This window comes from Odocoileus virginianus, chromosome 10, assembly GCF_023699985.2.
Source record: "Odocoileus virginianus isolate 20LAN1187 ecotype Illinois chromosome 10, Ovbor_1.2, whole genome shotgun sequence".
Taxonomy (NCBI): domain Eukaryota; kingdom Metazoa; phylum Chordata; class Mammalia; order Artiodactyla; family Cervidae; genus Odocoileus; species Odocoileus virginianus.
In genome coordinates this window covers 60,685,579-60,757,667 of record NC_069683.1, presented here as the reverse complement: position 1 = coordinate 60,757,667, position 72,089 = coordinate 60,685,579, and positions in this window count along the sequence as shown.

Sequence of the window (72,089 nt, the reverse complement as noted above, 5' to 3'; positions counted from 1 at the left end):
TATTTCAATGTTTGTCATTCAGAACTCTTTCAGTTGGCTCCTGTATACCTTTGACACCCCCCCACCCCTCATCAGTGCAGGGTTTTGTTTTGTTTTGGGTGCTTTCTGACACTACAAGTTGCTCTAGGCTCATTTTTTGTATTTTCTGTGGAAGTCCTAGAATCATCTATTTCTGCAAGGAGTTCTCATTCCTTTCATTGGAGAATGGTATTAGAAACCAAGATCTGGACACTAGAAGTTCTCATTGCTGTTGGGGTGTTATTGCTTCTAAGTCCTTTCAGATGACAAAGCAAGGAGATATGTGTCTGTATTCCTACCAGTATTTATACACATATCTATAAATATTTTTATATGCAACCATTTGTATCCACGTTAAGCTAAATATTAGCTTATACTGATGCCTCCAACTCTAACTTGTTACCACATGGACTGTTCTAGACTTTTCCCATTGCTTGTCTGTAATCTTCCACTCCAACAGTGAGAAACCTGGCTTCCATCATTTGCTATCCATTGACATGCTGATTCAATTCCAATATCCATTAGTGGTTTTAGAATCGTTAACCCGTATTTCATGGGAAACAAGTTTATCAACTATAGAACATGTAGAACTTTTAGACTTACAGACTCCAGTGATTTCCAATGTTTTTTTGGGACAGCACCCTAATTCTTCACTGTCTTCATTGAGGTTGTTTCGTAAATCTGTAATATATTTAGATTCCTTTGTCACATTCTAAATTCAATCCTGGGATCTTCTGACCTCCAAAATGACTTTTAAAATATTTGCATACATTAAGGTTGAACATTGTGCTGTGATGGTCTGTGGGCTTTGACAGATGTGTAGTGTCACATATCTACTGTGTCAGTATCATACAGAATATTCTCATCACCCTAAAAGTCTTTTGCATTTCACCTATTCAACCCTACCCACTCACCTCCCACCTGAATATCTGGCAACCACTGATCCGTTTAATGTCTCCATAGTTTAGCCTTTTCCAAAAAGTCATATAATTGGAAGCACACAGCATTTTTTTAAACCACTAAATGATATTTCAGTGTTAACAAGTAATGTGTGTTTATTCTTTCCTATTTAAGAGCATTTTTGTTGCTTCCAGTTTTTGGCAATTATGAATAGAGCTGATATAAACATTAATGTGCAGGTTCTTATGGACATTGTTTGCACATAAGTGGGGTAAACACCTAGAAGCACATCTGCTAGTAAGACTATTAGTTTTATAAGCAACTGTCTTCCAAAGTGTATGTGCCATTTTGTATTCCCACCAGCTTTAAATGAGAGTTCCTATTGCTTCACCTACCTCTTTGCACTTAGTATTGTCAGTATGTTGGATTTTAGCCATTTGAATAGGTATGTAGTGTTATCTCTTTGTTGTTAAATTAACGAATTTTTCACAGGGAAGAGTACCATTTACTCATGTTTCCTCTAAATATACAATTTACAAATTACCTTCTGGACCAAACCCCTGTTTTACAAATCAGCAATTTGAGGACCAGTTACTTTTCAAAGTCCCAGTGACATCTGGTAGAAGAGAAATCACACCAAGGCTGTTAGTGGGGCCATTTTCTACAATCAAAAAACCAACAAACAAAACAAAAATTGCTCTTTTGTAAATAAGATGGGGAAACAGTGGAAACAGTGGCTGACTTTATTTTTCTGGGCTCCAAAATCACTGTGGATATTGATTGCAGTCATGAAATTAAAAGACACTTGCTCCTTGGAAGGAAAGTTATGACTAATCTAGACAGCATATTAAAAAGCAGAGACATTACTTTGCCAACAAAGGTCAGTCTAGTCAAGGCTACGGTTTTTCCAGTGGTCATGTATTGATGTGAGAGTTGGACTATAAAGAAAGCTGAGTGCTGAAGAACTGATGCTTTTGAGCTGTGATGTTGGAGAAGACTCTTGTGAGTCCCTTGGACTGCAAGGAGATCCAACCAGTCCATCCTAAAGGAGATCAGTCCTGGGTGTTCACTGTAAGGACAGATGTTGAAGCTGAAACTCCAATACTTTGGCCACCTTATGTGAAGAGCTGACTCATTGGAAAAGACCCTGATGCTGGGAAAGATTGAGGGCAGGAGGGGAAGGGGATGACAGGGGATGAGATGGTTGGATAGCATCACCGACACAGTGGACATGAGTTTGAGTAAACTCCAGGAGTTGGTGATGGACAGGGAGGCCTGGAGTTCTGCGGTTCATGGGGTCACAAAGAATTGGACACAACTGAGCAACTGAACTGAATTGATCTGAATAATGTAGTTAAGTTTGTTGGATAGAGTTTGAAGAAGTCACATGGCAAGGGATGTTTTTTTGAGAAACAGAAACATGAACTGTGAGCATGAGCAGATCCCTTGTGCCAGGCATTACAGGGGCTCAGGTGATATGGGGCCATGTTTCTGAGGCTAAGATGGAAAGTCATTGAGTATCTGATTCTGTTAACTTTTTACTGAGAACAATTCTACTTCCTGACTCTATTATTGCATCTTTTTTTAAACCTAGAAGGATTATTGCAAGTCCATGGGACACTGGAAGGGGAAATATATCCCTCAATCCTTTATATTTCCTGTTTGTAAAACAAAAATATGGAATAAGAACACCTGCTGTTTACCTAGAATTTTTGTCTGGATATGAGACTCTTTGACTGCAAAGTTCAGTGAAGTTTCATTGCAGTCCAGAAGTCTTGATGTAACAATATATGAGGAAATTCTTTATCTTGGATTTTATTAAGAAAATAGAAGAATTAATCTGTGATTAATGAGTCTATATTATAAAATGAAAATTATATGAACTTGACTATACAGCTAATATGAACAAAATAGTAGTATATAACAAACTAAAAACCCTGTTCTGGAAGTAATTCTGATTCCTCCATCCCAAGGTACCGGTGAAACCCTCTGGTAGACATGACCAAAAAATATTTTTTGTTTTAGTTCTTTATCCAGGGCCTACCTTGCTACTCATCTGTGCCTCACACTCTTATGTCCCAGACTCCATGTGTAGATTGTGAGGCTGCCAGGGATAACACCATGACAGGCGGCCCGGACCTGTTTCGGCTTCCCCCAAAATGGTAAGATTCCCTACCCCCATCAGGCCACCTGGAGCCAGCCAATCAACATGCGCCCAGTAAGAAAAAGGGATCCTATCAGGGGAAAGCTGAAAAGCCCGCGAACGCCCAAGTTTAAAAAAAGCCCACGAAAATTTGGACCAATAAAATTGCTTTGCAAACATGTAACCAATCTGCTTAAGCCAGCTACCAACTGCTTATGCTCACCCTATAAATTTGTGTAACAGCTCGGGCTCGGGGCTCTCTGACCCCGCACCACTGCGTTGGATGCGGCAGGAGCCCTGACTCGAGTCAGCAATAAACTTCCCTTTTTGCGAGTTGCATTGTCTTGGAGGCCTTCTCTCTTCCCGCTCGGGGATTTGGACATTGGGCATAACATAGATAGATTACTTCACTGGTTTTACATTTGATTGCATAGAATTTTCTGTATTTCTATTTGCAATTGCCCAAAGTGCAGATACAGTGTTCTGAGTAAAAGATGTTTATTATCCCTAGCTATTTTTTTCATGTAATTGCTCAGCCATAATCAAATCTCTGCAAGACACTGGATTCAGCTTTCCCTATTGCTTTGCACATGCATGTTCTGATGTGCGCTGGCCTGGTGATTTTTGCTTTGTGGAGGGAGAGAGCTGCTGCTTAAGTAGGGATGACCTGAGAATGTTCCCCAAAGATAGAGAATTTGTGGATTCTTTAGACTGATCAAGTGGGCATTAGTAACTACCTGGTGTGGCAGTTGGAATGGGAGCTCCCAGTGTTATTTTTCCCTACCCAGAATCGGCTGGGGGGTGGCCCTGTGTGCCAACCTACTTTTAACAGCAACACTTCCTAGAGGCAGATAATGCCAACTGGGTTGAATCATTTTGGTATCTGTAATTTCTGTATACTTGTCTGACCCAAAGACATGAGATGGATCTCAGGAGCTTGGCTATACAATTTGCTGATTTTATTCTCTTCTCTTTCAACAGATGGAAGATTGGGGTGGTAGAAGCCCAAGGGTTCTCCCCCAAAACCTCACTCTTGCTTCAAGATTCTCAGGTCCTTTCTCTTTTATTCCCCTAAAGATCTTCAGAGTCAGGCAATTTAGAGTCACTTTGATGTTGCCGCATACCCGCAATGGTGTAGGATGGATAGAGTGCCAAGAAGAAATTTCCTGAAGGAGGAGGCAGTTCTTACTTACAAGGTGTGGTTTTAAGAGACACTAAAAATCATTTCTGACTCCTTTACTCAAGCATTTCCCTTCCTGATCCTGCCAAAGTTCTTGGAATGTCCCCAAATCACCTGCTCCTTTGCGTTTGGGTGCTAAAGTCTTGTGAAGTACATGTGCTGTGTGGGTGCAGGAACCATGAAAAATTGAACTCAGATTAATTTATCAGTTAAGCCATAGTAATTTAGCAAGGGGATAGGATACGCCTGAGGGAAAAGGATGTGAGAGTGGTGAGATTTGATATGGGAAGAGAAGTGATTCTTACCTTGGGTGGTTTTAAATTCCTTAGAGAGTATTTCAAAGACCTTCTCCCCAGAAAAAAAAATACATACAATGGAAGTGACTTTTGCAGCTGGGCATGTTCAAAAGTCAAAACTTGGAGGCAATGTTTTGCTTGAAAAGCCCTTAGCTAATCTATGAAGAATCATATAAGTGGTTTTGAGGTATTTTGCTTTTCAGTAGTTTTTACGCATATTGGAATTTGATTATCATTGATCTAGACCAAAAGTGGTATAAAAAGAATACATATATTCTGATATCTGGCCCTACACAACATTCCGCCTTTGAAGTATGGATTAAACTTCAAAAGGAGAAAGGCAGTGTCAATTCTTGCCTGCAGGGTATATTCCGTTCTGGTTTGGACTATTGAGCCACTATAACCTTAATGCATGCTAATAGGTTTGTTTGTGGTTGAAAGTTAAAAGTAATTAGTTGCAGGTCTAGATTCGAACACCAGAATAAAAGTTAAATTTGCTGTTCGCCTGAAACCAACACAAAACTGTAAATCAACTATACTCCAATAAAATTTTTTTAAAAAAGGAAAAAAATCTGTATATTCTAGAACCCATAAAACTGAAACTGGTTTGCTAATATTTCATTCAAAGGGAAACATGACTATAGTGTCTAATGTTTTAATATAAAATAAAAAGCATTCATCACCCCCCAAATTTTTGGACAAAACGAGGCTCCACTGCACACACACGGCTAACTCCTGTTTCAGAGCATTTGTTGTTTCAGGTGCTTGAGGGGATAGAAAACAGAGCGGCTGGGAAGGGAATGGGAACGGAAGGTGATGAGAACAGGGCAGAGAACAGAGAGACAGCGGGGAAGAGAGAGAGGTGCAGAGGAGTGTGTTAAAGCCCCTCTGCTGACCTTGGATTTTTCCTTGGACCAGCCCCAGCTGGAGACTTTCTCCTTTGTAAAATTCCCTTTGCTCTCTTTTCTTTGCTTCCTCCACCCACCCCACTCCCCTTCCATATGCCTAGAGTTCTCCCCTGGCTTCTTAGCACTCAGCAAGTGAAGCCCAAAGGAAGTTCCCAGTTGAATCAAGGAAAAGCATCAAGCAATCTTATCGCAACTTCCCTGATTCCTCTGGGTTTTCTTGTTATTAATTTTCTTATGCAGTGTTTCTGTGAGACAGCTGTGTTTTCAGCTGGAGACAAGCTTGTGACCTAAAGGACAGGGAAAAAAATTGCCATTAAAAAAGGGAGCAGAGAATCTGAAAAGTCAGGATTTCTTTAAATAGCATCAGCTGTAGCCAGTTTCCATATTTTCTACAACATCTTGCCTGGCTGAATAGAAACTAGATGGCCATTCTCTCTAGTCTGATGGTTTCCAATTTCTTTTTTTGGAACAGGGTCATGAGCAACAAATTTCTTAGTATCTGGAGAGACCATTCATTTATTCACTCTTTAAGCAAGTTCATAAATGTGTTAGTTGGGAAGTTAATAAGTGATTTAGGAGCTCTGGTCACTGCAAAAGCTATAATCTCTCTATTGATATGTAAAGATACAGCTCTGCTTCTGACCTTATTTCCTTATTTGATAGGAAATAAAAGGGAGCCCATATGATTTAGTTTATTGTTTACTTATTGTCCAGATTAAATGAGATGATGTAGTATGTGAAAAAGTCAATCATAATTTAGCACCTGCAAACAGCTTGGTACATGTTAGTTTCACCTTCCTTCTCTGGACATGTATCTCTGCACTTGACAAGTTTCTATTCCCATCAGAACCTAGGGCCCATTACTCAGAACCGTAATATGTGGCAAGAAACAATAGGACACATGTATTCGTGCTAAAGTCACTGGGGAATATTCTAATGTTACACACGGAAGCATGGCCCTGGCTGGCTTTGATAGTCATTACAATACATTTCTATCCCTTTAAGTTACTTCTCAAGTTATAACTCTCCTGGTTTTATTGACACATATCTCCACCTGATTAAGATGGAAAATTTGTGAGATCCTTTGCCACATATGTAATCTGCAAACTAAAGGATTTTGTAGTCAAATTGCTGTATTTTTAAAATTTCTATCTCAAATATGGGGCTTCCCTTGTGGCTCAGCTGGTAAAGAATCTGCCTGCAATGTGGGAGACCTGGGTTCGATCCCTGTGTTGGGAAGATTCCCTGGAGAAGGGAAAGGCTACCCCCTCCAGTATTCTGGCCTGGAGAATTCCATGGACTATACAGTCCATGAGGTCGCAACGAGTCGGACACGACTGAGTGACTTTCATTTGCCACATATGTAATCTGCAAACTAAAGGATTTTGTAGTCAAATTGCTGGATTTTAAAATTTCTATCTCAAATATAGTTATGCTTTCATGCAAGTTCCACGAGTACAAAGTTTTTGTCCCTTTTCTTCTTTTCATTGTGGAATCCCAATCTCCCAATCACTTAGTGCAGAGTCTGACCCATAGTATGAGCTGAAAATTATGTGTTGAATAAATGAATGAATGATTTTGTCTAAGCAGCCTAATGAAAGAACCAATCCAGACTCTGCCTCTCTGGAATGTCTGAGACTATTTAGAGATATTCTCAGAAGTGCTGAGACAAAATGCTTTTGAGCACCTGCTATGTGTCTGGCATTGTGTTGGGCCCTTGGGGTTTTAGTAAGGCAGCCATATCCCCTGCCATAAAGTGAGCATATAGCTTAGCTGTGAAGAGATATTATATTACAAAGTGAGTACTAGAGGACTGGTTTATGAGGAAAAGAAGGTCCAGAGTGTTGTGGGCCACTGTAGAGGGTCACAGTCTGTGAGCAAAGGCAAAGTTTCTAAAGCAAGTGTTAGAAAACATGAAAACATCTTGAAAACTTAAAAAAGTATTTCAGGTGGAAGGTACTATTATTCAAGTTCTTATGATTATTAGCTATCTGCTCTTTACTGGTACTCTGTCTATTTCTTGGGATACAGAGGGAGGAGCATAGTTCTTCCAATGTATATATGACCCTGAGATGCAGCTAAAGAACCAAGCCTGAACAGGACTGCAAGCCACTTGTTCTAAAATTCTTCTTTTGAGGAAACATCTGTCTCTCTTTCGGGATGCCAACGATCACGTGGGCCTTCCAGCATTAGCATCTTTTCCAGCCATCTGCAGTGTTTGCCTCCCCCACACACAGGCTTCATCACTGCACACAAACACTCCTCTTTGCCCAAACTTCAGTACCAGGCCTAACTATGAAAGATTCTGCAAAATCTCCTTGAGACCACCTCAAAGTTTCATAGTCCATGCATCTGTTCCCACGGCATTGCAGTTACTTTATTTACAATATATTTATCACCTTTTTAGTTCATGTGAATGCAAGGGAAAACACAGGAGAAAGACACTATTGTTTGTAGATGTTTTTATTTTTTGGTTGTCATTGTTTTTCTTTAGTCAGAGGCTGGAAGACAGCCTGAGATGACATTTGGTTTCATTTCCTATTAAGCAATCCCATAGGCCCACTTTTAAATCAAATCTCCTACTTTTAAGTCACTTAAAGACGATGAAATTCTGTAGGTTTCTCTGGTAAATTATTCCGGGGTAAATAAAGCTTGTTTTCAAAAATGCCTTTTACATTTAGTTCAAGTATTTCTCATCACCTCTGAGGATAAATGCTAAGTTTCAGAGGTATAGTAAAGAGCTAAGGTCTTGCAATCAGGCGGATCTTGGTTCAAATATGTCCCCTGCTTCAGATGAATTGTGTGACTTGAGACAATTACATGACCATTTTGTATCCTGGTTTTCCCATATGTGACCTGAATAAAATAACACTTAGATACAGAAATAATGTCTGTAATCCTGACATTGACCTAATTTCTCTTAAATGATGAATGTTTGATAAATAGTGCTTATCATTTTTTTCTGTGTCAAGTGTCTAATTATAATATATTTGGGAGCAGGAATCATGACTTGTCTGGGTTTATATTCTGCACAGCCCTTAGATTGCACTGTGGATACAATAGATACTCAGGAATTACATATAAATGATTAAAAAAAAGATAGTAAGTGGAAGAAACTACTTGCTCTTCTCTTAGTTAGGTCCATGACAGGGCAAATCATTTGTATTTTTGGAATCCTAATTTCTTCATTTGTAAAATTGTTGCTTCATAAATGACCTTTAGCAATTGAATATTTCTGAGGAGTATTTATTCTGCTTTATCAGCACCCCAGAGAAGGATGTTGTTTAGGCAAAATTTCTGAGCCTAAGAATGATTTTTTATTTCTAATATGATTTTAAATACTTTCATGTATTTTTTATAGCTACATTTTAAAACATCTTTCAGGGGAAGTGTTAGAAATTTTGTTATATTTTCTTGATTAGATTTGAGATAAATGTAGGTAAATGTTAAGTTCCTGTTCCCTTCGGTATTATTTCACGAGCAGAGTAGAACCAGTATTTAATATTGGTTGCCAAAGTGAAAGTGAAGGTGGAGGAAGGAGGTCTAGGAGCAAATTCTAGAACAATCCACTTTATCTGTTGTTCCGGTGACTAATGGCTTCAGCTTTCTCCCTAGAGTGTTTCGAAAGCTCTTTACAGGATGTTCACCTTGACTCTGCCCAATATTCTCAACCTCAGCTAAATGAAACTACATTTTATGACAGCTTAGAAGCTGCAGAAATGTAGCTTGTAAAGCCTGGGCACAGTTCTTCTTAGACAATGATAAATTCACACATATTCATTTAACTGTATTGATTTCTCAGTATTTTAGATGGACAGAGGATCGAGGTGTGTGATGGGGAGGAAGGGGAAAATTCCTCCCCATTGCTTCTTAAATAGCCTTTGGAGTTTCTTTCTACATTTGACTCTTAAATGTTGAAGGTTCCAAGATGAAGATTAACTACATCACAAAATTCTAAGAAAATGAATTATTTTGTCAGTTTTACCTAGAACTCTTATCGATTCCCAAAGAGAATGGTAACCTTTAGTTAAGTGGATAAACCATTAGGTGAAGAAAGGAGCATGTTGGTCTCAGCATAATCTTCTCATCTGATCCACCAAACTGCAAATCTCATGGAGTTAACAGTATATACACCCATGTTGACTGAGATACATATCAGTAATACAGAAGTATTAGTGATACATAAATAGGAACAGGTAAATAAGACTTTATCCTTATGTGTGTAGACTTACATAAATCTAGTTTTGTGATATTCTACAATGGAATTATGCTAGTATTTATTTCTTTGACAGGTAGGTGGCATTCCATAGACTTTTGGATGGACTAACTTGTAATCTGGGAAAATTATTTGTCCAACTTCACATTAATTGATAACACCAGTGAGAATAAAATGTAGGTTACTTGATAGAATTTCACAGTTTTGTTCCATAAACACTAGATCCTATCTTTATATTCAGCAGTTTGACTTTATGCCAATGAAATCAACAGAAAGAAATCCAAACTTAAGGAAATTTCCATGTTGAATCAAACAATTGTAAACAAGTTATTTTTTCTTAACTTTCTAAATACTATGCCAGTGATTTCATTGGATATAGAGTAGAGGCTTTCCTTTGAGAACTTCCTTTCCCACAAACTGATTAAAAATATACAATCCAGGAAATCCTTCTGGTACAAACTGGGGAAAGTTGATATAAATGAAAATAGGTAACATGAAAACAGTGGGTAGAATAAGACAAATTTATTTGATAAAATATCATAAATAGTTATGAAAGGCACAATATAATTCAGAGTCCACTAACATTTGTTTTGATATCATTATTGCATATATTATCTTATTTAGTGTTTACATTAAACTAGTAAAGTACTTTTACTACTCAATGCTCTTTTTTGAAGACAAGGAAATGGATTCAGGGAGAAGTTACTTAATAGCCCTAAACAAGTATTTGGTGCGTGTGGGAACCCAAATTCAATTTTTGTTCCTTCCAACTCAGTGGTTTTCCTCTTTTTGCTGATGACTGCCAACATTTTCTCAGTCAACAGACCTGATGACTTTTGTCCATCCACAGCAGTTTTCCTCTCTGAGGTGGGAAGGTAAGAGTTTTCCCTTAAGATTCCATCAGAAACTGCATATGGGTAGATGTAGTTTGGAAAAGATGCCAGCAATAATTCTACTTCCCTACCACACACTTTAATTGACATTCTCTGTGTTATCTCACACCTTATACCATGATGGTTTTATTTAAATATATTGATTTCAGAATAAAGTGTCTTCCAGATCTCTTATTTAATAACTCTGCATTAATTTTTTTGTATAAATTTACCAGGCAATAAGTTTCATAGACTATTTTTGGGTTAATGTATTTCCTTCTCCCAGAAGTAAATCTTGAAATATGTGGGGCAAGAAACTCTTAACATATAGTTATGTTAAGGCTTAAATATGGGAAAAAACCTTGTCAATTTAGAGGTTATAATATGAAACTGGAAATCTCTGCTTATTTCTCATCTAGTGAGAGTCTTTGACCTTGCCTCAGATGCATTAACTAGTAGGAATCATTCCATCGATGCTCACTCTGATACTCACATGCTTGCTAACATGCTTACAGGATTGGGGTGTAATTCCCTTCCCCACCCCTGTACACACAGGGCCTTTATTTCCTGGCCGTGGTCATCAGTGGTCCCCCTTGAGGCTCTCCACCCCAGCCACGTGCTGCATTGCCCACAATCCCCTCCCTTCCTCTATGGCATGTTGGCCAAGTTACATCCATACTTAATGTTCTTTGTGTTTTTCACTGGCTGCCTTGGGATTCCGTCACAGTTTCCTCCAAATGTTGTTTTTTCTTTTTTTCAACTTGTTAGCAAAATGAAGTGGTGAGCTTTATGCTGTAGATCTGGGCATAGGAAGAATACAGCACTGGAGGATTAGGACTATGTTGTTCATTGAATGTAGGTGCCCTGAGCCATCTGGAGGGCTCCCCAGGTGGTTCAGTGGGTAGAGAACCCACCTGCAATGCAAGAGATATGGGTTCAGTCCCTGGGTGGGAAAGATCCCCTGGAGGAGGGCACGGCAACCCACTCCAGTATTCTCGCCTGGAGAATCCCGTACAGAGGAGCCTGGTGGGCTGCAGTTCATGGGGCCGCAGAGTCAGACACAACCGAAGTGACTGAGCATGCGCACACGCCAGCCGTCCGGAAATCACGTCAAGTAGGTTGAGTTCTATAGCTTTATCTTCAGTCTTTATGACTCAAACTGCCTGCTAAAAAGAACCTTTCTACTTTCTCTCTATGTTGCTGGTTTCAGTATCAAAATTATATCCTTTCAAAATCTTTGGCCAATTTGGATTTCACGGAAAGCATAGCCATTTCAGGTTTTACCTGAGGGAAAAGAGCTGTTCCTTTTCGTAAAAGAGCTGCTGTTTGTCAGGAGCCAAACCAGGAGAGGGGTTTTTCACAGCTGGCCTTGATTGTTCTAAAAGTCATGTTGGAGCGGCTGTGAGTCAATGGCTCTGCTTCTAACCTCAGAAATCAAATGAAAGAAGGGAGTCCTGTATTTTATATATTCATCACTATCTCTTTGTTGTTTACTGTCTGTTCTGTCTGGGCTCTAATGTTAGCGGGATGATGGAGTGACTGAGCCCACAAATGATGTAATTTCAGGAACCGATGTAATTTCCAACGTTTTTCAAGGTATCTGAAATCTTACACTGAGAGCGGTTCTCCTGGGACTCACCTCAAGAGTTCCATATAAAAGTGCAAATACCACTGGGAGGTATTGTATTTTAAGACTTATACATCTTTGCACTTAAAACACCTTAAGGCAATGTCAATCCACACCTGAGGGATATTCACTGACAACTAGCTGAAAGAAAAATAACAGGAAAAACAGTGCATCTCACAATTTGCCAGGAAATGGTGCTAAAACAAACCAAGGACAAACTTTGTCAAGTTCACACATTCTTGGCCCTCCTTATGTGTGCAATAATGATCCTATTGCGAGAGGTTTTGGCACATCACATTTGCAGGACACATATTTATAGTTTATTGTAAAAATTAACAGTGGTAAGCATTAATCTCGAACAGTAGACAGGCTAATGTACAATGTTAAAATGTGGAATACATTATTTTCCTGCAACTGGTCAAAATGTAATTGAAAAATTGAGGGTATATTCATCTTTCAAGTAAATGACTGATATTGTTGCTTTTGTTAGTTACTCATTCAAATAATGGTGGCCCATCTTCCTCCCTTGATGAGGTCAGAAGGGATTCCCTGGAAGGATGGGAAGCAGAAACAATCTTTACTGAGTAGAGAGTATGTGGACCCAGACTATGCTGCTCAGCTGGGTCAGAGAGCATGTGGGTCAGCTCACAGGGGCACGTCCCCCTGGGTCATCCGCACAGAAGGGCCAGAAGTAGAAACTGGGAGAAGAGTTCAGAGGTTCAGAGGAGAAAGAGAAAGAGGGCAGAAAGAGAAGTAATAAATGAACTGCTTGGACAAGTACTGGATGCTGAAGACAGGGCCAAGAGTGGATCTTTATGGATTTGCATCACCTAGTGCCTGGCCAGGTGTCTAGGGTACTTGTTCTTGGAGTCTGGGATAGGATGAATCTATTCTCTGTTCTGTTTAATTTGATGTGTATGTGTGTGTGGTGTGTTGAGTACTTCCTGTGGGCCAGGTTCCTGTTAGACCTTGTGAGTATAAACACCATCACCACCAACACTTACTCTTATGCACTGCAATAAGTGATTTATATATATGACTCATTTAATTCTCATAAAAATCCCATTAGGTGAATGTTATCTTCTTTTACATATGGGGGAGCAAGTTTGATGATATCAAAAAATATGTCCAGGGTTACATGGGATACAACTGATAGAGCTGGAAATTGAGCTTAGTTTACACATTTTCTAAAATTTATGATCTTAGCTACTATGCTTCAGAGTGGGCTATATACATTAATCTGTTTATAAATCTTAATGAAAACAAGGAATTCAAGAATTTCCATAGCACTGGCTGGGTAATTAAAATTAAGCTTGTTAGGTTATTGGGTCATGAGGAACCCCTAGAGCAAAGAAAAAATTATTCACTCTTCAGCTTTGCAGGTACTTCTTTTCCACTTTTGCCCATCCTCACTCCATCCTCTTGTCCACCGTGGTGTGAAGATAAGAGAGTACATGGTTAACAACTGGATTCAGAACTCTCTCACAAAGATAAGTTCTTATGAAAAAATACACAGAGCACAGTGAAAGAAGCTCTGAAGAAGGCATAAGATCAAAAGAAAGTGCCTATCTGGTTTAAGGCCCTGCTCTGGGCGCTGTGTGATATGAATGAATATCTTGCATCACCACTGCCCTCCAAGAGCTTAAAAACTTGTTGAGATGTTACCCCAAAGCACATGACACCTAATGAACCAGCAAAGAATTAAACAACAAAACCTCTAAGAGATGTCATTAGGCAGTTTAATTGAGAAATAGAATTTCTCTTTGTGCACGGTATGAGGAATCATAGAGACTGGAAAGAAAGCTTGCATGAATGAAAAGAAGTTCTTAACTAGTCATCAAAAGATGCACAGGGTTTGACTTGGAGGTGAGGCTGAGGCAGTAGGCATGGAATGAATGAAGCCATGGAAAACAACGTAAAAGATGAGGAGGATTTCAGTTTCATGCAGACTTGGATCCAAGGACTGGTGGCAGGTAAGGCCAAGAAAGTGGGCTGGTGTAGAGTGGGTCAGACCAGGTGTGTGGGTGGTAAGAAGAAATCTAAAGCTATCCTTCCACACTCCAAAGTATTCCTCTTTCTAATCTTCAGAGCTGGCCCTTCCTTCCTCTTTCTTTATCCTGCAGTCCAAGACACATGTGTCTGAATGATGCTTATAAATATTAGCATTGTCCCCAGGCTTTCAAAGCCTTGGGTGTTTGGGATGCTGACCGGGGGCCCTTGTGAGGAGTGTAGTGGGGCAGATACACTAGGTGGAGCTCTGCAACCAAGCCAGGAAGAGCCTCCACTGACTAGGCAAAGTCTGACTGAGAGCTGCCCTCCCCTAAATCTGAAGTGAGTCGCTTTCCTACTCAGTAAAGGAATTACCATGACTTGCTTTAGTGAATCCCTCATCTCTTTAATTTTAACTATTTAGCTTTTTCATGATATTTTTGAGGTGTGGGGACTGGGAGATTTATTTCTTAAAGACGTTTTTGAAGCTCATTTTGGCAGAGGGAATTGAGAGCTGCATTACGAGCTGGTGCTATTCTGCCCAGATACCAGGTAGATGATGATCTTTTAAACTCAAACAACTTTCATGCCATTGAGAGTTTGTTTTGTCTCTTTCCTAGTGCTTAAAGTTTTCATATTATTGCTAAGCTTTATGGCAATAAAGAAATAACTAATCAGTGATTACAGCCCTTTCTCAGAAGTGTGAAGGAAACTCTACTTCTGTGTGAGATAAGCCTTGAGAATATTCAGATCAGAAGCTCAGTGTGAGTGGGGCGTGAGGAGTTTGCAGTGGTGGGTCACTACGGCAACACACATTCCTGCACCTGGTCCTTGGCCCAGTGGGGAGAGTCAGGGGTTGGCAGGGAGTAGGGACTCAGGAAGCCGTGAATTGAGCACCCACTCTTTCCATATTTCCTGTTCAAGAAGTGGAGTCGTTTATCTTTGCCCACTTTTGCTTCTCCTTTCCATGAAGACTAGAGCAAAAATTTCATGGGCTAAGTGGAAACATTAGGGCCACTCAGAGCTACGCTGTGACTTTGTTTTTTCAGAGCTGGCGATTCCCGTCCCTTTCCCATCTTCCCCTTCCTCTTGTGAGCACTGTGATGTTCTCTGAGGCTGATGGCCCCACACTCTTCCATTCCACCTGGATCTATTGCCCTGTCTTTCTCTCCCTCAATTAAAATGACCCTATTCCATGCTTGTGATGACTTAATAGCTTAGTCCTTATAGTACTGTTATGATTTCAAAAATTTTAAAGTTCACAACTATACTTATACTTTTATAACCCCTTGACCCAGCTTTAGACTTGTAAAAATATACTCACTGTATTTGAGACCCCTTGCTAGTTAATCTGAAGCAATGGCCTTAGCAGTGCCTGGGTAGAAACAAAGCATGTCAATCACCCTTTCCCCTCAGTTACATGTTAATATCATGCTTGCCTTAACAAAAGGAGTGAAGAATTTCAGGCACATGTCAGGCTGGTGAAGGAGATAGCTTGTGGGTGACCAGGTCATCAAGTTCTGTCAAATCACACCTCTATGGGGAGAGTTTTATATCACACAAAATCTCTTGAACACCTTCTTCTGCAGCTCTGTACCCTACCAGTATGTTGGCATGGCATATCCAGATAGGAATAATCTTGCTGGAGCAACATTCTGGAAGGCCTGTTGCTAATGTCTGCTCACTCAGATCACCAGAATCTGATTATGATTGTCCACGGGGTACAGCCATTCCAGGTAATTATTTATGATATTTTCTGTGGAGTTTCACACTGGGTCTAGTAATGAACACAAGAAGGATGAAATGAGAATCATTAAACACATACCCTAGAATGTACTAGGTCCCACTTACTAAGTAGTTAACAAGCAAATATACATACACATAGGTGCACACCAAATTGCCAAAACTTACACATTCAAGCAATCATAAAATTTCCCATCTTAACTTCTTAGAGAGCTGGTAAAGATTTGGTCAAGAATGCCTAAGGGAAATATCTATGCCCGGTTCCCCTCCCCATTTTCATCTCATTCTAGGATGTGGTTTTGTTATCTTCTGTATGCCACACTATTCCTTATTCCTCACAGGTCTGTGTTGGAATGATTTACTTCTTGAGTCAGAGCTCTTATACTACTTTAGAATTCTCTCTGCAACTGCTCAGAATTCACACTTTAAGCTGAGTTTCTATCAGCTGTGTTTCAGCAGTTAAAGATCCGCCTGCTAGTGCAAGGGACAGAGGAGCTGCGGGTTCAGTCCCTGGGTCGGGAAGATCCCCTGGAGGAGGGCATGGCAACCCACTCCAGTACTCTTGCCTGGAGAGTCCCATGGACAGAGGAGTCTGGTGGGCTACAGTCCAGAGGGTTGCGCAGGGTTGAACACGACTGAAGCAACTGCGCATGCATTCATGCACTCACGTGTTTCTTTAATGACCCACTTCCAAAGTGCTACTGCCCAGGTCTGTGTAATGTTGGAACTTCTAGAGATTTTCCCTTTTTTTTTTCCATCAGTGTACAGTGCTGGAAATGATGTAACTGTCTCCTATGCTTCACTTCATTTTTTTCTTCAGCCCTCTCATTTAGTGGAGGCATTGTGACTAGTTGTAGACATAACTGGCTGTTAATTGAAAAGAGAACAAGTTGTAGACCAGCTACTACCTTTTATAATGATCAAACCAAAGCCTTGACTGTTATGAAAGTATCATTAATTTTAGACTACTTCTCCCATCAATCTGAAACATGTAGAGGTCTTCAATGATTTTTTTGCCTATTCAGTTATGAAAATCTGAGTCTGATACTTGGGTTCTCACCTTCACCCTTGTCTTAGGGTCAAGACAGCAAGCAGTGCAGCCTGTGGCACTTGTGCTGAATGTCTCCAGCCTTCTTCCACAGTGAAACCAATCTAAAGGAAAAAGACAGTGTTACTAAAAGCCACCAACTGCGATTGCTGGGGCAGGTCATGGGAAGGAGAACAGCTTTGGCGCGCCTCCTCTCCAACAGAAAGGATGCAAGCCCTGAGACTCTCCTAGCCTTATAAACCCTTCACTGCCTTAATGGCTGGTTGCTGGCTGCCCTGGTTGTAGAATCTGGTGAGCTTTCAGTAACCAAGCTGCACCCAGTTTTCCTACTTTCTCTCTTTCAAGACAGTGGCAGAAACCTCAGTGGTCAGTGCTGTGTTGGTTAGGAGGTTAATTTCTGGACTGAACTGGGGATCAAGAGACTTTTTCATATTCTTTTCCATGATGGTTTATCCCTAGATATTAGATACAGTTCTCTGCTAAACAGTAGGACCTTGTTGTTTATCCATTCTCTATATAACAGTTTGCATTGACTGGCTCCAGACCCCCAATCCATCCCTTCCCTTCCTTCTCCACATGGGTGACCACCCGGGTGTTCCTTGTGGATAGACTGTAAGTTTTTAATTGAACTGTAAAACACCTTTATCATTTGAACACTATTGTTTAGAAAATTCCATGATTCAAGCTGATGTGAAAATTGTGTGTGTGTGTGTGTGTGTGTGTGTGTGTGTGTGTATTTGTGTGTGTGTATTTGCATGGATCCTTTCCCAGATCCTAAAGTCTTACAGTGACTCACTGCTTTCTTTCCTCCCAACAAATAATTATCATTATGGATTGAATTAACTGGAAATGACAGAGAGCATGTTTGATTTTATGATTACTATAAATCAGTAGTACCAGAAAAATATTGGCTTGATAGATCTGGACTCTTTTGTCTGAGTTCCCTGAAGGTCAGAGTTTCTTCAGCCTCAGTAGGGTATGTAGTCTGTCTTCAAGTTGCTTTTCTGTTTGGAGCAAAATAGACAAGGGAGAATACTTTTAAAGCCCTCTTATGAAACTGCTTCTCCTGGTTACTGCCTGAATGAGTGGCTTAACCATTTGGATTCTTTTTATGGGGAAGTGTTTCTTTATTGGAATGAAGGAAGTTAACATGCTTTGAGAACAGAGGCTGCTTTATGCAACTCTTAACACAGTAGTAAGAAGGTACTCAGGATGCATTTGCTGATTAAGTGATTGCAAAGTCAACTCTAATCTGCTGCTCGACTCCTCTCTCTATTAATGAAAACAAATGTAATCCTGGCACACAAACTTTAATCTGGAAATGGCTTTTAGAAATCCACTCGACTGAATAAATGGTCCATTAGAGCCCATCAATATTAAGGTTAAGAAGGTACATTAGACTAGATGGAAGTGGGAGTCAAAGGGGGTGAGGTATATTTATTTCAAGATATTAATAGAGAAAAAATTGACATCTAAATTTTTACTTGTTTTCTATTCTTACTGTCAGTCTAAAATATTATAATGTCTGGAAATTATTAAGAGCTCGAAAGGGTTAAGGTTTTACCCTACCTATAATTTAATACATTAGTCTGCTACAGTTCAAGCCCTGGGTTGGGAAGATCCCCTGGAGAAGGGCATGGCAACCCACTCCAGTATTCTTGCCTGGAGAATCCCATGGACAGAGGAGCCTGGTGGGCTACAGTCCATGGGGTTGCAGAGAGTCGGACATGACTGAAACGACTTAGCACACACAGTTTCACAGATACTGGCAGAAGACACAAGACTCCTGGGCCAGAGGCAAAAGACTTTATTACTCAGTGACATAGAAGTAGAGTATACAGGATTTTCTTGTGGCAGTTCCTTGAGTCTCAGTTCTCACAGGGTGATACAAAGAGGTCTAGATGACAGTTGTACATGCAGAGTGTTGCATGACAGGAGAGCTACCCGCAGCTTGGGGAACTCAAATCCATTACAGTGATCAATGAGGAAGCCTGCCCTTTGCTCCAGAGGAAAATGCTCTATCTTCCAAGGCTGCTTTCTATACAGATATCCTTGAAAAGCTACTTCAAAACCGAGGAAGTCAGTGCCTTTGCTCATGAGCTGTGCAGAAAAATGAGTCCAGTGGAGAAACTGTCCTGGAAGAATGTGATCTCTGTGCCCACTGCCGCTCTCCATCCCTTTTGCACTGCTGTCTTTAGGCTACCATCTCAACTGGAATGTAGTGGTCCTCTCTGCCTCCGGTTTCTGCTCTCAAACTGGCCTGAGAATGATGCTGGGTATTTTTATTTTCCTTGGCTCTGAACACCTGAGGTTTCCCAGGGATCTTTGTAATCTATAAAGATGGTTGAAACACACACATTACCATATGTAGAACAGATAGCCAGGGGAAATTTGTTGTATGATGCAGAGAGCCCAAAGCGGATGCTTTCTGACCACCTAGAGGGGTGGGATGGGGTGGGAGGTGGGAGGGAGGTTCAAGAGAGAGGGGACATATGTATACCTGTGGCTGATTCGTGTTGCTGTGTGGTAGAAACCAGCAGAATATTGTAATTATCCTCCAAAAATAGAATTTTAAAAGTTAATAAAACTAAAATTAAAAAATTGAAAATAAGGTGACAAATCAACTAGATCTCTGGCAGGAGAAAGTAATGTTTCTGGGGCCAATGCTGATACCTGCTTGGCCTAGGCAGAGGGAAGGAGGAGAAAATGAAAAAGAGAGGAGAAAAATACAGTGCAGGGGAGAATAGACAAATGAAGGATAAGAGGGAAAGAAAGGAGAGGACTGGAGATGTCCCCTACCCCCATTTTAATTAAAGGGCTATGCATCCAGAGGAATGAGAAATAAAGAGAGTAGAATTCTCTGACAGAGTCTGACAGCCACTGATTATGACAGGCTGATGAGTAGAAAACCCAAGAAAAAGAGAAGGCGAGAAAAGAGGAGAGAGGGCGGAATCCATGGCATAGTTCAAATCTAACTGCATTAGTTAAGCTTTTTTTTTTTTTTGAGTATTTTTATCTGCCATTTCCAATAGAACCAGGGACAGTATTTAGCATCTATTTATGAAAAGTAAAGCAATGAGTCATAGAATGATGGTAAGGCTAAGGCCCCAGAGGAAACTGTGGGTAGCAAAGAAATCAAGCTTTCACATATTGAACTTGCTGCAAAAGATAAAGATGCTTTTTAAAAAGTTCCTCTCTTTGGTAGAGTGAAAAATTTAAGGGAAATTTGAAGAAAACATGTTATGTAAGTTAAAGGCGAATGTTTGATGGTTACAGCTTACAGAGAAACTTAAATTAATCTAGAGTTCTCTAAAGCTGGGAATGTGGACTCCACTAGTACCAACGGCCTTTGATTGTGAAGTGTGCCTCTGCCTGTAAGGTACCATCTTGATCGAGCTTCTTAATCTCCTCAACAACCATCCATGGCTTTACTAAATCTCTTTAATAGCAGATGAAACACTGGCACAAAGCTTAAATGACCTGTCCATTAGTGGACCAAAAATATGAACTGAGTCACCTGACTCCAAGCCCAGATTTTGGTCCACAGTGTTAGACTGTAATGGAAACTAATAAAGTTAAAAAGCAAGGAAGAAAGCATGCCATTTCTTCCTCTTTCTTTTTGCTTAGAATTGATCCTCCTCTCTAAGACAGACAATATGGCAGGCTGCTCTTTGCCAAACCCTGCTCAAGCAATGAACAGCAGCAGGGGCAAATGGACTCCTGAGTCAGGGGATGTGCTGGTCCAGTGGGCAGAGATGGCAGCTGCCTCCGGGTCCATTCGTGCAGAAGGGCCTCAGTTTCTAAAATGTAGAGAAGGAGAGCTTTCCAGAGCAGCTGCCATCAACAACAATGTTTCTGGGTTCTTATGTTCTGATTTTTTTTTTTTCCAAAAAGCAGTTGAATTTCCTCATGAAATACTGTAGTCTTTCTCATCATCATCAAAGTGGTTCAACCTGCTGGGCTGGAAATTTGTTTTGTTTGAGCCCAGCTTTTTTTGGAACTGCTGTCTTGCACAAGTCCTGGAATCCATGGAGACAAGGAGATAATGGGTACAAAGTGTTAAGTCCTAGGTGAATGAAAATTACAACTATCATTCAAGCAGCATCCTAAATCTATGTTTCTTTCCTAAGGAGATACTGACTTACGTTAGCCTTATCCAGAAAAGAAATTATAGCCAATTTTCTCTTTTACCTCCCCACCAGTTTCCTACCTGGTCTTGTCTAGCCCAGTGCCCTTCTTCTTCCCTTATTTCCTCCTGTGGAGCATAAATACTACTTTTAATCTCAGGGAGGTATTGTTCAATGATTAGTACTCTATTCTGTGTGTATCGATCCTATAAAATAGTGTCTGTCATAGAGTGAAATTGTCTCAAAGGCATGGAGTCTGTTATGGTGAACTCTGTCTACAAAAGTGACAAACACAAATTTGTGTTGAATAATACTTCACATTAACGTGAAGACAAAGTTGACAATGATAAGGGTGACAAACTTTTTCACGGTTTATTGAAAGTAAGTGTAAAGTGAAGTCGCTCAGTCGTATCTGACTCTTTGAGACCCCGTGGACTATGGCCTACCAGGCTCCTCCATCCATGTAATTCTCCGGGCAAGAGGACTGGGGTGTGTTGTCATTTCCTTCTCCAGGGGATCTTCCCAACCCAGGGATCGAACCCAGGTCTCCTGCATTGCATGCAGACGCTTTACTGTCTGAGCCGCCAGAGAAGCCCAAGGGAAGTGCTAAATGTATTCCCAAAAGTCTTCAGAAAAAGAGCCTCAGATGCACTGAAAATCATGGAGAGTGAACAAAAAAGGAGGAAGAAGAGGAGGAGGAGGAGAAGGCAAGAAAAAAGGGGAAAAGAAAAGGAAGAATGTTACTCTAATCTTGCCCTTTCAAATCTGTGGAGAGCATTTCCACTTACACATTCTGTCATGATGTGAAATTCAACACGCCTTCACCCAAACTCTGTCTTCCCTCTCAAAGCAGCCCTCTTGATTAGCATCTCCATTTCAGATTTATTCTCATAGCTTCCAAGCTCAAAACCCCTGAGTCATTTATTATTGCCGCCTCTCTCATACACTCATGTCCAATCAGTAATCAAGTCCTGTTGTTTCTGCCTTCAAAATAATTTCCCTATCTTTCCCTTTCTGTTTCCATGGATACCATCAAATCTCCCTTTTCGCTTCATGCCTGGACAACTACAGTAACTTCCTGAGTCTCTTGGCTCCAATCCACCGTGCATACAGCTGCTATGGAATAATTTGTTTGGTCATATCACACCACTGTCCAAAAACTCTCAGTGGCTCCTCACTGATCATCCTTCAAGTCTAAATCCTTTAAAGTAGCTTGCATGGTCTTTAATCTGACCATATTTCAAGGATTTCTGCTCATTTGCATGATGCTTTTGTCCAAAATTGAGGAGGCAGCTGCTGCAGGCATAGAAAGCCTGGTGATGTAAGCTTATGAAGAGAAGCAAGCGTTTGTGCGAACACCCTCTGAAGGGTGGTCGCATCTCAGGGAGCATGCCTTTTGAAGGTACATAGAGCACTTGGAGAATAAAGGACATGAAGGCTTTCAACCCCCAGCCTCTCTAGGTCCCTTGCAGGTCCAACCTCCACAGCCATTGAGAGAGCAGCCTGGCAGTCCACCTGTTCCAGCTGACTTCCCTTTGCTCCTGACTTCACACAGCTTTGACTTCCTTGAGCAAGCTGTACTCAGTTTGACCAAAGTATGTACTCATGTGTTTTTTGCATTTCCTGAAATACACTTCTGCTTCCTCATAGCTGGGTCATTCTTGCTTGCCCTTCAGAATTCTCCTTTAGAGGTTATTCTTCTGGGAAGCGTTTTCTAATTCCACAGTCTGAAAAAAAAAAAAACCTGACCTCCTGGATTCCCAGGCCATGATGCATAATCAGTCATAGTGCAGAGGGGACAAGAGTGATGACCCACAACTCAGATTGTGGGCCAAAGCAAACACTTTTCAATTCTGTGATAACTGACTTTATCTTGCCCTGGACTTCTAATTTCTGGAATGTTGGAAATCTGTAAACTTGCTCCTTGTGAACTAATTCTGTCCCTTTTGGTTAATAAGACAAGGCAAATGTTCTAACCCCCTTCTCAAGAGAGTTGGTGTGCGAGCAGGCGAATGTGTGCGTGGACCAATGTGTCCAGGAAGAGGTGAATGATTTCTGTGTTGTCCTTTCTGCTTCCTTCTGATTCTCTGTTAAGCTCATCTCACCTAGTATTTGGGAAGTAGCCTCTGTGCACGTTAAAGTTGCTACTGAGCATCTGACTTATCCCAAGGTGAGTGATGCATGGTGATCCCTCCCGAAAAGCTCAGTACTGTCACCTCCTGCCAATTGGCGACCACATGGCGCTTTAGATTCCCAGGGACTCCATCTCATATCCTGCTTGGCCTGCCTTTGCCTCTAGCCAGTTCACAGCCACCATGCAAGGGTCATATTCCAGGAGGCATCCAGGACCTTTGGAATTCCTTCCACATCTGGTAAGTACCAAGACAGAGTCAAGGGCACCACACAGCCCCATCTCTGCAGATACCTGCTCCACTCTTTGCTGCTGCAAGGTCAGCCTGGACAGCCTGGGAGAACACAGCATTAGCAGGGATGCTCTAAATTTCTCCCTCAATCTGTCTGGGGTTTTTGTGGCAAACTCTCTTACCAAAAACCCCTCCCATCTCCCTGTTCTGGGGATAGACTCAGGGACCCACAACCATGCTCTCTGTGCCCTGACCTCCTTAAATTTTTTTTTTCAGTTGTTAAAAATGTTAATCAAGCACTTTTAGCTGAACCACAAGTTGGTAAAATTTTCTTTCTCATTAAGACCACTCAAGAAATACTTTCTCTCAAAACACGTGTTCTCACAGCACAATCTCTAACTAAAAAAGAGAAATTAAACATGAAAAACCCCAGCATCTCTCATACACAGAAAGTCTTCTTTGAAAACTCTCATATATGACAATAAGAAGTGTTTTCTGTAGAATCTGACCTCTGTTCCTCAGGTCAGGAGTTCTTTCTTTCCCCTTCCTACTCCTTAGGTTGATGGTAACTTCCCTTTAGTTATAAGCTTAAATTTATCTCTATTTAGAGCTTATAATAAAATCATATGTTTAACACTTCCCCCCCTTTTTTTTTTGCTCCTTGTATGGAAAGGCCAAGTTACTGAACTTCAGAGATGCCTTTATTTTTTAGCAAGCTCTGGCTTATATCACTGCAATCTTGCCATCGGCTTCAAGATCCTCTCTTACAAATCAAAAGCTGAACAGTGACTCTTTCTTTGCGTTCAGCTATAACAACAACAACAACAACAAAAATCCTCCCAGAAGTAACAATGCATCTGGTTTTGTAGAGGAGAGTCTCACGCAAGGAAGAATGAAAAAAGAAACCATTAGTATATTGCAGAAATGTTATCTACTGCTGCACAAACACCTATACTGTAATCACAGGTTCCCTGGTCTGTCTTCCCTTCAGTACTAAAAATCTACCATGGGGATGTGTCCTATTCAATTTTGCATCCTACTATAAATAAAACAAAAGCAAGGTTCAGGACTACCTCCTAGCCATCCCTGGTCCACTGGGAATGACAGGGGAGAATCTCAAAGGAAAATAAATTGTTACAATTTCAACTCTCAAGCATGGAATAGCACATGTATGGTGGAGAAGATGAATAAGCATCATCTGGACTTTTCTGGGTTCTTAACTAACTAGTTCCTACATTGATTGGTTGGTCCAGTGAGAATTTTGCAATCTTGTCAATGGGTCTTCATAGGGGAAAAATAAACTAGATATATGCTGTGTTGTTTTAGGCTTCCTTTAAGAGAATACCATAGGTGATTCAGATGCTAAAGAATCTGCCTGCAATGCAGGAGACCTGGGTTCAATCTCTGGGTTGGGAAGATCCCCTGGAGAAGGGCGTGGCAACCCACTCCAGTATTCTTGCCTGGAGAATCCCATGGACAGAGGAGCCTGGTGGGTTACAGTCCACGAGGTCACAAAGAGTTGGACATGACTGAGAAACTGAGAATATTTTATATTTCAGGCTTACACTCTTCAACAAAGGTAGAGTAGAATCTGTTGACCAAAAGGAGGAAGATTTGTTTCAAGTAGAAGATGTGAAACATCATCCAAAAGGAAATTCTCCCAAAGAAAAATTTCCTGGGGAAATCCACTAACACAGAATCATAGAAAATTTACTTTCATAATCTAAATGTTTTTCAAACTTCATTTGATGTAAAACATTTTTTTTCAAAATAAAGTCTTACAAGTCTAATAAGTAAGATAAGTCAAAGTGAAGCTACAAAGTTTGCATTATCTCGAGACTTCAATGCTCATCAGTCTTCGGCCTCCCCCCACCACCCCTCTTTCACCTGCACACAACACTGAGGACAGATGGAGCTCGGTAGAGCATCTGATAAATTCATCATACCCCTTCTATGTAGTAGCAGCTTTGTTACCTTCTGCTGCAAGCTTTTATGAACCCAAATGTGGTTAAAAGAAAGAACTACTTTTCAACATACATCTAGTCAATCTGCAACTTGCTTTCTGATGGGCTATTTGACCACACACGTGTGTTAGAAGAGCTGTGAGGATAGCTATTTGCTTACATGACCAGGTATGTGCATCAATTTTGGTTGGGGAAAAAAGAAAGAAAAAAAATTGACTTCATTTTTTATTATGACTTTGTTTTCATCTATTCACTGTATACAGATATCATGACTGAATTTTCTGAACTAGAATTTGGACTTGGTATCTATTTCTGCTTTATTGACTATGCCAAAGCCTTAGACTGTGTGGATCACAATAAACTGTGGAAAACTCTGAAAGAGATGGGAATACCAGACCACCTGACCTGCCTCTTGAGAAACCTGTATGCAGGTCAGGAAGCAACAGTTAGAAATGGACATGGAACAACAGACTGGTTCCAAATACGAAAAGGATTATGTCAAGGCTGTATATTGTCACCCTGTTTATTTAATTTATATGCAGAGTACATCATGAGAAATGCTGGGCTGGAAGAAGCACAAGCTGGAACAAAGATTGCCAAGAGAAATATCAATAACCTCAAATATGCAGGTGACACCACCCTTATGGCAGAAAGTGAAGAAGAACTAAAGAGCCTCTTGATGAAAGTGAAAGAGGAGAGTGAAAAAGTTGGCTTAAAACTCAAAATTCAGAAAACTAAGATTATGGCATCTGGTCCCATCACTTCATGGCAAATAGATGGGGAAACAGTGGAAACAGTGGCTGACTTTATTTTTCTGGGCTCCAAAATCACTGCAGATGGTGACTGCAGCAATGAAATTAAAAGACGCTTACTCCTTGGAAGGAAAGTTATGACCAACCTAGACAGCATATTGAAAAGCAGAAACATTACTTTGTCAACAAAGGTCCGTCTAGTCAAGGCTATGGTTTTTCCAGTGGTCATGTATGGATGTGAGAGTTGTACTGTAAAGAAAGCTGAGCACTAAAGAATTGATGCTTTTGAACTGTGGTGCTGGAGAAGACTCCTGAGAGTCCTTGGACTGCAAGGAGATCCAATTAGTCCATGCTAAAGGAGTTCAGTCCTGGGTGTTCATTGGAAGGACTGATGTTGAAGCTGAAACTCCAGTTCTTTGGCCACCTGGTGTGAAGAGCTGACTCATTTGGAAAGATCCTGACACTGGGAAAGATTGAGGACAGGAGAAGGGGACGACAGAGGATGAGATGGTTGGATGGCATCACCAACTCAATGGACATGGGTTTGTGTGGACTCCAGGAGTTGGTGATGGACAGGGAGGCCTGGCATGCTGCATTTCATGGGGTCACAAAGAGTCAGACATGACTGAGCGACTGAACTGAACATTATGTGACAATGGGAATGAGTCTTTCAAAATCTGAGCCATCTATACAGTTCATTATATGGTGGCAGTTTAATGTAGTCAGGTCAGAAAGGCCTGGTTTTGAATCCTGATTTCGTATATTTTGAACAAATCTCTTGACTTCCCTATGCCTCCATTCCCTCACCTAAATATGGGATAACTATAATATTTACAACTCTTAAAGATGTTCTAAGTGCAAATGAAATCACAAAGGTAAAGTGGCATAGTACCCTGAATGTAGTAAATGTTAGCTATTATTACTATTATCAGGCTGGCAAAAATAATATTTTTGTGTTGGTATCATTTTTTGAGTATGGTCCGGTCTTGATAAGTAACAAAGAAAGGACAATTCATTCCTGTATACAGATGTATATTAAAATATACTTGTGGTACTAGTTGGCACTAGAAACTGTGGTAGACAGTAGGATTACAAGGCTAGTAAGACCCATCCTCCATCCTCAAGGAGTGTGTCTTCTCATGGTGGAGCCAGAGAAGGCCAATGACCACTCTCAGTAGACCTGTGGAAAACATAGTACTACTGATTTACACAGGGTGTGATATGTAGATGGATAAAAGGAAGATACCTCAATGCAAGTGTGGCATTATAACAGGTTTTCAAGAAGGTTGGAAGTGAGCTAAGATTTGAAGAATGAGTTGCAGAATTGTAGACATAAGGAACAACATGTCCAAAAGGACTAGAGATGAAAAACATCTTGACATATTACTGAATTTGTAATAATTTAGTATGATCTAAATGGAAGGTACGTAGAGAGAGGATGAGTTGGGGAGTTGAGTTAAGCAGTGACAAGATCTTGAGGGGTGTTGCACACTAAGGAAAGGAATTTGGACTTTATCAAGAAAAAATGAAGAATTGTTAAAGGAGTGTAGTCAAGGGAAACAATATCAGCTTTGCCTTTTAAGAAGTCATTCTGGAGTGAAGAATGACTTGTATGGGGATGAACTGTTAAAAGGATGATCAGTTGGGATAGGAAAACAAATAGGAAGGTATTGCTATAATTAAGTATGAGGAGGTTAAAGAAAGAACAAAGGAATGACAGTAGGTATAGAGAAAGGTGTGTGGTGGGGGCAGATTCAAGAGATATCTAGGAGGTAAAATTTACTAGGACTCAGTGAGTGTTTGGACAGTGGCCCTGTTGGTGAGGGAGGAAAGAAAGTATAGACAACATCTATCCTATTCTACTTTGGGTGATATTTATCTAGATGGCAACTGTAAGAAAAAGGCACTGATTTGGTAAGGAAGGAATAATTGGACATAATGAATTTGAAGACTTTTTGGGTTTTAAAGAGTAGCTGTCCCATAAGCAGTTTGGTATAGAGATCTCAAGTTTAGCCAAGAGGTACAAGCTGGAGAAATGGGCTTCCCAGGTGGCACTAGTGGTAAAGAACCCGCCTGCAATGCAGGAGACTGAGAGATGTGGGTTTGACCCCCAGGTTGGGAAGACTCCCTGGAGGAGGGCCTGAAAACCTACTCCAGTATTCTTGCCTGGAGAATCCCTTGGACGGAGGAGCCTGGCAGTCTACAGTCCATAGGGCCTCAAAAAGTCTGACATGACTCAAATGACTTAGCATACATGCACAGGCCAGAGAAATATGTTTGAAGTCAACAATACATGCATAAGAAAGAGGTAATATTCTCAAGGAGAGTACATAGAGTAGAGAAACTAGGGTAAAAATAGAACCCCAGGAGGCAATAAATTTAAGATTTAATTAGAGACAGTAGATTCTACAAGGGAGATTGGAAAGAAACAATAACAGGGAAACCAGGCAAGGACAGGGTTTTAGAATCCACAGGAGGAAATGGTTTCTTAAAAGAGAAAGTAGGAGCATCAAAACCCACAAAAGTCAAGAGAGAAAACTTTTGGAATATCCACTGAAACTTGGAACTAAGGGAAGTCACTGGCATTTTGTGGGAAAGTAGAGTCAGTGGAAAAGTCAAGTAGATATTGAATGTCTAGTTGTATGGCTCTAAAGGAAAGAAGACAGAGTGGGATCTTATGGAAGTGGGAGCTTGAGGTTAAAAAAGTAATTGTTTGGGGTGCTTAAACCAGTCATTCACTTTCTCCCAGATTTGTATATGAGAAGTCTGGCATGACTCAATGGGTTCTCTGTTTGGGATCTCCAAAAAAATGCAATCAAAGTGTCAACGAGCCTGGCTCTTATAAAGAGGATTTGGGGAAGAATCCACTTTCAATTCCTTTCAAGATGATGGCAGAATTCAGTTCCTCATGGTTATAGGACTTAGGTTTCTATTTTCTGGCTGTGTCCTTCCAGTAGAGACTACCTAAATTCCTCATTAGGTGGTCTCCTCCAGCTTCAAAGTGACAGCAAATTGAATCATTTTTATGCTTTATATATCTTTTTATTTTCTGACCACTAACTTAAATTTCTTAAAATTCTTAATCATAAAATACACACAATATAAAATGTACCATTGTAAACATTTTTAAGTGTACAATTCAGTAATGTTGAGTATATTCACAGGGTGCAACTAATCTCCAGAACTTTTTCATCTTGCAAAACTGAAACTGTACCAATTAAACAGAAACTCATTTCCCCCTCTTCTCAGCCCCTGGAAACCACCATTCTACTTTCTGTTTCTATGAATTTGGCTACTCTAGATATTTCATGTAAGTAGAACTATACAATATTTGTCTCTTTGTGACTGGCTTACTTTGCTTAGCATAATAGTCTCAAAGTTCATCCATGTCATAACGTGTGTCAGAATTTCATGGAGAAAGAAACATTTAAGGTGGAAAATATGAGAAAATAAATTGATGGAACAGGCCTTAGGAAAGGAAACAACTCATGTTTTAAGATTGGAGAAATCTTGCTTGAATTCTTACCACCTGAGAATTTTTGTTTGTTCTTCAAGATCTTTCAATCTCACGGGTAAAAAGCAAATATATCTGGAGATGAGTAAGCCATTAGATAGCCAATAATTGATTAGTTGGCAATTGGTTGAAATCTAGAAACTACAAGAAATGAGAAGACAGTGTCCAAGGATCAGATTGGTGATCAGAAGTCATCCTTCCTAAGAATCCTACAAAAGTCTTCTAGATTGTCTTGGAATGCAAATTATGGCCTTACTGAAGAAGATTTGCAATTTAATTTAGTTTGGTTTAGGTGAGTGTTATTCTTGCTTATAATTCAAGTATTATTGCTTATAATTCAAGAAGACATTGTTGACAAAAGAACAGAGACCAGGAAGTCCTCAATGATTGGGAAATCAGACTAAACTAGATATTTCCATGGAGAATAATTTTTTCAGAGCAAATCAATTATACATGGAGACTTGAGAATGACTATATTGCAAAGGGTTCAGCTCTCAGGGGCCTTATGAGACACTTTATATCTCCAGCTATGGCCCCCTCCTCGGACCTCTTGTATACCCAGCTGCTACTTGACAAATGGACTGGAGCCTGCCAGATTCCTCCGTCAATGGAACTTTCCATGCAAGAATACTGGAACAGTTTTCCATTTCCTACTCCAGGGGATCTTCCTAGCCGAGGGATCAAACCTGCATCTCTGGTGTCTCCTGCATTGGCAGGAAGATTCTTTACCACTAGCACCACCTGGGAAGCCCTTAGATGACTAAAAGGAATCTCAAAGTTAACATGTCCAACACTGTACCCTGGATTTCCGATTTCTCTCCCAATTCTATGCCTCTCCTACTTTCTCCCAGTTCAGAAAATGTCTTCAGTATCAATCCATTTGTTTAGGCAAAATTCTGGAGGTTTTCCCCATTTCCTTCATGCAGTCTACCAGCAAATTCTGGCAGTTCTATTCTAAGAAACTTTTACTTCTTCCCATCTTCCCCGAATCATCCAGTTCAAGCATCAGTACTTCTCATCTATACTGAAAGACCTATTGGATCTGTTGCAGTTGACCTAACAGGTCTTTCTGCCCCGTTTCTGCCAGTCTTAAATCAATTCTCCAAACAGCAGCTTCAAAATCTCTCAGTGTCTTTTCACTGCACTTGGAGTGAAATCTAAGGTTTCTATCATGGGCCCATGCTGATCTCATCTACTATTTTCTCTTTTCTAACCGTTCTTTTTTTTTTTTTTTCCATTTATTTTTATTAGTTGGAGGCTAATTACTTTACATCATTACAGTAGTTTTTGTCATACATTGAAATGAATTAGCCATGGATTTACATGTATTCCCCATCCCGGTCCCCCCTCCCACCTCCCTCTCCACCCGATCCCTCTGGGTCTTCCCAGTGCACCAGGCCCAAGCACTTGTCTCATGCACCCAACCTGGGCTGGTGATCTGTTTCACCCTAGATAATATACATGTTTCAATGCTGTTCTCTTGAAACATCCCACCCTCGCCTTCTCCCAGAGTCCACAAGACTGTTCTATACATCTGAGTCTCTTTTTCTGTTTTGCATATAGGGTTATCGTAACCATTCTGCCCCTGCTTCTGCCTCCTTTCTATTCCTCAAACTCTCAAGTTTTGTTCTCCTCTGAAGGCTCTTCTTTCTACCTGGAAACACTCTTCCTCCAAATCATGTCATCACTGTCTCCTTATGGGTATTCTTCTCTCAGCTCAAATGTTGCTTCCTTAGAATGTCTATCCAAATCTACATAAACCTTTCACTCAGCCACTCTGTGGCACACCACCCTCTTCATAGATATTTTCTGTATCTGGAAAGAGCATTTTTATCTATAAGCTTATCATAAGCATACAACCAACCACCAAGGAGAGAAGATCTAGTCTGTCTAACAACTACCTTCCCAGAATGTAGAACAATTTCTGGTACAAAGTAGGTGTTCAATAAATGTGTGTTGACTGAATAGGTGAATCCTTTGCACTCCTTTACAAAAATCCTTTGAAAATGCTGGTGGATTAAACAGATGGCAAGCAGGGCACCCTGTTTTCAGAATGGATTTCTGCTCTTGTGAAAGATGAAACAAGAACATATTATTCAACGAATTAACAATAACAGTTCTGGATTCTTCCGGTTACAGGGTAAATGTGTTTGAAGGTGAAAACAATGTGGTGTTGATCTCCCTTCCTGGCTTTGCAGAGAACCAGGAAGATGAAATCAGTGATTTCAAAATGAGTCACTGGAAACAGCGGTTTTCAAAGAACACACCTTGAAGTTTAAACCAGGTGACACAGAGGGAGGAAGAAAAACATGACAATCATTTAGACTTTGTAACTTTTCAGCAGTTCAGTACAGGTTCATCAGTTAAAATATGTGCACTAAAGCATGGGCTTTGGCACCCTCAAGCAGTGAGTGATCCTGGATCCTCATGGGTGACTGTTTTCCTGATAGTTGATGGTTAACTTGTAATTGCTGTAACTGATCTTTTAAAAAAGGGAAACATTCTAAAATTTTCCCCTAATTAAGGGAGGCAATGGAAAAAAACATGGGCTTTAGAAAAGCAGGATAGACTTGGTCTCTGTCCAAGTTCTGCAACTAAAAAATTCTGTGACGTTGGCACTTAACCCTGAGCTGCAGATTCTTTATCTGGAAGATGAAACTAACAATCTCTCATGGATATGTTATGTGGATGAAATGAAGGAATGGTTATAAATATGTCCTTATACAAGATAGGAATCTCAGAAATGATAAATAGTTGAAGACTATTAGTAAAACATATTCTTTAAAGATATCCAACAACCTGTATTCTTTTCTAATGCCTCATTGTTAATACTATGAGCAGAATAGTTGTGATGTTAAAATAACTACAAATGTATGTGGTGTGAGATAGGAACACAAATATATGTCAATACTTCCTGCAGCATTAAAATTCTCCTTTTCTGAAGATGTTCCTGATTTCAGATTATTTTGACTTGTTTGACCGCATCTCGTGAAAGAAATGAAACAGGGCAAATTTGTAAGTTCCAGGGAAGACTAACATGGCCACTTTCCTGCAAAATGAATTAGTTCAGTAAAGGCTATTCTTCCACAAGTGGACCTCAGATCTTCCAGAAGCCCTCCCTTCTTGGGCTGTAAGGCAGTGTTTTCCAAGTTCCTCCCATAAGACTCTGAACCCTAGAGATGTCCCTCTGAAAAAGGTTCTATGGTGAAATACATTTGGGAATGAAAGTCACAGCACACAGTGATTATCTTCAAGACTGTAGAGGAAGAAAGTGTCCTAGGGGAAGAAAAAGAGCATTCAAATCTATTTAAACTATTATTTGTTAAACTATTGGACTATACTTTTTTTTTTAATAACATAACACTCATTAACAGGAAGTTTGCTTGCTATAGAATACATTGGTAGTAATACTGCTATAGGAAAGGGCTATGTTTATTAATAAAATAAAACTACCAAGACCTTCATGATGGTCCCTGTAGGGAAAGAAGAGACATCATTCCCACCCCAAAGTTTTACCATCTTTCATGCTAACAGTTCCCTGGGGAACATTTTGAAAATGTGGGGGCACTTTTGTCTTCCAATGTGATCATACTTGAGCACTTACCTGGGAAAAACATTATTCTTATTTTATTTTTCTTTTGTATTACAGTTTGAGAATTATATTTATTTTTAATTTATATATGCAGATCAGTTATATTATCACTGAATTGTATTTTAGGGTAGCAAAGAGAGGACTACAAAAAATTTGTTCTAGAAAGATGTCACTGGTTTGGTAGCTATGGGAAACATTCACTGAAGGATTTCTCACTTATTTCGACTGTCATGTCCATTTAGGTGTAGAACTGTCAGAAGGTCCTTTTCTCAGTTTTGTCCCAAGCATGGATAAAGATACTTGCCTCCATTCCCTTCGAGCCTGACAAAGTCTCAAATGAAAAGGAACAAAATGAAGCAAAACTCTGACAGCTGGGAAATAAGCAAAGAAAGTTGGAAGGATCCAAAGTAGGAGAAATCTGCACAATCTGGCCTATAAAATATAACTGTGCAGGGTCTTGCAGACTCTGTCCCAGCCCTTTGGTGGGCTAGAGAGAAAGAAATGACTGACCTGAGTCTTTATCTTTTTAGCACCTCAGCTCCATGATAGATGGGTCATGGTGGAGAATTCTAACAAAATGTGGTCCACTGGAGAAGGGAATGGCAAACAGTATTCTTGCCTTGAGAACCCCATGAACAATATGAAAAGGCAAAAAGATAGGCATTGAAAGATGAACTCCCCAGGTCGGTAGGTTCCCAATTTGCTATTGGAGAAGACTGGAGAAATAACTTCAGAAAGAATGAAGAGATGGAGCTAAAGCAAAAACAGTGCCCAGCTGTGGATGTGACTGGTGATGGAAGTTAAGTCCGATGCTGTAAAAAGTAATATTGCATAGGAACCTGGAATGTTAGGTCCATGAACCAAGGTAAATTGGAAGTGGTCAGACAGGAGACGGTGAGAGTGAACATCTACATTTTAGGAATCAATGAACTAAAATCAACTGGAATGGGTGAATTTAATTCAGATGACCATCATACCTACTACTGTGAGCAAGAATCCCTTAGAAGAAATGAAATTGACTCATACTCAACAAAAGCTAATGAAATGCAGCACTTGGGTGCAATCTCAAAAACAACAAATGATCTCTGTCTGTTTCCAGGGAAACCATTCAGTATCACAGTAATCCAAGTCTATGCTCCAATCAGTAATGCTGAAGAAACTGAAGCTGAACGGTTCTATGAAGACCTACAAGGCCTTCTAGAACTAACACCTCCAAAAGATGTCCTTTTCATCTTAAGGGACTGGAATGCAAAAGTAGGAAGTCAGGAGATACCTGGAGTAACAGGCAAATTTGGCCTTGGAGTACGGAATGAAGCAGGGCAAAGGCTAACAGAGTTTTGCCATAAGAACGCACAGGTCATAGCAAACACTCTTTTCTAACAACACAAGAGAAGACTCTACACGTGGACATCACCAGATGGTCAATACTGAAATCAGATTGATTATATTCTTTGCAGCCAAAGATGGAGAAGCTCTATACAGTCAGCAAAAACAAGACTGGGAGCTGACTGTAGCTCAGATCATGAACTCCTTATTGTCAAATTCAGACTTAAATTGAAGAAAGTAGGGGAAACCACTAGATCATTCAGGTGTGACCTAAGTCAAATCCCTTATGATTATACAGTGGAAGTGAGAAATAGACTCAAGGGATTAGATCTGATAGACAGAGTGCCTGATGAACTATGGACAGACATTTGTGACCTTGTACAGGAGACAGTGATTAAGACCATCCCCAAGAAAAAGAAATGCAAAAAGGCAAAATGGTTGTCTGAGGAGGCCTTAAAAATAGCTGAGAAAAGAAGAGAGGCTAAAAGCAAAGGAGACAAGGAAAGATAAACCCATTTGAATGCAGAGTTCCAAAGAATAGCAAGGGGAGATAAGACAGCCTTCCTCAGTGATCAATCCAAAGAAATAGAGGAAAACAATAGACTTGGAAAGACTAGAGATCTCTTCAAGAAAATTAGAGATAACAAGGGAACGTTTCATGCAAAGATGGGCACAAAAAAGGACAGAAATGGTATGGACCTAACAGAAGCAGACAATATTAAGAAGAGGTGGCAAGAATACACAGAAGAACTGTACAAAAAAGATCTTCATGACCCAGATAACCACGATGGTGTCATCACTCACCGAGAGCCAGACATCCTGGAATGCAAAGTCAAGTGGGCCTTAGGAAGCATCACTACAAGCAAAGCTACAGGAGGTGATGAAATTCCAGTTGAGCTATTTCAAATCCTAAAAGATGATGCTGTGAAAGTGCTGCACTCAATATGCCAGCAAATTTGGAAAACTCATCCGTGGCCACAGGATTGGAAAAGGTCAGCTTTCATTCCAATCCCAAAGAAAGGCAATCCCAAAGAATGTTCAAACTACTGCAGAATTGCACTCATTTCACATGTTAGTAAGTAATGCTCCAAAATCTCCAAGCCAGGATTCAACAGTATGTGAACCAGAAACTTCCAGATGTTCAAGCTGGTTTTAGAAAAGGCAGAGGAACCAGAGATCAAATTGCCAACATCCGTTGGATCATCAAAAAAGCAAGAGAGTTCCAGAAAAAACATCTACTTCTGCTTTATTGACTATGCCAAAGTCTTTGACTATGGATCACAACAAACTGTGGAGAATTCTTCAAGAGATGGGAATACCAGATCACCTTATCTGTCTCCTGAGAAATCTTTATGTAGGTCAAGAAGCAACAGTTAGAACCGGACATGGAACAACAGACTGGTTCCAAATTGGGAAAGGAGAACGTCAAGGCTATATTGTCAACCTGTTCATTTAGCTTCTATGCAGAGTACTTTATGTGAAATGCCAGGCTGGATGAAGCCAAGCTGGAATCAAGATTGCTGGGAGAAATATTCACAACCTCAGATACACAGATGACACCACCCTTATGACAGAAAGCAAAGACGAACTAGAGAGCCTCTTGATGAAGGTGAAAGAGGAGAGTGAAAAAGCTGGCTTAAAACTCAACGTTCAAAAAACGAAGATCATGGCATCTGGTCCTATCACTTTATGGGAAATAGATGGGGAAACAATGTAAACAGTGACAGGCTTAATTTTCTTGGGCTCCAAAATGGCTGCAGATGGTGACTGCAACCATGAAATTAAAAGACGCTTGCTCCTTGGAAGAAAATCTATGGGCAACCTAGACAGCATATTAAAAAGCAGAGACATCACTTTGCTGACAAAGGTCCATCTAGTCAAAGCTATGGTTTTTCCAGTAATCATATATGGATGTGAGAGTTGGACTATCAAGAAAGCTGAGCCCTGAAGAACTGGTGCTTTTGAACTGTGGTGGTGGAGAAGACTCTTGAGAGTCCCTTGCACTGCAAGGAGATCCAACCAGTCCATCCTAAAGGAAAGCGGTCTGAATATCCATTGGTAGGACTGATGCTGAAGCTGAAACTCCAATACTTTGGCCATGTCATGCAAAGAACTGACTCATTTGAAAAGACCCTGATGCTGGGAAAGATTGTAGGTGGGAGGAGAAGGAAACCACAGAGGATGAGATGGTTTGATGGCATCACCGACTCAATGGACATGAGTTTGAGTAAGCTCTCGGAGCTGGTGATGGACCGGGAAGCCTGACGTGCTGCAGTCAGTGGGGTCTCAAAGAGTTGGATAAAACTGAGTGACTGAACTCTCTCAGCTCCATGAATTTACTAGCAGTTATTAAACTTTTGACTCAATAAACACTTTCTTAGGAATCTAGATACTACAAAACCCAGGTTACAAAAGAAAGTAGTTTTTCTCTTGAATATGTTGGAATCCTGTTCAGTGTCTTGTGGAAGAAAAACCAATCATGTTGTCTCAACCCAGAGTGTTTCATTACCTCGTGCAACCATTCTAGATGTTTTTACTTGAGATGTCAGCATCCAGGGTTGACATGAATTTGTCAGGAATGTGGCATCCTTCAGTTTTCTTCTCTGCTGTCTCTCAGGAGCATTGAGTATTATCCATGATGGCTACCAAAGTCCCAGTTATTTGCCCACATCAGTCATCAGAGAGGAGACAAGGAAGAAGAATCACGTTTTATCCCTTTTAGGATACTTTCTAGAGTTGTGTACGCCATTTCCATCCCATTGGAAGGAACTTGGTCATATGGTTGCATATTGCTGCAAAAGTGACTAGAAAATAGAATCTTCATTTGGAAACCCCTGCCTAGCTAAAATCAGTGGATTCTTCATTAGTTATTAATAACATCATACACTTTGGATGTGACCTTATGATGACATCATGCACTTTGAATGTGACCAGCTGCTTTTACAGATCTCACAGTCATGCATCTCTTATTTTAATACAATGATGATATTCATATGATAGAAAATTTTCACATATCATTAATGGGGAAATGTTTTTTATGAAGAAATGTTTTCTCAGGTGTGTACAGTTAATTTTTTTCTCTGATTTCTGCATCATTGGTACTAAAACACCTTCAAAATACTTTCCTTCCACTTGCAGTTTTTCTTATGAGGTGTAATTTAATGATTCTCTTTTTCCAACTATATTTAGCTTTGTGATACCAGTTTGGTCTGAAACCTTAAAATTATCCCTTATAAAAATACACATGATTCAGTCACCTTCAATTATTTGTATATCATTACGATTTGTCATTGAGCCAGAAATATGATAATTATGGTTACATGGTTGAGAACTAGAGAAAGTCGTGTAAATTCTTCAGTTTACGGACGGGGCATCTTATTCTATCTCTGTAGGCTTATATGAAACCTGTTCATCAGTATCACAGAGAGTAGATAAGTAATTTTGTCCAGATTAACTGGTATGTTTTCCCTTGCTTTTCTTTCTCTTGTTTTTTAGGTTTGGTGTGGGACCTGGGATCCTGCATTCTAAACTCACAGGTGGCTGTCAGTGGTGTGGTGCACCTCATTTTGAGTAGAAAAATACCAGAGGTACTATTTTTGAGCTTAAGTATTTTTCCTTACTTTTTGCCACTTTATTTTTTATTACTGAATTTTGTTGTTTTCTGTCCAACATCAACAAGAATCAGCCTGGTGAGATGAATGGGGAGAGTAACATGGAAACTTACAATATTATATGTAAAATAGACAGCCAGCGGGAATTTGCCATGTGACTCAGGGAACTCAAACAGGGGCTCCGTGACAATCTAGTTTAGATTTTTTAATTTAATTTTTAATTTTATATTGGAGTATAGTTGATTTACAATGTTATGTTCATTTCACATGTATGGCAAAGTGATTCAGTTATACATATACATGTACCCATTCTTTTTTAGTTCCTTTGCTTTTCAATGTAAACTTTTTGTCCTCAGGTTCTATAGCCTTTAGGAGCCCCTTACTCTTAATAATAATAATAATAGTTAGAGAGGAAGAAGAGGCAGAGAGGGAGGGGAAGGAGCAGAAAGAGGGGGATGAATAACGTAAGGGTTCTTTCCATGGGCACAGAAAATGCAGTATTTTATTCCAATTTTTTGGTAACTTTAAACCTTTTATTTTGAATTGGGGTACAGCCAATTAGCAATATTGTGGCAGTTTCAGGTGAATGGTGAAGGGACTCAGTCATACATATGCATGTATCCATTCTCCCCCAAACCCCACTCCCATCCAGGCTGGCACATAATATTGAACAGGGTTCCATGTGCTATACAATAGGTCTTTGTCAGTTACCCATTGAAAATGCAGTATTTTGTTGTAACCCCTCCCCATGTGTTACTGAGAATCCCCAAGGAAGGCTCACATGCCCCACAAATCTATCCAGTTTGCGACTTGTCCCCTCAGCTGGTCATTCTGCTCCAGATGACTCCTCTGTGCTCTGGGCATCCCTTGCTAGCTCATAACCAACCTGTCAAAGCAGCCGCTGCTTCCACTGCACTGATTGCAGAAGGAAATGGCTACCCACCCCAGCATTGTTTCCTGGGGAATCCCATGGACAGAGGAGCCTCCTGGGCTACAGTCCCTGGGGCGGCAAGAGTTGGACAGAACTGAGCGACTGAGCACACAGACCCCCTCACAAGCCCACTCCTTAATTCCCGAAAGCACTGGTGGGGCTGGGCTGCAGTGGTTAACAAAAGTGACTCTTGGCTTGGAAAGCAAAGGACAGCTTTTTCACCGGATGCTGATGCTCCTGGAGCCTCCTGCTCATTGCCAATCAGGGGGGGAAACCCCGTCTTGAGTCACTTTCTCAACAGAACTTCAGGAGTTCTTTCTTTCCCACAACAGTGCCTTTGCCCACGTCCCTCCGTTTCCCTCCTCCCACGGCAAACCATGAGCAACTGGGAACAGGGAGTCCATTTATTTTCTCTTTTTAAGATTATCATCTGCATTTTACGTTTGCAGACCTTTGCCTTTCATTTAAAAATAAGGACATTTAAATCAAGGAATGGCTCCACCGAGATGCCACACTTCCGCTTACAAGCCAGTGCCAGCAAAGTGACTGTGAAGGCCAGTTTTGCCTCGATACAGTGAGCCGGGAACACCTCCACTTTCTGCTAAACTATATACCAGGTGTCATGGCTTAGATGGAGCCCCTGGGGGCTTCGGGGAGAACGGGCACAGTGCAGGATGGGGCACAGAGTTGGTGGCTGTTGGTGTCTCCTCTCTGCCCGCTCCGCGTGGGCGAAGCTCGGCCGTGTCCCCCCGACAGTGCCGGGGCAGCTGCCGCTCACCACTGCTGGTCCAGCCCCTGAAACGCAACTCCACCACCTCCAAGTGGATTTACAGTTGTCATTCTCTTCCTTTGTTCCCACTTTCCATCTTTCTAGCCTCTTACATTTCCTATCCTTTTACTCATGTATCTTACAGAATGAGATATATAGATTTTGCCATCTAATGAGAATTTTTTCCTTCCATCTCACAGCCAGGTGGCGCTAGTGGTAAAGAACCCGCTTGCCAATGCAGGAGACAAAAGAAACTCAGGTTCCATCCCTGGGTCGGGAAGATCCCCAGGAGGAAGAAACGGCAAACCACTCCAGGATTCTTGCCTGGAAAATTCCAGAGACAGAGGAGTCTGGCGGGCTACAGTCGATGGGATCACAAAGAGTGGGACGTGACTGAGCAACTTAGCACACATGTGTAGCACAGAAAGTCGGCATCCTGTATCTCCCTCATTGGGTGTGGGGTGTTCTCAGAAACTGCTTCTCTATTGCTGAGAGCTGCTCACTTTGTTTTGTTCAAGTTTCTCAGGCATTTTTGCACCTGTTCCACAAGTCTAATGGCTCCCAAGGACTTCAGGTAGGACAGCCAGCGTGTCCTGTTCATGGATTATTGAAATGCTCCTCAGGATTTCCATGCACTGAATACTAGAACGTACAGACCTGAAACAGAGACTGTATTTTCCAGGAAGGCCCATTTCAGCCTTGGTATGTCTTCCTGTTCTTGATGCTCTAGAAAGATACAGTTCTATTCTACCCATTATAGATTTGAAGGGATTGTGAGTTGCTTAAAAGATGATTTGGGTTTCAAAATTAGCTATAAAGAAGACATTGCTCCAGGATGATATATTATGGATATGGGGCTCCCAGGTGGTAAAGAATCTGCCTACCAATGCAGGAGATGCAGGAGACATGGGTCGATCCCCGGCTCAGGAAGATCCCCTGGAGAAGCAAATGGCAATCCACTCCAGTACTCTTGCCTGGGAAATCCTCTGGACAGAGGAGCCTGGGGAGCTACAGTCCCTGGGGTCGCAAAGAGCTGGACACGACTGAGCAACAGGGCACACACACAATATGGACATAATATGAGAAAACGATAAGGAGGGGGAGAAAAGGGTTCTATCAGTCGGGCACTTTTTGACTGCAAGTAACGAAAACCCTACTAACATTAACTTAAAGAAGCAGGGGATGCATTGGTCTGTGAATTAGAGAGAGTGGGGTGGACCTGGCCTTCAGCTCGGCTGGTATCAGGGTTCTCTCTGCTTCTCTGCATCTGTGCTCCCCTTCACCTGGTGGTGCTCTTCTCTCCTGTGGCAGAGAGATTTTTTTCCCCCCTATACAACATGGTGAAGGGGGCCCACATGATTTACTCATTGCTCCAGGTTCTTGGCTTGAAGAAAATCTTCCCAGCTCAGTGACCATAGAGGGTCAGGCGGACCTTTCTCCCCCTGCTTCAGTGCATACAAACCACAGTGAAAGATTTTGTGTCGCTCAGTCACAGTCCTGGGCCTGTCACATTGCTATAACAGGCTCTATCTGCCCTGCTCCTAGTCCCTGGCCCAGGCCTGCGACAACTGGGGTGTGTGTGTGTGTGGTGCATCAGGGTGGTGGGGGCTGTAACTGGCAACCCCCTCCCAGTATCACATTAATTTTTGAGGGCAGTAGCAACAGTTACTCCCAAAGAAGCAGTTACCTGGAAAAGGAATAACTATCAGACGAAACAACTGACATTCACTACAGGGATGAAGAAAGTAATTAAGATTTTCCAACTTTGGAGAGAAAGTAAACAGAAAGTAGAATACTAATAGGAAAAATACAGAGAAAAAAGGACAAATTTGTAGAGAGGATATGAAATAAAAACTATAATGGCAATGATAAAATATTTGACAGTGAATATTTGAAGTTTTTAGGCATTGTAGAATAGTTAACAGTAGAATGTGTGATTTTGCTGTTCAGTTTCTCAGTTGTGTTGACTCTTTGTGACCCCATGGACTGCAGCATGCCAGGCTTCCCTGGCCTTCATCATCTCCCTGAGCTTGCTCAAACTCATGTCCATGGAGTCCGTGATGCCATCCAACCATCTCATCTCTGTCGTCCCCTTCTCCTTCTGCCTTCCCAGCATCAGGGTCTTTCCCAGTGAGTTGGCTCTTCACATCAGGTGGCCAAAGGATTGGAGCTTCATCTTTAGCATCAGTCCTTCCAGTGAATATTCAGGGTTGATTTCCTATAGGATTGACTGGTTTGATCTTGCAGTCCAAGGGACTCTCAAGAGTCTTCTCCAGCACCACAGTTCAAAGGCATCAATTCTTTGGCTCTCAGCCTTTTTTATTGTCCAGCTCTCGCATCCTTATTGCAAAATTTGGACTCAAATTGAAGTATGTGGGAAAAGCTACTAGGCCATTCAGATATGACTTAAGTCAAATCCCTTGTAATTATACAGTGGAATTGACAAATAGATTCATGGGATTAGATCTGGTAGACAGAGTGTCTGAAGAACTATGGATGGAGGTTTGTAACATTGTACAGGAGGTGGTGATCAAAATCACCCGCAAGAAAAAGAAATGCAAAAAGGTTGTCTGAGGAAGCCTTACAAATAGCTGAGAAAAGAAGAGACACAAAGGCAAAGGAGAAAAGGAAAGATATACCCACCTGAATGCAGAGTTCCAAAGAATAGCAAGGAGAGATAAGAAAGCCTTCCTAAGAGAACAATGCAAAGAAATAGAGGAAAACATAGAATGGGAAAGACTAGACATCCCTTCAAGAAAATTATAGGTGCCAAGGGAACATTTCATGCAAGGATGTATGATTAAAAGTAAGATATAGGGTTATCGTTACCATCTTTCTAAATTCCATATATATGTGTTAGTATACTGTAATGGTCTTTATCTTTCTGGCTTACTTCGCTCTGTATAATGGGCTCCAGTTTCATCCATCTCATTAGAACTGATTCAAAAGAATTCTTTTTAATGGCTGAGTAATATTCCATCAGATGTATAGAACAGACTTGTGGACTCTGGGAGAAGGCGAGGGTGGGATGTTTCAAGAGAACAGCATTGAAACATGTATATTATCTAGGGTGAAACAGATCACCAGCCCAGGTTGGGTGCATGAGACAAGTGCTCGGGCCTGGTGCACTGGGAAGACCCAGAGGGATCAGGTGGAGAGGGAGGTGGGAGGGGGGACCGGGATGGGGAATACATGTAAATCCATGGCTAATTCATTTCAATGTATGACAAAAACTACTGTAATGATGTAAAGTAATTAGCCTCCAACTAATAAAAATAAATGGAAAAAAAAAGTAAGATAAACTAAAGTTTGGGAATGGTTTGAGGACTATTGATAGAAAGATAAGTGGACTCAGTTACTTGGTTTAAGTTTCACTCACTTGTTGGTTTAGAAAGGCACTGGGTGATTTCCCTGGAAGACTTGGACTTCAAAGTGGATTTGTAGTGAGGAAGAAAGAAGGAACAGAGGTGGGAATTTTATCTGGAGTGAGAGGCGAGTGTGTTTTCAAAACTTGAAAGAGCAGGGAATTGTAATAGTGACCTCAGCCAGAATTCCCATCTGTGAACCAACACGGCCAAGCCCAGGCAGCCTGAGCACCAGAGGAAATTTCCAGCGGGAACACGAAACAGTCTCATCTGGATGGAGGCTTGTGCCAATGTCAGGAGGGACAGAAGCAGTACAATACTGGGAAGTGTGGCCTGTGTTTGGCCCTGTAAGGTCCATGAGTTCACGGATTATTCTTTCCTTAGGAAATAAACAGTTGGAAGTCAAATGAGGTAGAAGGAAAATTACTCGGTAAGAGCAAGGCATCACCTCCTTAGGGTTCCCAATTAAGTAAATCCACACACATGATCTCAGGAGAAGCACCGTTACAAACACCTACTCCCTCCAACCCTTCCATCAGCTGTGTGAGGCTGGTCAGAAACTTCATATAGTAAAACACCCTGTGTCTAGGTTGATGATTTAGTGTTAATGTGAAAAGAGTAGCTTTACCACTTGGGTATGACAGTCATCTAACTGTTTGAGTCTTGATTTGACCATTTGGAAATGGGGAATCTGGAACTAAGAACCTTGACCTTTTATTTCTAATTTAGTGTAGCACTCTCCCCTAAAAATCAACATTTCCCCCCTCAAAGCGTGTAGTTGTGCAAACTGAATGAAAAGAGAATACATAAAAGCACTGTACAAAGTGCAGACAGAGAAGATGATGAATGTTTATTGAGCACAAACTATAATCTGGGAATTTGGGATACAGAGATGACAGACATAGACTTGCTGTTGAAGGGTGAGGTAGAGAGAATAAAAGCCTGCCCCAAATTCCACATCCTGATCTTCTCAGTCTGTGAATATGCTACCTTCCTTGGGAAAAGAGATTTTGCAGATGTGGTCGTTAAAGATCTGAAAATAGAAAGGTTACCCAAATTAACTGGTAGGTCTAATGTAATTGCAAGGGTCTTTATAGTGGGTCTTCCCTTATAATGGTTGCTCAGATGGTAAACGATTTGCCTGCAATGCAGGAGACCCTTGAAATCAATCCCGGGTCGGGAAGATCCTCTGGAGAAGTAATGGCTACCCACTTCAGTATTCTTGCCTGGAGAATTCCATGGGCAGTCCATGGGGCTGCAAAGAGTTGGACATCACTGAGTGACTAACACTTTCAATTTTTTTTTTTTAGTGGAAAGATGCAGCAGTAAAATCAGAGTCCGAGGGGAGGAGATGTTATAATGGAAGCAGAGATCCTGGTGATGTGAAGACCCAGAGTCAAACTTGAAGTCCAGGAGTGCGGGCAGCCTCTAGAAGCTGAAAAGCAGTGAGATGGGTTCTCCCTTAGATTCTCCAGAGGAACCATTTTGCCAACTTGATTTTAGCCCTTAAGACCCATTTTGGGCTTCTGATGCCCAGAACTGTAAGATAATAAAGTTTTGTTTGAAGCCACTAATTTTGATCATTTATAACAGCAGCAATAGTAAGCTCATTTAAGAGCCTTACAGTGTATGTGATGAGAAGATCCATGAACAAAGACTTTCAGTCTAGAAAGTTCGTTGCTGTGACACGGGTGTGCACAGTGTCCTGTGTGCCAGGCAGGGCCCTCTCACCTAGTTTGAGTGTGTGTGGAGGGTCGCTCACAGAGGGATTTCTCATGTAGATGAGCTTGGTCTTAAAGATGGCATATCCCTTGCCTATGTTGTCAGTGTCTCTGTTGTTCCCTGCCCCTCCCCCACAATCAAACACTATCCTAAATATTTAACTTCCTAAAAACTTTCTTTGTGTATTTTGGCTTTCTCTTGAAAGCCAAAGTATTGCTTCTTTTCATCTAATGATTAAGTCACTTGACAGTTGTCTGCTGAGCTGTCTCTGCTCTCCATTTCTGCTTCATTCCTCTATGCTATCAGAATTCTTTGAGCTTTTGCCACCATAATTCTTTGAACTGTTCTCTTTGAGGCCATTGGTGTGCCCTAACTATCAAAGCATTAAGGAAAAAAAGAAGGTATTTCTTGGCCCTACTGAGCACTTCCTCAATCTGACATTCTCTTTTCTTCTGTTTCCTTCTGTTAGCCCCTCTCTCCTCTTTCTCCTTGTACTTCACAATGTATTTAGGGAGAATCACAAATGGGCTGGGGTTGCCAAAACACTACTTATAGGGAGAAGCGGTGGGTAAGAGGCTGAGTGGGTGGTAGTAGGGTTTTCCAGGCCATCAGAAGGTACTTGGGCTTTATTTTGTAAGCAACAGGAGCCACTGGAAGTTTTGGGTAAGAGATGGATATCCCTTGGACTTTTCTCAGTATGCTGGGGCTTCTCAGGCTGTTTAGCTCAGGTGGTAAAGAACCCACCTGCCAATATATGCTAGATGTGAGATGCGAGTTCAATCACTGGGTTGGAAAGATCACCTAGAGGAGGGCAGGGCAACTCATTCCAGTATTCTTGCTAGGAAAATCCCACAGACAGAAGAGCCTGGCGGGCTACAGTCCAAGGGGTTACAAAGAGTTGGACATGATGGAAGCGATTTAGCTCATAAGATTTTTGTTGTTCAGTCACTCAGTCATGTCTGACTTTTTTGTGACCCCATGGACTGTAGCATGCCAGGTTTCCCTGTGCTTCAACAAGAGATAATGATGGAGTGGAGGGAGATTCCACTGTCAAAGATTTGGGGAACATAAGAAAAGAAAATGAAAAAAAATTGAGAAAATGCAAAATGTTGTATTTTACTTTCTGTGCACTTTGGCATCTTAAAGTTCCTAGGAAATCCTGGCATAGAGAAATTTGTTGACCTTTGTTAACTTACTATTTCTCAAATTTATTTGACCATCAGAAACCCCCTCTTTATTTCCAATAAGGTCTATTGGTAAGTTCTAGTGTTACTCTTTGGGTAATCCCTTTTTCCCTTCCTCCATGATTTCCGAATCTTCTCTCTTTTTTCTCTTTCATTCTTTATAATTATTTATAATCCCCAACAGGGATTATGCTTCTGTAGTTTGTTCTTCAAAGAACCTAAGTGAGGAAGATACACATCTACTTATAATGTTTATTAATCTCATTTTACTAAAGTGAACTTTAGTTCTAATTTGTTTAAAAATAATCATTGTTGATTATTCTCACTTTTCTCTCTTCAGGCACAGTGCAGGATTTTCCATTGATCAGCTAACTGGAAAAACACTTACCAGTCAGAAACTGATACTCTTTTTTTTATTTATTAAAAAATTTTTTTTTAGAAACTGATACTCTTAAGAATCAAATTGGACAACTCTTTCAAGTCATACTCAGAAATAAGTTAAAAATGGATTAAAGACTTAACTGTAAGACCTGAAATCATGAAACTGCTAGAAGAAACCACAGGCAGTATTTGACATCAGTCTTGAGCAGGTTTCCTCAGGCAAAGGAAACAAAAGCAAAACAAACAAATAGGACTATATCAAACTGAAAAGTTTTACCATGGCAAAGTAAATTGTCTACAAAATGGAAAAGTCATCTACTGAATGGGAGAAAATATTTGAAAACAATATATTTGATAAAGGGTTAAAATAAAAAATATACAAAGAACTCATACAACTCAACATTGAAAACCAAACAACCCGACTAAAAAATGGGCAGAGGACCTGAAAAGATATTTTTCTAAAAAAGGACATAGAGATGGCCATCAAGCACATAAAAAGATGTTCAATGTTACTAATCAAGGAAATGCAACTCAAAAGCATAATGAGCTATCACCTTGCACCTGTCAGAATGGCTATTACCAAACAGACAACAAATAACAAGTAGTAGCAAGGATGTGGAGAAAAAGAAACCCTCTGGCACTGTTGGCAGGAATGTAAACTAGTGCAACATTTTGGAAAAAAGAATGGAGCTTCCAAAAAAGCTAAAAATAGAACTATCATAGGATACAGCAGCTCTACTCCTGGGTATTTGTTGGAAGAAAATAACAACACAAATTAGAAAAGATATGTGCTAAAGCCTTTGACTGTATGGATCACAACAAATTGTGGAAAAAAGAGATATGAATATCAGACTACCTTATCTGCCTCCTGAGAAATATGTATGTAGGTCAAGAAGCAACTGTTAGAACTGGACATGGACAAACAAACAGGTTCCAAACTGGGAAAGGAGTACGTCAAGGCTATATATTGTCACCCTGCTTATTTAACTTAAACAGAGTACATCATGCAAAATGCTGGGCTGGATGAAGTGCAAGCTAGAACTGAGATTGCTGGGACAAATATCAATAACCTCAGATACCCTTATGGCAGAAAGGGAAGAGGAACTAAAGAGCCTCTTGATGAAGGTGAAAGAGGAGAGTGAAAAAGCTGGCTTAAAACCCAACACTCAAAAAACAAAGATCATGGCATCTGGTCCCATCACTTCATGACAAATAGATGGGGAAACAATGGAAACAGTGACAGACTTTATTTTTCTGGGCCCCAAAATGACTTCAGATGGTAACTGCAGCCATGAAATTAAAAGACCCTTGCACCTTGAAAACTATGACCAACCTATACAGCATATTAAAAAGCAGAGATGTTACTTTGCTGACAAAAGTCTGTCTAGTCAAAGCTATGGTTTTTCTAGTGGTCATGTATGGATGTGAGAGTTGAACCATAAAGAAAGCTGAGTGCCGAAGAATTGATGCTTTGAACTGTGGTGTTGGAGAAGCCTCTTGAGAGTGCCTTGGACTGCAAGGAGATACAATAGTCCATCCTAACGGACATCAATCCTGAATATTCATTAGAAGGACTGATGCTGAAGCTGAAGCTCCAATATTTTGGCCACCTGATGTGAAGAACTGACTCACTGAAAAAGACCCTGATGCGGGGAAAGATTGAAGGCAGGAGGAGAAGGAGATGACAGAGGATGAGGTAGTTGGATGGCGTCACCCACTTGGTGGACATGAGTTTGAGCAAGCTCCAGGAGTTGGTGATGGACAGGGAAGCCTGGTGTGCTGCCGTCGCTGGGGTCGCAAAGAATCGGGTACAGCTGAGCGATTGAACTGAACTGAACTGAACATGCATACTGTGTTCATTGCAGCATTTTTTACAATAACTAATGGAAACAACCCAAGTGCCTATCAATAAATGCATGGATAAAGAAGCAGTCATAAATATATTGTGATACAACTAATATATACAGTGTCATATGATTTTGCCCATTTCACACACTAGCAAGGTTATGATCAAAATCCTTCAAGTTAGGCTTCAGCAGTGAATCAAGAACTTCTAGATGTACAAGCTGGGTTTCTAAGAGGTAGAGGAACCGGAGATCAAATTGCCAATGTTCCTTGCATCATGGAAAAAGCAAAGGAGTTTCAGAAAAGCATCTACTTCTGTTTCATTGACTACACCAAAACCTTTTACTGTGTGGATCATAATAAACTGTGGAAAATTCTTAAACAGATGGGAATACCAGACCACTTTACCTGTATCCTGAGAAACCTGTATGCAGGTCAAGAGGCAACAGTTAGAACTGGACATGGAACAATGGACTGGTTTAAAATTGGGAAAAGAGTACGTCAGGGCTGTATACTGTCATCCTGCTTATTTAACTTCTTTGCAGAGTACATCATGTGAGATGCCAGGATGGATGAATCACAAGCTGGAATCAAGATTGCAGGGAGAAATATCAACAACCTTAGACATGCAGATAATACCACTCTAATGGCAGAAAGCAAAGAGGAACTAAAGAGCCTCTTGATTAGGTGAAAGAGGAACATGCATAAGCTGATTTGAAACTCAACATTAAAAAACTAATATCATGGCATCCAGTCCCTTCACTTCATGGCAAATAGAAGGGAAAAAAGTGGAAGCATTGACAGATTATGTTTTCTTGAACTCCCAAATTGCTGTGGACGTAGATTTCAGCCATGAAGTTAAAATATGCTTGCTCCTCGTAAGAAAAGCCGTGACAATCCTTAGACAGCATATTAAAAAGCAGAGACATCCCTTTTCCCACAAAGGTCTTTAGAGTCAAAGTTAGGCTTTTTCCAGTAGTCATGACTGGATGTGCTTCCCTCGTGGCTCAGATGGCAAAGAACCTGCCTGCAGTGCAGGAGACCCAGGTTTGATTCCTGGGTCAGGAAGATCCCCTGGAGAAGGGAATGGCAACCCACTCCACTATTCTTGCCTGGAGAAATCCATGGACAGAGTAGCCTTCCAGGCTACAGTCCATGGGGTCGCAAACAGTCAGACACAACTGAGTAACTAACACTTTTGCTTTCATGTACAGATGTGAGAGTAGGACCATAAAGAAGACTTAGTGCTGAAGAACCTATGTTTTCACATTTTGCTGGAGAAGACTCCTGAGAGTCCCTTGGACTGCAAGGAGATCAAACCAGTCAGTCCTTAAGGAAATCAGCCTTAATATTCATTGGAAAGAGTGATGCTGAAGCTGAAACTCTAAGACTTTGGCTACCTGGTGTGAAGAGCCAACTCATTAGAAAAGACTCTGATTCCAGGAAAGATTGAGGGCAGGAAAAGAAGCGGGTGACAGAAGATGAGATGATCAGATAGCATCACTGATTCAATGGACATGAATATGAGAAAACTCTGAAAGTAGTGGAGGACAGAGGGGCCTGGGGTACTGCAGTCCATGGGGTCACAAAGAGTCAGACACAAGTTAGCAACTAAACAGCAATAACAGCATAGTATACAGTATGTATAATATAATACAATATTCCATAGCATATATGTGTATGTATATGTGTGCACAAGGATGGACCTATATGGTATTATGCTAAGTGAAATGTCAGAGAAAAACAAATGCTCTATGACTACATTTAAATGTGGAGTCTAAAGCACAAAGCAAATGGACTTATATAACAAAATAGAAATAAGGGGTGTAAATACAGAGAACAAACAGGCAGTTGCCAGAGGGGGGAGGGGTGAGTGTAGATAAGAAATAGATAAAGGAGACTGAGTGGGACAAACTTCTAGTTGCACAATCAATGAATCACTGGTATGAACTGTATGTGTTGGGAAATATAGTCAATAATTGTGTAATATCTTTGTATGGTGACATTTCATAGCTAGATTTATCGTAGTGATCATTTTGAAACGTGTATCAAGTTATGAGGTTGTGTAAGAGGCACTAACATAGGGTTGTAGGTTACTTATACTTCAGAAACAAACAATCAACTCATAGAAAAAGAAATAAAATTTGTACTTACTAGAGGTGAGGGGTTGTGGGGAGAAGGAATGGGAGGAAGACAGTCAAAAGGTACGAACTTCCAGTTATAAGATAAGTATGTACCAGGGGTGTAATGTACACCATGAGGATACACACACGCATACATGATACGACTCTTTCAAACTAGACCAACTGATGTATCTGCTAAGGGCTGGAGTTACGCTCTTTCCAAGTATGGAACTAGAAGAGGGGAAGACATAGGTGGACAGTGAATTGAGCACAGAGAGTCTTCTCATTATGAAAGCTTGGTTCAGAGTAGTCTACCAGATCTTTTATTTCAAAGAGGCCAAGTCTTTCCCAGGAAGACTGATTACATCCCAGTCTTAAAGACCGTCAGAACCGGATTAGACCTTACTGTCCTCTAGTTTTGCTCCTTCAGCAGAAAGACAGAGGGTGAGGGGACTGGGCCCTAAGCCAAGGGCCTGTCTGTAGAAAGTTCTGAGAGAGGGAATTAAGCCTTCTAAGTCATTATCCAAGGCAGCTAATTTTACAATGCCTTTATAAAAGGTTGATTTCTTTGGGCTCTTAAATGACATTCTCAGGGTGGGGACTTGCCGGCCATTCAGCCCAGTCAGGCAGATATCAGTGGAAGGTGAGCCATTAGAGGTCTTTAGTTAATTAGTATTTGAATGAACAACAATGTCCTCAGAAGAGCAGTGAGAGGCAGGGGTATTAGGGAAGTGTTTGGGTGAAACGTATTTTGGGTTCAGCCTAAAATGAAATTTTTCTTTAAATGTTTAGTTATTTTACCAGAATCATATTTTATGTGGCAATTTAAAATGTCACTAAATAGTAGCTAAAATGAAATGTTCATAGTTGAGGAATTAAGGAAGGAGTGGTAGAAGTCTAGATATGATTTTTAGTGATATCTGGAGTGAAAAAATACTTTAAAAAACTTGTCACAAACTAATATTTTTGAATCTAAGACAGCTGACTTTAACTCTACCTTATATCACTTGACAATACTGGTTTGCCTTCCTTAATCCCTCCCTTCCTTTCCTTTCCTTTTTAAAATTTCTTGAACACACCTAACCTTCTCCCACTTTAGATTCTCTGTACACACTTCCTCCTTTGCCTAGAACCCACTTCTGATTTCCTTTTGTTCTCAAGTACTTGGCCAAAATGTCACTTCCATCCTATCTAACTTATTAATAGATTCCAACCTGTTATTCTCCTTGATGCCATCCATTGATGAGATCCTCCCCAGAGCTCATCACAACTTGTAATTATATGTTTGTTGCCTGTCCCCTCCCACTAATCACTCAGCCCAGAGAAGAAGTACTCCATCAGTCAGAGTCCCATGGGGGAAAGATGGCAAGCTGTCAAAGGACACTTTGAGCAGGGCTTGCAATTGAGGCTAGTTGCATTAGTCAGGGCAGGATGTAGAAAAACCACAAGGGATAGTTCAGTACCCCAGAGCTAAGGGCAGGGTCATGGACATCCTCAGCCTGGAGGGTAAGAAAGAAGGGAGCAGCCACTGGAGCTGGAGGGAGAGAAAGCTGCGGACAAACCCCTGGAGTGGAGTGGTGTCCTTTGATTGAGGGATAAAGCCAACCCAAGCTGACTCCGCCTAAAGGGAGCCAGGGTCATAGATACCCCCTGCTTCACTCTTCTTTACCCCTCTAAATCTGCTGAGAAGTCAGGGTCAGGGATGTCCACTGATGTCATTTGGCAGAGAGGAACATGGAGAAAGATGGAGATCAGATTAGATGTGGAAGATATCCAGTCCAGGAACCAGGCCTGCCTAATTCACCTCGGTCCCAGCACCCAGCACAGAGCCCTTGAATAATAAACAAAGCAAATTTGTTACTAAGCGTCTTTTTATTCTACTCTCCTCTATTTGTTTTTATTTATTTATTTTTTTTTCATTTATTTTTATTAGTTGGAGGCTAATTACTTTACAATATTGTAGTGGTTTTTGTCATACATTGACATGAATCAGCCATGGATTTACATGTATTCCCCATTCCGATCCCCCCTCCCACCTCCCTCTCCACCCGCTCCCTCTGGGTCTTCCCAGTGCACCAGTCCCGAGCACTTGTCTCATGCATCCAACCTGGGATGGTGATCTGCTTCACCCTAGATAATACACATGTTTCAATGCTGTTCTCTCGAAACATCCCACCCTCGCCTTCTCCCAGAGTCCAAAAGTCTGTTCTGTACATCTGTGTCTCTTTTTCTGTTTTGTATATAGGGTTATTGTTACCATCTTTCTAAATTCCATATACATATGTCTTAGTATACTGTATTGGTCTTTATCTTTCTGGCTTACTTCACTCTGTATAATGGGATCCAGTTTCATCCATCTCATTAGAACTGATTCAAATGAATTCTTTTTAATGGCTGAGTAATATTCCATGGTGTATATGTACCACAGCTTCCTTATCCATTCGTCTGCTGCTGGACATTTAGGTTGCTTCCATGTCCTGGCTCTCTTTGTTTTTAAATGGATGATATGGAGATTTGCCTAATTCAGATGAGTATGAGCACCTTGAAATAGGTGAGTCTTCCAGGCATCCCTTTGCTCGAGGAATGAGAACTTGATCAGGCCGAGGGCAGTGACAATACATCAGGCATGTGTGTGTGCTCAGTTACGTCCGACTCTTTGCAACTCCATGGACTGGAGCCCACCAGGCTCTTCTGTCTGTGGAATTCTCCATGCAAAAATACTGGAGTCAGTAAACACGTCCTCTTCTAGTGGATCTTTCTGACCCAGGGTTCAAACCTGGGTCTCCTGCATTGCCAGCAGATTCTTTACCGTCTGAGCCCCCAGGGAAGCCCAATACATCAGTGGGCAAGGGTAAAGCAGCATCTTCCCCTTCAGAGAACAATAGCTGGCTTTGAACTATTATGGTGTTACATTAGCTAGGGAAGGGACCTGCCAGACTGGATACAGAGTCGGGAGGTGCTGTGTGGAAGGAGGTAAGGAAACAGCAGCCATCACTCCACTCACACCTCCCCATCCCTGTCCTCCTTCCCAGCGGCGAGGAGATGGTGAGAACTGGAGCAATCTCCTGTCCCAGATATGAACCCAAGTGTTCAGGTTGGCAGTTCTGCTTTGTCTGGACTATTCCATGACAGAAATCAACTTTTATCTTCTCTAGCCATTGTTTGTCTCTTTGAAACAGCAGCTCAACTTCATCCTAACTAAAGCAGAAAGATTTCCAGAGGACGGGGAGATAGGCTCCTAGAGGTATATTTTTTTGCGGGACTCTGACAGTCTTTGGAAGAAGGATTCAAAATAAAGAGTGAATGACATAATAACTGTGTCACTGGGAGCTTTAATATGAAGTGAAAAGAATGCAAATAACTCTTGCTTGCGAATATATAGGGAGGAAGCGTTTCATAGTGAAGGTGGCATGTGGATCTTCCACGCAAAATCTAAACATCATCAGAGCAGCCTGGGATGTCACCTTGGTGACCTGGCATCAGGAGCTGGGATGGGGATTGGGATGTAGAAGTAGGTGGCAGATGGTGGGATATTGAAGGTGGTTTATTTTGAGTAGGAAGCTCTGTTTGGATATTTAATGAACAATTTTGAATTTAACAGTGACTATAATCACTATATTGTTGATTTTCTGACCCCTCTGTGCCTCAGAGAGATAGCCCTGGGAAATAATTATTATTTTGCTTACTTATGATAGTAGAGTTTGAAGCTAAAATCAAAATGATCATGATTTGGTTAGAGAAGGGTGACAATGAGGGAGAAAGAAGGAAGCTTGGGTGCCCAGAGAGGACTTACTGCTAGGTGGGGGAAGCAGAGTATAAGTTACTAGGAACTCAATTTTCTCAGTGCCTCAGAATTGACCAGCTCTTGGGGGCTTAATCAAGATGATAGAACTCACAGGATCTGGGTACGTAAATTAGAATTTGAAGTATTCATTTATAAAGTAGCTTTTCTTTACAGTGTCTGAATTTTATAGAACTAACATCTATGCCCTCTGCTTCTAGTGTCAGCATATGAAAGAAGATGAGTTACTATTGTATTTAAAATGTTCAGTTTAGTTCAGTTCAGTCACTGTCATGTCCAACTCTTTTTGACCCCATGGACTGCAGCATGCCAGGCTTCCCTGTCCACCACCAACTCCTGGAGCTTACTCAAGCTCATGTCCACCAAGTCAGCGATGCCATCCAAGTACCTCATCCTCTGTAGTCCCCTTCTCTTCCCACCTTCAATCTTTCCCAGCATCAGGGTCTTTTCCAGTGAGTTAGTTCTTCGAATCAGGTGACCAAAGTATTGGAGTTTCAGCTTCAGTGACAGTCCTTTCAATGAATATTCAAGACTGATTTCCTTTAGGATTGACTGTTTTTTTTTTTTTGGATTGACTGGTTTTATGTCCTTACAGTCCAAGGGACTCTTCTCCAACACCACGGTTCAAAAGCTTCAATTCATCGGTGCTCAGATCCATACATGACTACTGGAAAAACCATAGCTTTGACTAGACAAACCTTTGTTGGCAAAGTAATGTCTCTGCTTTTTAATATGCTGTCTAGGCTTGTCATAGCTTTTCTTTCAAGGAGGAAGCGTCTTTTAAGTTCATGGCTGCAAGTCACCATCAGCAGTGATTTTGGAGCCCAAGAAAATAAAGTCTGTCGCTGTTTCCATTGTTTTCCCATGTATTTGCCGTGAAGTGATGGGACCGGATATCATGATCTTTGTTTTTTGAATGTTGAGTTGTAAGCCAGCTTTTTCACTCTCCTCTTTCACTTTCATGAAGAGGCTCTTTAGTTCTTCACTTTCTGCCATAAGGGTGGTGTCATCTACATATCTGAGATTGTTGATATTTCTCCCGGCAATCTTGATTCCAGTTAGTGCTTCATCCAGCCTGGCATTTCATATGATGTACTCTGCATATAAGTTAAATACGCAGGGTGACAATATATAGCCTTGACACATTCCTTTCCCAATTTGGCACCTGTCTGTTGTTCCATGTCTGGTTCTAACTGTTGCTTCTTGACTGGCACACAGATTTCTCAGGAGGTAGATAAAGTGGTCTGATACCCCCATCTCTTGAAGAATTTTCCACAGTTTGTTGTGATCCACACAGTCAAAGGCTTTGGCATAGTCAATAAAGCAGAATTAGATGTTTTTCTGGAACTCTCTTGCTTTTTTGATGATCCAAAAGATGTTGGCAGCTTGATCTCTGGTTCCTCTACCTTTTCTAAATACAGCTTGAACATCTGGAAGTTCCTGGTTCATGTACTGTTAAGCCTGTCTTGGAGAATTTTGAGCATTACTTTGCTAGTGTGTGAGATGAGTACAATTGTGTGGTAGTTTGAACATTCTTTGGCATTGCCTTTCTTTGGGATTGGAATGAAAATTGACCTTTTCCAGTTCTGTGGCCACTGCTGAGTTTTCCACATTTGCTGACATATTGGAGCAGCACTTTAGCAACATCATCTTTTAGGATTTGAAATGGCTCAACTAGAATTCCATCACCTCCACTAGCTTTGTTCATAGTGATGCTTCCTAAGGCCCACTTGACTTCACACTCCAAGATCTCTGGCTCTAGGTGAGTGATCACACCATCATGATTATCTGGGTCATGAAGATTGTTTTTGTACAGTTCTTTTGCATATTCTTGCCACCTTTTCTTAGTATCTTCTGCTTCTGTTAGGTCCATACCATTTCTATCCTTTATTGTGCCCATATTTGCATGCAAAGATTACTGATCTGTGCCCATCTTTGCATTTGAAATATTATGAATAAGTAGTCATACTAAGTGAAGTAAATCAGACAGAAAAAGGCAAATATCATATGATATCATATATATGTTTAGTTCAGTTCAGTCACTGTCATGTCCAACTCTTTTTGATCCCATGGACTGCAGCACGCTAGGCTTCCCTGTCCATCACCAACTCCTGGAGCTTGCTCAAACTCATGTCCATTGAGTTGGTGATGCCATCCAACCATCTCATCCTCTGTCATCCCCTTCTCCTCCTGCCTTCAATGTTTCCCAGTATCAGGGTCTTTTCCAGTGAGTCAGTTCTTCACATCAGGTGGTCAAAATATTGGAGCTTCAGCTTCAGCATCAGTCCTTTCAGTGAATATTCAGGACTGATTTCATTTAGGATTGACTGGCTTGATCTCCTTTCAGTCCAAGGTACTCTCAAGAGTCTTCTCCAACACCACAGTTCCACATTTATATGTGGTGTCAAAAAGAAAAGATACAAACAAATTCATTTACAAAGCGGAACCAAGAATCACAGACATAGAAAACAAGCTTATGGTTCCCAAAGGGGAAAGTACCTGGAGGGATAAGTTAGGAGTTTGGCATTAACATATACACACTACTGTATATAAAATAGTTAAAAAAACAAGGTCCCACTCCATAGCACAGGGACTATGTTCCTTATTTTATAATAGCATATAATGGAAGAAAACCTGAAAAGGAATAAATATATGCATATATATATATAAGTACATATATATGGGTTTCTCTGGTGTCTCAGATGATAAAGAATCTGCCTGCAGTGCAGGAGACCTAACTTTGATCCCTGGGTCAGGAAGATACCCTGGAGAAGGGAATGGCTATGCACGCCAGTATTCTTGTCTGGAGAATTCCATGGACAGAGGAGCCTGCCAGGCTACAGTAGTCCATGGGGTCTCAAAGAGTCAGACACAACTGAGCAACTACCACTTTTCATATATATAGATATGTATATATATATATATATGTAATATATGTATATATCTCAATCACTTTGCTGTGTGCCTAAAATGAATACAATATTATAAATCAATTATACTTCAGCAAAAAAACCCTAAAAAATAAAACGTTACTGATAACTAGACTATACCATGGATTAATTACCATATTTTTTGAAACAAGACCTATACCACATTAACTGTGTTCATTTGACATTGCTTCCAAGTGTTATAAACATAAAAATGTGGAAACACATACATCATCTCTTAGAAGTGACAGAATACTATAATGATCTTTAGGTTTTTGGATGAGCAGAGGTTCAAAGGAAAGCAGGTAGACCATCAGATCTTTGATTTGGCTCCCAACCCAAAGGACCTGGAGTGGCATTTGGAAAAGGAAGTGAGAGGCGTGCCTTCCTTGGAGAGCAAGTAAAACTTTCCAGATGAAAGAGGTAGGATGTAGAATATTGAAAAAACATGGTCGATTTCTACTTATTTGGATTTGCCTTTAGTCACATAATTAAGTTTTAATTACCCTAAAGGAGAGTGAAGTTTTAATATTTAAACAAGAAACATTCATTAGTTCAGTAAATATCTGAGTATCTGTCACACGCCAGGCACCATGATAGACGCCAAGGACACTGTGATGAACTAGACAGCGTCTTCCTGCCTGGGGCTGACAGCTAAGTGATGACAACTGAGACAATGTAGTCCAGTGCTGGGGCAGCTCAATGAACAGCGACACTACCACTTCAAAGAACGTTCTAGTGGCCTGTTCAGTTCCTCCACTCAGAGCAACACTGGGCCAACAAACAGTTCTTGCCCTCTAGTCCTCTGTCTGCTCCATCTTATTCACATTTTCCCCTCTGGAAACCAGTTAAAACAGCAGCATTTATTAGGCATCAAGTTTTTCCTTTTCTTTTTTTCCCTAAGTGTAGGCATTTTCTTTTCTGGCCATGATTTTTTGCTTGCAGAATATAATATTTTATAAAGTGCTTTCTGGAGATAAGAGAATATTATCCATTAAGAACTGATTTACTAGATTAACTTTCAGAGAGAAGCCTTATTTCCAATAAGGCTGGGCACCTCACTGTTACCTCAACTTCAAGCACACAGTATGCCAGTTACCAACAACTACCGCATTTACTGAGCACTCACAATGTAGCCAGCTCTGTGTTAGACATGCAGGGTATGAAGATCAAAAGGATATGGTTCTTGATCTCTAACAGCTTATGGCTGATGTATAAAATGATAACTTGTCCAATGAGACAGCTTGTGCTAAATCAGGGCTGTAGACAGGAAGTGCTAAAGAGTTCTGTGGAGGAAAGATGTGGGTTGCCAAGATTTTAGCAAAGATAGGCTCCTAGTTCTCATTGAATTCCTTCCTGTTACCACCAAGACAAGTTAAAAGTCCATCCAATCCTAAGCATTTGGGCCAAGCCTACTTGTATAAATTCATCTTCTTATCTTTATCACTATATGATGAATTCTTTTAGTTTGGGTTAAACTTAATCTCTACCCAAACTGGCTCTCAGTAAAGTAAAAAAAAGTGAATTATTGAATACACTCTACTAGGCATAATGTAAGAATACAAACATATAAGGCCTTTCTTCCTTCTGAGTGGTTTGCAGTCTGATTTAAGGCAAAGTGATGAAAATCCTGAAGTTAAGATACAGAATAATATTATATAAAACCTAGAGTTAAATATTAAAACTATGCAGTGCAATTAAGGAAACTCTACCATCTTCTTATTGGAAGGTTTTCATTCACCTAGTAAAGCTAATTTTTTCTAGCAACAATGGAATGAAAGTCACAGGAAAGTGACTCAGAAAGTGGGACTCCCATGGGAAAGTGGGACTCCCATGGGAAAGTGGGACTCAGAACTGAGTGAGCTGGGGCAGGGAAAGGTGGGCTTAGTCATTTGAAGTGGTGACTGATGGCAGCCGAGGAGCGAGAAGTAGCTTTTTCAGGACTTAGGCCATGCTGGGGATTGGCTGCTCTCCTGCGGTTCAAACAGTGCAGGTGCGTCGGGTGGGAGGGTGCCCTTCTGAGGTCGTGTTTTGTGAGTCCTTCTCACCCCGTTCTCAGAGCTTGGGTGTGCTCTCCTCTCAGGCTGGACGGGAATCCAGGCAGGGGCTGAAACGACAGGAAGTGAGAGTGGAAGTCCTATTTGTTGGCCATAGCCAGCGTTCTAGGCATACTCCTTGCATGCATGCTAAGTCGCTTCAGTCATGTCTGACTTTGTGGCCTTATGCACTGTAACCCACCATGCTCCTCTGTCCATGGGATTCTCCAGGCAAGAATACTGGAGTGGGATGCCATGCCCTTCTCCAGTCTAGGCATAGTACATGGTAAATGTTTTACTTCCAATGTCTCATCTTATTTTCAAAAAGTTTGATACAGTATGTGTTGTTATTCCCCTTTTACTAGTGGAAAAAGTGAACCTCAGGGAATTTGATGGTTTGTCTCAGATCAAATGCCATGTCACTGGTAGAGCTGGGATTTCAACACTTATCAGACTCCTAAGCCTGTGCTCTTCCTACCCCTTAGTCATAGGGGATGCTGAGAAGACATGCATCTCTCTGGCAGCAACCACACAGGCCTCACCCCCTTAGCAAGGTAGTGGTCTTGCCTTTAGCAGTGTAGAAGAGAGAAGGAGGGAAATCATGTTTCTGAATGCTTCCTTATGCCCTGGACTGTAGTTTTAGCTATAGGTTTCTGCTGACAGAGATTACCACCCACATGCACCATATATGTAACTGTTGCTTAGTTGCTAAGTTGTGTCCAAATCTTTTTGACCCCATAGACTGTAGTCTGCCAGGGTCCTCTGTCCATGGGATTTCGCAGGCAAGAATACTGGAGTGGGTTGCCATTTCCTACTCCAGGGGATCTTCCTGACCCAAGGATCAGACTCATTGTGTCTCCTGCATTGCAGGCAGATTCTTTGCCACTTGGGAAGCCCTGTTTATAAATTAGAAAATATGAATTTAACTTTAGGGAAGGCAGTGAGGCAGTAGAACGCAACATCCCCTTGTATGCTGTATGCATGCAGTAAACATTGAGCAGAAAAAAGAGTTTAACATGCCCAGATGATGAAACAGCTGGTGTTCATCAAGGCATTCCAGTGGAAAACTCATGAAACTATAAACATTCTGTTTAATCCTCATTGTCACCTCTTGCCCTTTGTCAGTAACTCTTGAAGAATAATGACATGAAAGATATTCCCAGTTTAGAGTTCTCTTCAGTTTTTAACAACCCTTCCCAGTGGAGAGTTTTCCTGCCCTTCTACTTCGTTCAGACACAGGGTAGGGGCAAAGATGTGCAGTGGAATAAAACACAGGTAGAGGAATTAGGAGGCCTGGACTCTAGTCCTAGTTTGCTGATAATAGTTATATAATTTAGGGCAAGTAAGTTTAGATTCTTTGCTGCCATTACCTTACTGGAGGCAATGGACTACTACAACACTTCAGTGAGGGGACTGTTCTATTAAAACTAGCACCAATATTCAATGGTGTAGAAACTGAAGCTGAGTTTGGTTGACCTCATCCAATAGGAAAGATGTCGAGGTGAAAAGGATTTGGGCACAGATGAGTTATACAGAAACACAAAGGAGGAGAGGGTAATTTTTTCTTTCCATAGGAATTATTTTGTGTATCATACCTATTTCCTTGTGTGGTTTGAGACCAGTGATCTAATTATTAAAGAATAAAGTTAAAGAGATTTTGGAAGAGGAGAGCATCCATTTTTGGGAGATGACAAGGAAATCTTTTACTCTGGATATTTAATAGAGATTTAAAAAATACAGAAAAAGTAGAAATTGAACATCAGTAAGATGCAAACTTGTTGTTGTAACATTGCTTTGGAAAACTCCTTGGTCATGATGATTAGAAAAATGTAAAAGAATTGTAAACATTAGCACTGAATTAAAGAAATCTATCCCATCTTTGGTCCACATAGTTTTATCCACAGAAGAGCTGCCTTTTTGTGTTTGTGTTTGTTCAGTTCAGTTCAGACGCTCAGTCGTGTCCGACTCTTTGCGACCCCATGAATCGCAGCACGCCAGGCCTCGCTGTCCATCACCAACTCCTGGAGTTTACCCAAACCCATGTCCATCAAGTCGGTGATGCCATCTAGCCATCTCATCCTCTGTCGTCCCCTTCTCCTCCTGCCCTCAATCCCTCCCAGCATCAGGGTCATTTCCAATGAGTCAATTCTTCGCGTGAAGTGGCCAAAGTATTGGCGTTTCAGCTTCAGCATCAGTCCTTCCAATGAACACCCAGGACTGATCTCCTTTAGGATGGACTGGTTGGATCTCCTTGCAGTCCAAGGGACTCTCAAGAGTCTTCTCCACATCACAGTTCAAAAGCATCAATTAAAAAAAAAAAAACATCAATTCTTCGGCTCTCAGCTTTCTTCACAGTCCAACTCTCACATCCACACATGACCACTGGAAAAACCATAGCCTTGACTAGACAGCCCTTTGTTGGCAAAGTAATGTCTCTGCTTTTTAATGTGCTGTCTAGGTTGATCATAACTTCCCTTCCAAGGAGTAAGTGTCTTTTAATTTCATGGCTGCAATCACCATCTGCAGTGATTTTGGAGCCCCCCAAAATAAAGTCTGACACTGTTTCCACTGTTTCCACATCTATTTGCCATGAAGTGATGGGACCAGATGCCATGATCTTAGTTTGGTGAATGTCATATCTATCATATGACCCAGCAATTCTACTCTTAGGTATATAACCAATATAAAAATGAAACCACATACTCAAATACCTGTACATGAATGTTCATAGCAGCATTATTCACAATAGCCAAAATGTGGAAATAACCCAAATGCTCATCAATGGATGAATGGATATAAGCAAATTGTGGCTTATATATGCAATGAATATTATTTGGCCACAGAAGGCATGAAGTATTGAAACCTGCTACAGTGAAGATGAATCTGGAAAACATTATGTTAAATAAAAGAATCTAGACAAAAAAGGTTTCCTACTGTATGTTTTCACTTTTGTGAAATATTCAGAAAAGGTAAACACATAGAAAAAGCAGATTGATGGTTGTCAGGAGTAGGAGGGAGGGAAAATTGGGGAGTAACAGCTTAATGGGTGAAAAGGAAAAATGAATGTATTAGTCACTTAATCATGTCTGACTGTCTGTGACCTGCCAGGCTCCTCTGTCCATGTAATTCTCTAGGTTAGAATATTGGAGGAGCCATTCCCTTTTCCAGGGGATTCTCCCTCCCCAGGGATAGAACCAAGGTCTCCTGCAATGCAGGTAGATTCTTTACTGGAAACAGCAGATTGATGGTTACCAAAGGCTGCAGGCAGGGGAGATTGAGGAGTAACCATTTAGTATGGGTACAAGGCTTTATTTTGGGGTGATAAAAATGTTTGGAAAGAAGCAGAGGTGGTGTTTTCACAGCATTTGGAATGTAGTAAATGCTAGTCAAGGCTATCAGTGGTCATGTATGGATTTGAGAGTTGGACTGTGAAAAAAGCTGACTGCCGAAGAATTGATGCTTTTAAAGAGTGGTGTTGAAGACTCTTGAGAGTCCCTTGGATTGTAAGGAGATCCAACCAGTCCATCTTAAAGGAGATCAGTCCTGGGTGTTCATTGGAAGGACTGATGCTGAAGCTGAAATGCCAATACTTTGGCCACCTCATGCGAAGAGTTGACTCATTGGAAATGACCCTGATGCTGGGAGGGATTGAGGGCAGGTGGAGAAGGGGACAACAGAGGATGAGATGGCTGGATGGCATCACTGACTCAATGGACATGGGTTTGGGTAAACTCCAGGAGATGGTGACAGACAGGGAGGCCTGGCGTGCTGCGGTTCATGGGGTCGCAAAGGGTCAGACACGACGGAACCGAACTGAACTGACTGAAATGCCTCTGATTGTTCTTTTTAAAATGATACATTTTATATTATGTGACTTTCACCTCAGGAAGCCTGGTAAGAAATGAACATGTTTTCACCAAGGTAGTTTTTTATTAGAGCAAATCTGCTTTATTATAATCCTATATGCTTTAAAATCCCTGCTTTGTATAATTTCAGGAACTCAAAATTTGAAACTCTTAAACTGAAATTTGCCACCACTCCATATAGCTGAGAGAATCTCAGAATTTACCAAGACTGTGTGGATTCTTTGATACATACATACCTGGTCATCATATTCACTTATCGTTGAACACCTGTTTCAACAATCAAACCTGTGGCTTTTCAATTCTATCACCCTCCACTGGTCTGATCTAAGTTCCCTCTTGTTTCTGCATTATTATTTTTCCTTTAGGGTTGTTTTTTCCTCCTATGGAAAGTTGTGGTTTGTAAGACTGAAGCAAAAGAAAACAAAACAAAGAAAATCCCCAATAACAACAAAAAGCCCTCTGATGACGAGCCAGAAAATAGTTTCTGGAAAGGAACTGGAGTTGGAAAGCCCATGGAACAGTGTCCAACACTTGACATCGAAGAAGACCATTGCTCATGTGGTCCTGAGTGTGTAAAAAGCTCTGCTAAGCAACACCCATTCTAATTTATTTAGCCTAAGAGTTTATTTCCATTTCATGCCACAGTGAATTTACAACATGATGAAAAAAATCCAATCTTGCTATGCTACCAAAAATTGAGCCATTCTCAGCTTGGGAACAGTCAGTCCAAAGTGCAGCCAGTTTGGTCACAGTCTTGGTTCATCCCCTCAAGCTGACCTCTTGGTGTGTTTAAACTGTAAAGGCACTTTCCTTTGTGACGTTTTCAGTGACCACATCAACTGACTCCCAGCAGCGTGCAGTGTTGAGACATGTTTTTCTCTCAAGTTTGCATTTTCTTGTAAAGTGCAATAAACTCGCCCAGAAGATGCTTCTATCAAACCTTATCTTTGATTCTCTGGGGTTTCCGTGCAGTACACTGTGTTGCTCCTGACATCACAATCTCCATGGCAACCCCCCAGTGAGACTTTTCATGGTCAAAAAAAGAAAAAAAATAGATGCAAAGAAATTTCTTTTCAATCTTAATAGACTTGGTCATTTATTATTGAGAGGAGAGGGAATGGGAAGGATTGAATTGTATTACTTGAGGCTTACCATGGAAATTTCAAGTCACACTCTTAAGCCTCTCAATCAGGAATCTCCATCTTCCAATTTCTTCTTCATGCTCTCCATAAAAGGTATGGTAATATAACTCTTATAAGGCTAACTTAAATAGGTATTCTGAGTATTAAGTGAAAGAAGACTTGATGAAAATGTGGAAGAGGTCCTATTGACAAGTCCCAGGTTTAAGACCCCCTTGTCATGGTGAACAGTTTTCTGACTCTGTGATCTTCATTTAGTCAATCAACTTCTCTAGAAGTTTCCTCAGTTGCTGAAGAGAAGGCAGTACTCATTTTGCCACCCCTAGAGGGTACATTGTAAGGATAAAATATCTGATTTTTGTATGTCTCAAGCTATCCATTTTAGGAAACCAGCTAGCAAAAAATGTAGTTTTTTTAATAATCATTTATATAACATATTTCAACTATAATTACTAACACACCCATAATTCTTTCTAAGAAAATATGCCTCCATTAAAAAGAATTCATTCATTTGAATCAGTTCTAATGAGATGGATGAAACTGGATCCCATTATACAGAGTGAAGTAAGCCAGAAAGATAAAGACCAATACAGTATACTAAGACATATGTATATGGAATTTAGAAAGATGGTAACAATAACCCTATATGCAAAACAGAAAAAGAGACACAGAAGTACAGAACAGAATTTTGGACTCTGTGGGAGAAGGCGAGGGTGGGATGTTTTGAGAGAACAGCATTGAAACATGTATATTATCTAGGGTGAAACAGATCACCAGCCCAGGCTGGATGCATGAGACAAGTGCTCTGGCCTGGTGTACTGGGAAGACCCAGAGGAACTGGGTGGAGAGGGAGGTGGGAGGGGGGATCGGAATGGGGAATACTTGTAAATTCATGGCTGATTCATGTCAATATATGAAAAAAACCACTACAATATTGTAAAGTAATTAGCCTCCAGCTAATAAAAATAAATGGAAAAAAAAAAAAGAAAACATCAAAAAGAAAAGAAAAGAAAAGAAAATATGCCTCCTGATTAAGAAGGAAGGTTTAGATAACCACGTTTAGTGCTATGTAACTCCGCCTCACCACAGCCTAGAAGTTGGCATGTAAAAAATCCATAATACAGCCTGGTGTGAAAAGAGAAGGTGAACAAATGAGATTCTCTCTGAAATTTACACTGGAAAATGATAAGAATCAGTATCCCAAACTGAGAGATATAGGTAGAGAACACTCACACAAGGAAGAAGCAGAGCCAATGGAGACTGTGAAATTTATGAGAAAAAGAATACTGGCAAAGTAGATATTATAAAGCAGCAGATACTATTAATATGAGCTCAGTAAAAAGTACAGAGAAAAAATGAAAAGGTTAAGTCAGTTGTGTGGCAAGAGAAAAATAGTTTATGTTTCCAGAACAAAGTACTAATAGAGACTTTAGAGATACCACTTATTAAACATTAGTTTGGTGCCTATTGTACAATGTAGAGCATTGGGGATTCAACAGTATGACAATTCTGATTTCATGGTGCCAACAAATGAACAGGTTATTCTATTGAGTAATATGTTCTAAATACCATGATGGAAAATATAGTAGATACTGTGGGCAGTTTAAGACTTTCCAAAAAAACCAGCAATTTAAAATTTTATCAGGTCTGGCCTATTGGACAAGTAGGAGTAATTCTCATGAAAGTGATAGTAAAAGATATTTTAAACTATTGAAAAAATATGTGAAAAGGCTTGGTGGTGAGACATCAGCAGTTTTCTAGCACCAAGACACACATATTTCTATAATTAGTTTCATTCTTCTAAGCTTTGCTTTGAGCCAAACTTTGTTCCTCCTAACCTACAGGGTCTAACTAAAGTAAATGGCTACAAGACTTAAGACAGTTCATATGAAGCTAAGGTGTATGGAGACATATGACATTGTCCTGCTCTTAAGAAGTTTATGCTGTATATGAGCAGATGGACTATCAGTAAGAAATAAATATGAGAACTAATAATAAAATATATTATGTTCTAAATTCCAAGTTATAAATATTTAAGTACATATAGGACAGTAAATGGTATATGAATTCAAAGATGACAAGCCATAATTTAAAATAATTAAATATAAGCTTCTCTTAAAAAGAGATCTTTTCTTTGTGTTTACCATGGGGCTTTACATAAAACATCTTATAGTTATAGTAGTCTATTTTAAGCTGATAACAACTTAACTTCAATTGCATAAACAACTTTATAGCTTTACTTCCCCCACTTCCTTTATGTTATTAACATCATGATTGATATTTTTCATATTGTGTATGCATTCATATATTTTTATACTTACAAGTATTTTAAATAAATTTTTCTTTTAACTTTTATATTAGAATCAAAACTGATTTACATACTACCATTACAGTATTCTAGTGTTCTGTTTTGTATATAAATACACAAATACATATATACCTATATACTTACCTTTAAGGCTTCCCTTAAAGGTAGGGGAGGCAGGAGGAGAAGGGGACAACAGAGAATGAGATGGCTGGATGGTATTACTGACTCAGTTAGTTTGAGCAAGCTCCAGGAGGTGGTCAAGGACAGGGAAGCCTGGTGTGCTGCAGTCCACGGGGTTGCAAAGAGTTGGACATGACCGAGCCGCCGATCAACAACAAAAGCCTTCCCTAATGACTCGGATGGTTAAGAATCTGCCTGCAATGCAGGAGACCTGGGTTTAACCTCTGGCTCAGGAAGATCCCCTGGAGAAGGGAGTGGCAGCCCACTCCAGTATTCTTGACTGGAGAATCCCATGGACAGAAGAGCCTGGAAGGCAACATTCCACGGGGTCACAAAGAGTCAGATATGACTGAGTGACTAACACACTTCCATTTTCTTTTCCACTTTACTTTTTTAATTGAAGGATATTTGCTTTACAGAATTTTGTGGTTTTCTGTCATTACATCAACAGGAATCAGTCATAGGTACACCCATGTCCCCTCCCTCCCTCCCTCCCATCTCCCTCCCATCTCCCTCCCTATCCCACCCTTCTACATTGTCACAGAGATCCTGTTTGAGTGTCCAGGGTCATACATTGCATATTATAAATCTCCATATCATTCTCTCCTTACATCTCACCCTCTCCCTCCTCCCCTCCCACCATGTCCTTAGGTCTGTTTTCTATGTCTGTTTCTCCATTACTGCCCTGAAAATAAATTCATCAGACAATTCTTTCTAGATTCCACATATATGCATCAGTATATGATATTTATATTTCTATTTCTGACTTACTTCACTCTGTATAATAGGCTCTAGGTTAGTCCACCTCGTTAGAACTGACTTAAATGTATTCTTTTTTATGGCTGAGTAGTATTCCATTGTGTATATGTACCACAACTTCTTTATCCATTCATCTGTTGATGGACATCTAGGTTGCTTCCATGTTTTAGTCACTGTAAATAGTGCTGCAATGAACAATGGGATACATGTGTCTTTTTCAACTTTGGATTCCTCAGGGTTTATTCCTTAGTAGTGGGATTGCTGGGTCATATGGTCATTTTATTCCTACTGTTTTAATGAATCTCCATACCATCTTCCACAGTGGTGTATCAATTTACATTCCCACCAGCAATGCAAGAGGATTCCCTTTTCTCCACACCCTCTCCATTGTTATTATTTATAGACTCTGATGATGGCATTCTGACTGGTGTGAGGTGATATCTCATTGTAGCTTTGATTTGCATTTCTCTAATAATGAGCAATGTTGAGCATCTTTTCATGTGTTTGTTAGCCATCCATTTGTCTTCTTTGGAGAAATGTCTGTTTAGGTCTTTCCCCCACTTTTTGATTGGGTTGTTTGTCTTTCTGGCATTGAGTGTATGAGATGCTTGTATATTTTGGAAATTAATTCTTTGTCAGCTGTTTCCTTTGCTATTATTTTCTCCCATTCTGAGGATTGTCTTTTCACCTTGTTTGTAGTTTCCTTTTTTGTGCAAAAGCTTTTAAGTTTAATCAGGTCCCACTTGTTTATTTTTGTTTTTATTTCCATTGCTTTAGAAAGTGGGTCATGGAAGATCTTGCTTTGATTTATGCCATCAAGTGTTCTGCCAATGTTTTCCTCTAAGAGTTTTATAGTTTCTGGTCTTACACTTAGGTCTTTAATTAATTTTGAATTTATCTTTATATGGCATTAAGAAGTACTCTAATTTCATTCTTTTGCACATAGTTGTCCAATTTTCCCAGCACCACCTATTGAAGAGGCTGTCTTTGCCCCATTGTATATATATGTCTCCTTTGTCAGAAATAAGGTACCTGTAGGTGTGTGGGTTTTTCTCTGGGCTCTCTGTCTTGTTCCATTTGTCTATATTTCTGTTTTTGTGCCAGTACTATACTGTCTTGATGACTGTAGCTTTGTAGTATAGTCTGAAGTCAAGAAGGTTGATTCCTCCAGCTCCATTCTTCTTTCTCAAGACTGCTTTAGCTATTTGGGTCTTTTGTGTTTCCATATGAATTGTGACATTTTTTGTTCTAGTTCTGTGAAAAATGCCATTGGTAATTTGATAGGGATCACATTGAATCTGTAGATTGCATTTGGTAGTATAGTCATTTTCACAATATTGATTCTTCCTACTTAGGAGTGTAGAATATCTCTCCGTCTGTTTATGTCATCTTTGATTTCTTTCATCAGTGTCTTGTAATTTTATGTATACAGTTCTTTCATCTCTTTAGGTAGGTTTATTCCTAGATATTTTATTCTTTTTGTTGCAATGGTGAATGAGATTGATTCCTTAATTTCTCTTTCTGATTTTTCATGGAAGTGCTTTCTGTGTATTGACCTTGTATCCCACAAATTTGCTGAATTCACTGATTAGCTCTAATAATTTTCTGATAGTTTCCTTTGGGTTATCTATGTACAGTATCATGTCACCTGCAAACAGTGAGAGTTTTACTTCTTCTTTCCCAATATGGATTCCTTTTATTTCTTTTTCTTTTCTAATTGCCATAGCTAGGATTTCCAAAACTATGTTGAATAATAGTGGTGAGAGTGGACACTTTTGTCTTGTTCCTAATTTTAGAGGGAATGTATTTAGTTTTTCACCATTGAGAGTAATGTTTGCTGTAGGCTTATCTTATATGGCCTTTTCTATGTTGAGGTAGGTTCCTTCTATGCCCATTTTTTAAAGTGTTATTTTTTTTTTATCACAAAAGGGTGCTGAATTTTGTCAAAGGCTTTTTCTGCATCTATTGAGATGATCATACTATACCCGGCAAAGATCTCATTCAAAATTTATGGATAAATCAAAAGCTGTACAGACAAACAAATGTTAAGAGAATTTAGCACCTTACAACAAATACTAAAAGGAATTATATAGCCAGTAAACACAAGAGAAAGGAAAGACCTACAAAAGTGAATTCAAAACAATCAAGAAAATGCCCATAGGAACATATATATCAATAATTACCTTAAGTGTAAATGGATTAAAGGCACCAACCAAAAGATGCAGACTGACTGAATGAATACAAAAACAAGACCCATATATATGCTGCCTACAAGGGACATACTTCAGACCTAAAGACACATACAAACTGAAAGTAAAAGGATGGAAAAAGATGTTTCATGCAAATGGCAACCAAAAGAAAGCCAGAGTGACAATCCCTATTTCAGACAAAATAGACTTTAAAATAAAGAATATTATAAGAGACAAAGAAGGACACTACATAATGATCAAGGAATCAATCAAAGAAGAAAACATAGCAATTGTAAATATTTATGCATCCAACATAGGAGCATCTCAATACATAAGGCAAACACTAACAGGCATAAGAAGGGATACTGACAGTAACACAATAATAGTAGGGGACTTTACCACCCCACTTACATGAATGGACAGATCATCAAAACAGAGAAACAATAAGAAAACATAAACATTAAATGAAACATTAGGTCAAATGGACCTAATTGATATCTTCAAAATTTTCCATCCAAATGCAGAAGAATACACTTCCTTCTCAAGTGCACATGGAACATCCTCCAGGCTAGACCACATCTTGGGTGACAAATCAAGCCTTAGTAAACTGAAGAAAATTGAAATTGTATCAAGCATCTTCTCTGACCACAATGCTATGAGACTAGATATCAGCTACAGGAAAAAACTGCAAAAAACAAACTCATGGAGATTAAATAATACATTACTAAATAACAAAGATGTTACTGAAGATATAAGAAAAGAAATCCAAAGATTCCTAGAAACAAATGAGACTGAAAACATGACAACCCAAAACCTATGGGATTGAGAAGAAGCAGTTCTAAGAGGGAAGTTTATAGCAATACAATCTTACCTCAAGAAACAAGAAAAGCATTGAATAGGCAACCTAACTTTATATCTAAAGCGGCTTGAAAAAGAAAGCAGCTGAAAAATATCCAAAGTCAGCAGAAGGAAAGAAATAATAAAATCAGAGCAGAAATAAATGAAAAAGAAAGGAAGGAAACAATAGCAAAGATTAATAAAACTAAAAGCTGGTTCTTTGAGATGATAAACAAAATTGACAAACCACTAGCCAGAGTCATCAAGAAAATAGAAAAATCAAATCAACAAAATTAAAAATGAAAAAGGAGTGTTGACAACAGACAACACAGAAGGATCATAAGAGAATATTATGAGCAACTATATGCTAATAAAATGGACAATCTAAAGGAAATGGACAGATTCTTAGGAAAGTTCAACTTCCCAAGGCTGAACCAGGAAGAAATAGAGATTAAGAACAAGCTAATAACAAACACTGAAAAAAACAAAAGCCCAGGGCCAGATGGCTTCACAGGGGAATTCTATCAAACATTTAGAGACAAGCTAATGCCTACTTTTCTGAAACTCTTCCAAAAAACTGCACAGGAAGGAATACTTCCAAACTCATTCTATGAGGCCACCATCACCCTGATACCCAAACCAGGCAAAGACAGCACAACAAAGAAAATTACAGGCCAATATCACTGATGAACACAAATGCAAAAATCCTCAAAAAGATTCCAGAAAACAGAATTCAACAACACACTAAAAAACTCATTCACCATGATCAAGTTGGGTTTATTGCAGGGATGCCAGAATTCCTCAACATATGAAAATCAATCAATGTGACACACTATATTAACAAATCAAAAGAAATGATCATCTCAATAGATGTATAAAAAACACACTTCCTTTAACAGTAAGTTTTTAACTTTCATATGCTTCAAATTTCTGTTCACCATCTTTTTTGGTTCAATTTGAAGAAGTCCCTTTAGCATTTCTTATAAGGCATTTCTAGGGGCTACTCACTCCCTCAAATTTTGTCAGTGAGTCTTTATCACTCCTTCATTTTTGAAGGAGAATTTTGCTATGTGTAGTATTCTTGATGATAGGTTTTTTCTTTCAGTACTTTGAGAATATTATATAGTATCTTCTGGCCTACAAGGTTACTGCTGAGAAATCTTCTGTAGTTTATCTTCCCACCAAAATAACAAATTGCTTTTCTCTTGCTGCTTTCTAAATTCTGTCTTTGACTTTTGACAACTTGATTACAATATTCTCAGTGTAGATGTCTCTGTTTCACCTTTTTTTATAGGAATCCTTTGGGCTTCTTGGATCTGGCTATCATTTCCTTCCTCAGATTTGGAAAGTTTTTGACTATTATTTCCTTGAATAAGATTTCTGACTCACTCTTCCTCTCCTGTCCTTTTAGGATATGCATATATTGGTCTAATTGATAATGTTGCCTAAGTCCCTTAAGCTTTCTTCACTCCATTTCAATTTTTTTTTACCTTTTCTGTTTCTCTGGATAATTTCAAAACTTTTCTGTTTAAACACA